At 43.6% G+C, this 70,844-nt stretch overlaps 6 protein-coding genes across 6 annotated transcripts in view; 3 read left to right on the forward strand and 3 right to left on the reverse strand.

Moving 5' to 3' along the window:
• ext1b (exostosin glycosyltransferase 1b) overlaps positions 1-1,435 on the forward strand; it is a 90,846-nt gene extending 89,411 nt beyond the window's left edge. Inside the window, 1 exon segment of the mRNA XM_034546092.1 lies at positions 1-1,435. This exon segment is cut by the window's left edge and continues 1,002 nt beyond it. The gene's annotated coding sequence lies outside the window, so the exon portion shown is untranslated.
• Positions 1,436-5,684: 4,249 nt separating this feature from the next.
• On the reverse strand, positions 5,685-37,538 carry med30 (mediator complex subunit 30). Its single transcript, XM_034545826.1, has 5 exons — positions 37,430-37,538; positions 36,315-36,627; positions 34,186-34,344; positions 29,051-29,158; positions 5,685-6,378 (listed from the first exon to the last, which is right to left on the reverse strand). The coding sequence occupies exons 2-5, from the start codon at positions 36,534-36,536 to the stop codon at positions 6,283-6,285; spliced, it is 585 nt and encodes a 194-aa protein (XP_034401717.1). The 5' UTR covers positions 36,537-36,627; positions 37,430-37,538; the 3' UTR covers positions 5,685-6,282.
• Positions 37,539-40,511: 2,973 nt separating this feature from the next.
• slc30a8 (solute carrier family 30 member 8) lies at positions 40,512-47,612 on the reverse strand. The gene is made up of 9 exons (XM_034545352.1): positions 47,499-47,612; positions 46,162-46,328; positions 45,088-45,234; positions 44,098-44,251; positions 43,866-43,903; positions 42,683-42,795; positions 41,664-41,769; positions 41,444-41,578; positions 40,512-40,663 (listed from the first exon to the last, which is right to left on the reverse strand). The coding sequence occupies exons 1-9, from the start codon at positions 47,570-47,572 to the stop codon at positions 40,518-40,520; spliced, it is 1,080 nt and encodes a 359-aa protein (XP_034401243.1). The 5' UTR covers positions 47,573-47,612; the 3' UTR covers positions 40,512-40,517.
• Positions 47,613-59,726: 12,114 nt separating this feature from the next.
• LOC117738570 (double-strand-break repair protein rad21 homolog A-like) lies at positions 59,727-65,998 on the forward strand. Its single transcript, XM_034544448.1, has 13 exons — positions 59,727-59,870; positions 60,445-60,574; positions 60,943-61,042; positions 61,700-61,806; positions 62,283-62,492; positions 62,961-63,095; positions 63,255-63,383; positions 63,706-63,929; positions 64,027-64,183; positions 64,545-64,690; positions 64,866-65,015; positions 65,451-65,528; positions 65,807-65,998. The coding sequence occupies exons 1-13, from the start codon at positions 59,727-59,729 to the stop codon at positions 65,996-65,998; spliced, it is 1,902 nt and encodes a 633-aa protein (XP_034400339.1).
• Positions 65,999-67,534: 1,536 nt separating this feature from the next.
• On the reverse strand, positions 67,535-69,461 carry utp23 (UTP23 small subunit processome component). Its single transcript, XM_034544449.1, has 3 exons — positions 69,042-69,461; positions 68,768-68,942; positions 67,535-68,107 (listed from the first exon to the last, which is right to left on the reverse strand). Exons 1-3 carry the CDS (start codon positions 69,227-69,229, stop codon positions 67,703-67,705), a joined length of 768 nt encoding a protein of 255 aa, XP_034400340.1. The 5' UTR covers positions 69,230-69,461; the 3' UTR covers positions 67,535-67,702.
• Positions 69,462-70,107: 646 nt separating this feature from the next.
• rnf5 (ring finger protein 5) overlaps positions 70,108-70,844 on the forward strand; it is a 7,132-nt gene continuing 6,395 nt past the window's right edge. Inside the window, exon 1 of the mRNA XM_034544451.1 lies at positions 70,108-70,496. Within this exon, the coding sequence (XP_034400342.1) occupies positions 70,270-70,496 (227 nt within the window). The 5' untranslated portion in view covers positions 70,108-70,269. The remainder of the gene's footprint in view (positions 70,497-70,844) is intronic.

Genomic DNA, 70,844 nt, shown 5'->3' on the forward strand with positions numbered 1-70,844 from the left:
TGAAAAAAACATCTTGTTCCATATCCTCCTCTCATACTCGCCAAGGCAGTTGTACTTTTCTCATCTTTTTTGTTTGTTCTTTTATTTACTTTCATCATCTTTTATTTCCCCTTTTAAACTGTATGTACTGTGTGTGTGTGTGTGTGTGTGTGTGTGTACAGAGCCTTAAAAAGTTGGCTCATCCAACCATAAACTCAAGCGCAGTACATTTCCCTCCGTTGGAATGAGCGTCATAAACATGGAGCAGAACGTTGCATTCTAACCAAACTCATTTCTGCCCATTTATTTCCTCCTGCATGGCCGCACAGCCCGATACTGGCACGGAGGAAATGGAAGAGAAGTTCTGTCCATAGCAGGTCTTTAGTGACCAGCGTCAGTTCAGTCGTGCTTGTCCAGAGATCTTTTTATTTTATTTTATTTTTTTACGCTGAGCGCATCAGTGCCATTCTGAGGATGTGCCTTTTTAAACGTTAAGTTATTGCACATCACGTTGCCTCCATCAGTTTGAGTTGCCTAGATGCCCCTCCCCCCACCTGCGTTGACATATTCTAGTCGTCGGTCCAGTGCGGTTCTCCAGCCACCGCGATTATTTATTTGTTCCCCCCGGTGACACATCAGAGGAGCTCGGGGGCCGTTAAGATGACAGAAGGTTTTCTCCCCCATTCGTCAGGCCGAGAGACAAACATTCGGGCCTCAATTCGGTGACTCCATTTCATTCGGAGTGCTGTTTTATTTCCAGGCGACGGGCCCGTTTGATGGGACACTCGCTTTACGGGCCATTGTATTGTGGAGGCAGTGACCCACAAACGCAACCTTCTAGCTCAACGCTGGCCTTGCCCGCCCCCCCTCTGATTGCCCGTCACTCAAAGTGGCAGCTTACATTGCCATCGTGTCCACGTCCAACCATCCTGACATTTTGCACCTTATATTACTCTTATTGGTATCGGACAGCCGGATCAGAAAAATAAATGCTCAAATGGCTGCCTGTCTCAAACTTGACCTGATCGGCGTTGGAGCACAGGTTCCCTCATAGTTCAGTTTGAAGACACTTAAAAGAAGCGCCATGCTTTTAGTGGCCTTCCTGTCGAGCAGGCATTCAGCATAATGTCTCAGCCACAGCTGTTCAGTGTGTGTGTGTGTGTGTGTATGTGTGTGTGTGTTGATCAATAGCTGTCTCCGTCATTTGCCATTGTCAATATCAGTGTCACACATTCATTTTACAGTTTGAACTTTTTTTTGTCATTGATTTGTTCTCATTTTGTTCCACAAATAGTTTCTATAAAATGTATTGCAAAGCATCATGGTCACCTAGGGGTGCGGTCATCATGCTTTGGCGTGTCATAATCCAAACGCTACCAATGCAAAGCTCCTCTGTTTCAGCACATATCAAACGCAGCAGTGCGTGTGCGTGGGACCATGTCCCCCGGCCCTGCAGCTACTTCATGGAAAAACAACACCACCCATTTCAAATCCCTGCGACCCTCTCAGCACTGTACATAAGCATATATTTATTTTTTGAGAAAGACAAAACAAAAACAAGACGCTGTACGATGCGAGATGACGCGGCGAGAACATAAGACTGATCCTGCATCGCTGAGGGGAGGTAATGGTATTTATTCAGTTTATTTTCTACACGCTGTGCACATTAATCCACAAAAGATGGCAATATACAGCTCGTAGTTATGTGTTCACTCCGCGTCGGAGAGAGAGAATACGTCGCTCACACAGAACCACCCCGCGAGAGACGTAGCATAAAGTTGGGTTTTAACTCTAAGAGATTGCATACTCCAGTGGGCCAGAATTGGATCGGGATGCACAATTTCGTCTCTGCGCGGGAGTCAAATTGCAAAGTCCCAATAAAGATGACGCCGACTGACACGCGAGAAAATAATAAGCAGATGGTTCCTCTGAACCAGATGGAAACATGTTCAGCTGTAACACCCCCCCCCCCCCCCACATGCATTACAATAATGGGTCTGAGGCTGTGACACAGTTGTGTTCAAATTGCCTCTTTCGAAAGCCGGTTTCAGGTCAGAAAGGAGAGGAGCTCGCTCCATCTCTCTGTCGGCGTGCCGCACGAATACGCCATTCGAGTCCAGAACCCCGAGAGTTTATTTACCCAAGAGTTTATTTGGGGCCGCCGGGGGAAAACCCTCCATCCTTCGCTTCTAAAGCGCCCGTCATGTCTGTCGTTTGATCGGCCGGGGAACATTATGCAAGTTATCATTGTGTGCTTGGAATCCGACGATAGGAGGTTTACCCAAAAGTTTTGGTGTTTATGGTGGCGATGGCGTGTGTGCTGTAAACTCGTCTGTTCTTGATTTGTGCCTTTTTATCAACGTGTGAGTTCTCCACATGCCGAGCGCCGCCGGTCCAGGACTTGCTCATTCCAGTGGACGGGCAGCAATGGCCCCCGAACAGCCCCCCCCCCCCGCCTTTCATACACTGGATGAGTCGCCGCTTCCATGTCCGGTATTATAAACGCCGCGCTTTCCTCTTTGTGTTTGGACACGGTTGCTGAGGCAACAACGTATGACCACTTCCTGTTTGGGATTATCAGCGAATTGGCCGCATCGCTTTAACCAATCGGCAGTCGTGTCTGTTGATCCGTGAGGACTCGGCCCCCTCCCTCCTACCTTGTAATTAACAGAAGACTTTTATAGAGGTCACAAATGAAATAGATAAATGCCAATTTTGTAAGAATGATTTATAAAAAAATAAAATAAACTCATATTTGATGATAACTGCAACGCCTTGTCACATTATTATTATTATTTTTTTAAATGGACTGTTTCAATGTTTCCATTTGGAAGTACAAGAAATGTCAAACTACAGTGTGTCAGAAAAATGACATTTTATAGCCATAAAGAAATGTCCTAAAAAGTATGTACTGTATGTATAGTATGTCTTAAAATAGCATATCAAAATGTATTCTTATGATATCGATGAATTATTTTCCCCAAACCTGCATTCTGCGACAACCACATGAGGCGACGCATCCTGCTGGAAGTGTTTGTGAACATGAAGCCAAACAATACAAAAGACAACTTTGCAGGCCTAAAAGGAAATGTCTACGTCAGGAGTGAAGAGGCCACGGAGTGGGAGGAAGAGAACCAGAGCCGTTGATGCCACTGGAATAAAGGAGACGTGGGGCGCTTACTCGTTATGGGTGGAGTTGCATTGTCAGGCATTACAACGGAGCATGTGCACCTGGAGAGAGACGTGCATGAACCTGCACGTGAAGAACCGGCCACCTGTGTCTGCCAATATCAGCACACTGAGCCGCGTTAAGGCTCCGCCCACTGGCCACTCCCATTGTGTGCAGAGACAAATGAACCTTCAGTCCTCATTGAAGTCGCTTTGCACCGTAAGATGTTCATATTGATGTTGCGGTGAGTGTTGTACAATAGCATCAATAGGTCAACGTCAACCAGGCAAATGTCAACATAATTATGAAGTGTAATTAATAAGGGATGTTTTTTAATGCTACAAATAATGAACTATACGATCCATTAGTAAAAAAAACTATTTTTTAATTAGAGCAGATCATTTTCCAGATGACTCCCATAACAGGTCTGAAACACTAAATTCAAAATAAGAGGAAATTGATGGCTACGGCTAGTTCTCCTATAAATCACTTGCCTGTGGTTCTGGCATTGTTTTCTAATTTTGGATTATTCTCTGAGGTTAGAACAGATTCTAGCACACAAATTCCGCTGCCGTCATGTTTGTGCAAAAATTATTGGTCATTTTCAATATTATTTGATCATATCGTTTATCGTTTAAACCAGTGGTGCCCAACGATCATTTTGTGTTTTAAAGAATTCCTTCATCTTAAATGTTATTTAATCTTTATTTTTGACTGATTTAGTGGAAGGAAGGAAGGAAGGAAGGAAGGCCACGTGATGCGATGGAGTGCCGGACTGAACACCGTTTTGAACACTTCAGCTTAACATGAATAAAACAGGGCGACCGAAGTAGTAAAGTCACTGTGGGGGAACTGAAACAACTGCTACCTGAGGCCAGGACCCGGCTGGAGGACCAGGAGACTGAGGCCAGGACCCGGCTGGAGGACCAGGAGACTGAGGCCAGGACCCGGCTGGAGGACCAGGAGACTGAGGCCAGGACCCGGCTGGAGGACCAGGAGACTGAGGCCAGGACCCGGCTGGAGGACCAGGAGACTGAGGCCAGGACCCGGCTGGAGGACCAGGAGACTGAGGTCAACTCAGCAGACGGTGACATTGTTGTGCACCTATCTACTGACATTCATGGTAAACACATTCAAACGGTCCAGATCGGGAGCAAGTCAGGGTTTTTGAGAAGTTAGTGGAAAGATCCACGTGACCTAGCATCCGGTTTTCAAAATAAGATGTCGACAAATCGTATCCTTGTATGGAAATTAGATTGAATAAATAATGTCAAGAAAATAGCAGAAAACACACACACACACACACACACACACTGGCTCTGCTCCTCCCCAAATGAGCTATAACTCGGCCTCTCAAATAGAATAAGTTAGTTCTGCTTATGGCTGTCGAGGGTATCAGTGCCTGTGGTAATAAATACGTCACGTCAAATGACGGCTTAGGATGCAGGAAATTTGAGGAATTTATTCATTTAATTATGAAAGTATGCACATGTGCAACATTTTAAGATCTCACAGACACCTTGGGTTTTGTCTCTTTCGGGTCCTTTTGGAAAAAGTTCTCTTATCTGCATTCGTCTACACTGAAAAAATAAAATCAGGTTTGGACACATCTTCATGCCGTCTGAGCGTCACTCCTCCACCGACCTCACAGACTATGAGATGCTACGCAGATGTAGAACCTGTTGAAAAGTCCCACCAGAACACAAAGTGTCACTATCTGCCCCCCCATACAGTCATAATGCTGCTATGCCCTCGGAGATATAACACTTAATAAACCACTCCTCAGTGGTCTAATAGTCACTACTGCATTGATTTGATTTTACTCTCGCTTCTCCAATGCTGCATCTGTCCTCTCCCTGAGGACGATACCCTCATAACAAATCTTAGAGATGACACCGGCTGTGCTCTGAATTATTAAACGCACACATATCAGACAACGATATTCTCATGCATATCCGAGACCTGACAGTGGTGCCATATTAGTGCATGTTCGTGTGTGCACACGTACCTTGATTTTTAGCTCGTTTGAATTTAATGACGTCCTTTAGGAATCCTTTTTCCATCTATTAAATGAGTGCTTTCTTTAAAGTGTGCGATCATGTTTAGTATTTTTTTTTTTACAAAGACAATAAGCTCCCACAAGCTGAATTAGCTTGAATGAATTTATTGGTTTCAAATTACAGATGGCTGAGCCATATTCTGGAGATATGATTATTCTGTTCCCACAGAAGCTAGACTGATAATTATGTTGCAGATTGACATATCAGGAGATATTAGCTTATTATATGCCGATAACCAACAATAAAAACGCCACGGTAGGTTTGACGTCATTTCAGTGTCACTTGTTACATTATTTGTCCACCAGAGAGAACTGACAAGCTTTTTAAAGGCCGGAGAATCCATATCAACTTTGTTTGTTTATGTTTAAGTTACGATTGGCCGGTAAATAGCTATATATAGACATATCTGAAATGCCCAATAAATACGGACGGAATACAAGACAGACACACCGGCGAACAAAAACCAAAACACAAACAGCGTTCAAAAATCACAGCAACATTTATAATTCAGCAGAATCCTTAACAAGGCATCATATATAGAGTTTACATATTACATCAAATTTTTAAAAAGCAGACAAATATAGCAAGAATAAGATTTTGAAACTCATTGAAGTGTTTAGGGGTCGTATAAAAGCGTTTTATTTTATTTAGGGCTTCAAACAATTCCAATACTAAGAAATTGGCAGAATTTCAGGATTAAATATAATATGTGTTCCTGGTGCCTGCTAATAGATTAAACATAATATATCAACTCCTCAGATTAATTCAATCTTAAAGTTGATTGAAATGCAGAATATCGAGGTTGACGGAACCCCCACTGATGTCACCTGCACCCTCCCGCTGTCTCCCTCCCCACAGTTTAAGTTCGTCTTCATCGTTCTCCTCTGGTTTTTCATCTATTGTTTCATGTCTTCTGGAAACGGGTTGATATTGCCAATGTCCCAATTTCTTCTTTAAAGTGCAGCCTCAGCCAGCCTGCGGTACCCTGTCACACGGCCAGTTAATGACCGAATCATCCTGCCCATTGTTTATAGTAAATGTGTGTGAGGGTGTGTGTGTGTGTGTGTGTGTGTCTCAGCTCCTGACGGCCAGCATGGAGTTGATTTCCCAGATGAGGTTGCGGAGTTGGTCCATGATCTGCTTCAACTGCTGGTTCTTCTGCTTCAGCTTCTGCAGGAAAAATACCAAAATGAGGGAAAACAAACATACATTTAGATGGAAAAAGAAAGAAAGAAAAAAACACACAAATGAATATAAAAGTCTACTTACAACAATAAAAGTACAGGTCACAAAAGACCAAAAGACCAAACCAGCCGACAAAACGCATAACAAACAACAGATTCCAGCTCTTACACTTCTAGACGAGCTCTACTTTGGCATCGTGCCATCAAAACAGCATAAACTTCACATCTCTGAAAGCATTTTAAGACCTTGTCAAATATAATTTATTTGACCAGAATCACAGGATCCACATGTAATCTCGTTCCTACTGACTGTTGCTGTTTTGCTGCTGGTACGGGAATATTAACCAGGAGTTTTTTTCCCAGCAGGAAATCATCTGTTTCCCCATCTTCAAAAGTAGTATTAGTCCAAGTTACCCTGAACCAAATCTGAACCCAAGTAAGAAAAATATTGGTTGTATTCAAGCCATACAGAGAGTTTGAATGCTATTTCAGGATTGTGTCATTGCTTTTATGGTGTTAAGATGTTTTAGTGGTGTTTGACATCACTTGTGAGACTTAAAGTTCTCTGTCTTTAAATATGAGTTTGGCAAGAACACGTGCACTTGGATCTCAATGCCAGTGGCAGCATTCTACCTTGTGCACAATGCTCATTTAGCGCGTTAGCATGCAAACACGTTCTAATTGGCATTGAAAACAAAGCACAGCCAAGGCTGATGTAACGTCATTTGACTTGCTGCTGGTGCCAGATGAAAAGGCAGGAACCGCCAAGGTCGTGGGGGATTATCAGTCTGAAGACCCCTTGGACCAAAGTGGTGGATCGACTGACCAAGAAAATGTAAAATGTAAATATATTTGTGACCAATTTCTAAAGATCCTCAGGAGGAATGAATGGGCCCGGGGGCCGAGAGGCCGAGACACGGCATGAGTCAAAGTACAGAGATGGACTAATGTACACCTGCGGTAGTTATCCTTCAGTGTGTACAATATGCGAGTTTCCTCCAAGATCTCTAAGTCAACAGCTCCCGTGGACTACAAGCTGCCAAGCTGTGTGCTGCCTTTGAACAAGTAACTCGCGCAAAGCATAAATTTGAAGGTTCGGGCAAATTTAGCAACAGCGGTACATCACAGCTGCTCACACAACTCAGCTGCGTTTCTTCTGATAGATAGAGGGGGGGGGGGCTCACTCAGGAGCTACTGTATCTGCAGTGCAGTGAAATCTATTAAGATTAAATCCATCTTGCTCCCTCTGTAACACTCCTTTAGCCATGACTAATTACCAGCAATTTTTGCGGCGCAGATAACACCTTGAGCAATCGATTTCACACAGCTCTCTTAATATCAACTGTTTAGCTGATTGTCCTTGAAGATACTCCACAGTGGAACATTTGGAGGCCTTCCAGTCGTTCCCTCGCTCTCTCTGGGGCTCTCACTGCCTCACAAGGTCTCTCACTCTTCTCTCCCCCCACACCACACCACACACACCACACCACTATCTCTCTCTCTTCGACTTTCACTGTGTGCGTGCGTGCGTGCGTGCGTGCGTGCGTGCGTGCGTGCGTGCGTGCGTGCTACATAGGATATTACCCTATATAGTAGCCTCATTACCCTGAAGAGCAAGTTCTTAAAATAACTCGGCCATTTACTCTGAAATTACCAAGGCTTGTGGCATCATCTCATTAATACAAACACGTTTTAAACAATTATACAATACTTTTCCGCTTCTTTTTTTAAATTATTTTTTAACAGCGGATCTTTATTTCAATTTTCTTTTTTTTTACATGAAGCATAGGAGCTGCAATCACAGATTCTTTTTTTTCAAGCCGTAACGGGCGGATTTGGGCTTCAATGACAACATTTGCAACTCGTGAATACAGGTTCATCCACGAAAATCTACTCTTCTTTGAAACAAGATATGTAATTCCTCATTTTTCACAGTGGGAGCGAGACTATGGAGGCAGCGGAGCCTTCACGGCACATTCATCATGAAAAGACTCGCTGGCATATCTTGATACATGAATAAAGAGACCTCTATTATAGCAGAAATTGTTCTGTAACCTCGGGGAGATATAATGCCATTCATAACCTCGTAATTAGTGTAACTCTAATCCTTCACACCTATAATGCAATGTTCCGCAAAACAGGAAACACTACAGAGAACACACCAGAGACGAGGAGCTCTAAACCATCGGTTATTTGTTGTGTGTCTTAAGAATGAAACTTCCACAGACACAAACACACCTGTTCCAGCAGATGCACTCCCTCCTCACTCCTCGCTCCAACAAAGTTTTGGATGCCTTTTAAATCCGTTTGTAGGCCTCTCCTGACGTGCACGTCGGCAGGGTGGCCAGTCAACAGCTCTTGAAAAGTAAACAAGGAAGCGCCGTCTGAACTGCTGTCTCCGTGGGCCCTGCGGCAGACTGGCAGGCTGCCTTCCTGCTTTATGGAACCTTTGAAACGCTGGCAGCCGTCGGAGGAGCGAGCGGAGAAAAGCACAGTGACCCGAGATGGAGTGGAAATGGAGTCAGGCGAGCACAGGGGAGCCGCAGTGGTGTGTGTGTGCATGAGAATGTGCAATTATGTCTGTCTGTGTGTGTGTGTGTGTGTGGCTGCACTGGACAATCTCTGTGCCTGTTTGTATTTGTGCATCACTGAGTTAAGAGATTCAATCCATTAGATAGGTATTGGTGCCAAAACTGACCTGATTAAGTGGAACTGGGTCTCGGCCAGGAGCGACAGGTCCACGGCTGTGTTACGCCCGGCACTTTGCTGCAGCGAGCTGACGTTACTCCTGATTGGAGCTGCAACTAATTATTCTAACTAATTGACATATCTGTCGACCGGTTTTTACGAACTGTCATTCTAATTTTTAGTCTCCATGTCTATAAAATATAGGAAAATGTCCCAATAAACCAGCGGTCCCCAACAATAGTGTGTGTGTGCCGCAGACTGGTACTGGTTTGCGGGTCCTTTCGTACCGGGTGGCACAGAAAGAATGAATGAAAAAAACATTTGATTGATTATCAAGGTCTGAAAGATGTTTTATTTAGAAAAATGACCGCTTGTGCGTCTTTGCCTCTTGACACGTCAAGACGCTCATTTCAGTTTCCACAAAAGCTTTGCCCAAAAGCGAGGACAAATGAGTAAAAAAAAGACGTCTTTGTAGAGCTTCTTTGGAAAAGGGAAAATGCCCAACGAGGAGACAGAAGAAGAGCCTACGACTTACAAGAAAAAGAAAGCTGGAGTCCTACTTAAAATACGGGTTAACCGCTAAAGGAGATTCCCATGCGCCCGCTCTTTAGATTAGTTTTTATGCCGCTCATATAATTGTATTTCGTCATATTTATCACCGACACCTTGAAGTCCGTGAAATTATTGTCTTCCACAAAACCGGTCAGTGGGGCGAAAAAAGGTTTGGGGCCGCTGCAATAAACAACAAATTAATGTCTTCTACAACTTTTCCAAACCTCAAAACATTCAACAAATAAAGTAAAAAATTCTATAAAGATCGACTTATTGAGTCAGTTAATTTTCTTGATGTTTTGTCTGGAAGTTGTTTTGAAACATTGCATGCAAGTTTCTATTACATGTTTGATGTAGTAGGTGTGTGCGTGTGTGTGTGTGTATGTGTGTGTGTGTGTGTGTGTGTGCGCGTGTGTGTGTGTGCGTGTGTGTGTGTTTAGAGAGAGAGGGAAACGAAGGTTATGTAAATGTCCGACTACAGGAAGCTCCCAGGTGCGCTTACAGCACATCTGGGCAGAGGACAAGCCAAAGTGAGACCCGTCTTTCAAACTGTTTAGTTGGAAGCCAACTAGGTCGTGTCGACAGAAGTCACAAGTAGTTTTGTTTATTGGACAGAGTTTTGGCAACCTGCCATCCCAACAGATTTGACATGTTGGCATGGGGTGGGGGTCAAAACCAAATCTGATTCCAGTCCCTGTTACTGAAGCTAAGCCTGATGTCAGAGAAGCTGTAATTTACTTCTGATTCAAGTCCAGTAAGAAAAGATTCTTAAAAAAATAAACATCATGTAACTAGAGTTGTGATTTGTAGGTTTTGACCTACATTTGTTTTGTATTTTAAAATCTAAACGGTTCTTAAATGCCATCATACCAAGTTTATAGTCAGTTTTCAGTCAGTAAACATTTAAAAAAAATCAAAACAGGAACTGGTTTCATTTTCTTAATTCTCCTGCTTTTGTTTGTCTTCTGTTATAGAAACTGAACTGAACATATTTAGAAAAATGGGATCGACATTTTATATTATGTAGTGCGGTATTCTAAAAGTAGTGTTGAAACACAGTGAACTAATGAAAAGGAGATTTGATGCGTTAATGTGTTAAGAGGGTTATTCAGAGAGAAAGAAAGACGTTTGAAGATGTCACCTTTTAGCTCAATCTTTAGCTTAATTGTTCACTTCTTTTTTATTGTTTTAATTTTACAGACTAAACAATGAATTTGACGAATTAACTAGAGGATTGATCGTCGATGAAAATAACTATTTGTATATATTTTTATATTTATAGACGCACAACAATGTATTTGAAGGAGGAGACAATGATTCACTATCAAATTGCCCGTTACATTTAATTACAGATGTACTCAGTTTGAATAATCTTTTTGCTATTTGATCACGGCAAGCGGAGCGGAGGACAGGAGCTCCATCATTAGCTGAAGCCTTAAAAAGCAGAATAATAGGAGAAGAAGACGGAGAGCAGCCTGCTAACAGGACAGATGACAGTTTGTTTAAGTGACATGGATGAGGAGCTGGTACTCAACCCTTCTCTGCCGGTCTCAGACTCCCTTCATCATGCTCCCTTTCTCCCCTACAAGTCCAAATCAGATCAAAGAAGCTGTCCTCAGTAGAAGGGTGTAAAAGGGAAGGGGGAAGGGAAAAGAAACTGAATATTTCATCGAAATCACTTTATTAAAATTCTGCTCCAGTGAAACTCAAACTGCTGTATCTCTGTGTCTGGAGTGAAGACAGATCCTGGCTCGGGCCACCTCCAGACATTCCCTGACCTGAAAATATTAGTCACAAAATGTATTCAGAAATTCACATCCCGTTGGAGGTTGCTTTCCATTAAAAGCGAATGGACGTTTGTAACTGTAACACAACGCTGATTGAAAGCGCTTCGGTGACACATTGGATGGAACAATCCAACAACGCCCTAATCTCAGAACACTTGGGATTTGTCAAATGTAGGCCATGAAACAACAAGCGTCTTCAGGTTTATCAAGCTTAATAATTGGCATCTCCGTAGTAATTAATTCTGCATTATCTCCACATTAAAGACGACTGAAAAAAGCTTTTTAGTTTCTGAGTCTTGTCTGTTAGATATTATAGAAAAATCAAGTAATCTTGTAATTATTACATGAATAAGCTGAGGTATTCATCTGCTTTTTAGCTATTTAACCCGTTTGATCGACGATTAACAACATGACCACCACGCTCTCCGAGCACATTAAGAACCCTTGCATTGCTTTTTGATGAGGAGCTCACAGAGACACACACACACACACACGCACACACGCAGGAAGAGAGAGGGGAAAGAGCAAAGACGTGCCTTCACTCAGGATTCCACCGCTAATCCGCCCTGTCGCTGGCGACTCAAAACGCAGCTTTGACTCAGACGGATCTGGATGGGAATTACAAGTGTAAGTGTCTGTGAGCGAGGAGAGGGGATTAGGAAGAGGAGAGGAGAGAATATGGAGGAGAAGTAAGGAGGAAACAAGGAGAGGTGAGGACAGGAAGAGAACAGGGAAGAATAAGAGCAGGTAAAAGGAGAGAGGAAAGGCGACGAAGAGACGTGAAGAGGAGAGGAAAAGAAAAATGTGATGAAGAAGAGAAGAGAGTAGGGACAAGTTCCAATAGTTTTCTTTTGGGTCCAGTTCCAAAATGCTGAAATATTTCTCCACTGCCCACTGTGTTAGAGTAAGAACTTTGGGCATTATTTGCCATCTTGGAGGGACGAGGCCTCGTTAAACTGTATTCTGTGGCCCCATCAGATTCTGTGACCTGAATCAGTGTAAAACGATTTCACCTTCAGTGGACGTTAAGTGCAAAAAGCTCAAAATGAGTCGGGACGAGAATGCACATCGGATGCGACAACTCGGCAAAGTATCGTAATCTGTACAGAAGTACCAGTGATTTCGGATTCGATAATCTGATTCGGAACTGGATTCAGACTCAATAAAACGCTATAGAACGTCGTCCCGAGGGAAGAGAAGCATGCGACTGCATCTCCGGGGTCACCGCTGCCAGAGAGGAGACAGGTTGAAACCTCCATCATGATCCACTCTACTTTAAAACGCACGATATTTGACGAGGTTTGCGGAGGCTGGAAGCACACAAACACCCTCGCTGTCCTCCGACAGTGACGTAGAGTGTCTTGGCAGAAACGCGGGTCTTATCCGATTAACTTGTATGGTTTATAATTAGTGTGACAAAAACTTGGAAAGGAGCCTCGACTATGTGGATAGGTGCCTTTCCAGAAGCGATGCTCTAAATTATGCAAAAATTGAAAAATGTCCTCAAGGAAATGCAACTCCGTATTAGGCAGAGGACTTTGGACCGCCCAAAGGGGCCAAACATTCTTGAGAACGAGTGAGTCAAAGAGAACTAATGCTCAATATATGTTACCGACTGTACCCCTGTCCATGTCATTCACAAACCGTACTGGTCTGCATCAGGATCAGATAGCCGAGCCAGTTTGTGTCGCTTCCCTGATACTGTGTAAACAAATATATTTTGGAGCACATAGACATGGATGGAGGTGATACATCATCACACGTGTCTGTTCACTCTGTGTAATATCTGGTGTCGTGAATTCATGGTTCACTTTGACTCAACAAATAGGATTTTGAACATGGTCGAGTCAATCAAGAGCGCTCCCGGGTTGCACTCCGGCGGGATGCGAGTGCACTTTGTTCCCACAAAGTGAAATGTCACTTTAAGGAAAACACAGTGCCCGTTCGGAGGTAAAAAGCACAAGTGAGTTGGGGGATAAGTAAGCTGCTTACTGCTCTGTGCTCTGCCTGGGGAACCCTGTGACGCTAAGTGGGCCCTGGTTTACCATCTGACAGTATACCCACAGGAAGCCGGGCCAAGCAGCTTTAATTTGCCTGACATCAGTTAAAAAAAAGAAGAAAAAAAAAAGCCTTAATTGACTTTATAAACTTTATGGCTTTTTCTCAACGGGAAGGTTTAAGTGCAAGTGGGTGGGTTCTGTGTTTGGCAAGGGCTTTCCCAGGGGGAATGAAGCCCTTTAAAAAGGGATTTTGAAGGCAGATAAAAGCCCTCTCTTCCAGCGGTGGCAGAAATACAATAGCCATGTTGTCATCCTCGCATACACCTACCAACGGGGTTTCTTTCAATACGTCCTCGGCATTCAGGCGGAAAGCCTGCCGTGTCAGCCGACTGTTGCAGAACAGCTGCAATCGATTTAGCCTTTTAGAGGTATCGGAGGCGAGGCGCCCCCTCGCTCTCTCCTAAGCACTTGCGTCTCTGCCAGGTAGCCCCCATCGATTGTGCTTTCCTTTGCGATTTGGTTCCCAGTGATAATAAATGAGGGGCAAGAAGGTTGTAGAGCAGTTGCTTTAAAACCAATGATGGGCAGCCATGCAGGCGATTTAAGCATCAGCAAAATTGCTCATCGGAACAAAATCCAAGTAATACAGCTACGTTGACTGGAATAGGGGCTAAGTGACATATAAAACCACGAAAGTGTCTTTTCACTGCATGCCACATATTGCAGTAATTACCTTTTTTGCCAACATGAGAACAAACCCTAAGCTTTTGTGCCTGAGTGCATATCTAAGTTAATAGCAAAAAGGGCTTATTTGTACACTGCAGCAGATTAGCTAAAGCAGCTTGGGGACTGATAAGGAGAATGAAATTCAAATCACAACCTTCTGGTTTTCAAAGAGTGTTGACTGCATTCGCATGACCGCTTAAAGAGCGGACCAACAGATGGACAGTTAAAGCCCTCAGTTACAGGTAGAGCGCAACAAACGCATCATTTATGAAGCCAAAACCAATAGCCAAGCAATATGTAACAAAACAATAAACATTCCCAGCAATGAAATAATTGTAAGCATTAAAAAAAAAAAAAAAAACTTGAATGAAGAAAAGTAAGGTTCTGGAAATAGATAATGGGAGAAATGGATTAACCTTATTGTAAACCACAACAGCTGGGTTACCAATAAAAAGAGTAAAAAAGCCTTAATATGCAGCCATAGCACAATGTCTAATTGCATATCACCCAACATATACCAAAACATCTACGTAACGGTCGTCTTATTGGATGACACTCTACCTGGTGAGCTTGAGGTCGCCCCTATAACGGTCTTAAACTGATATCAGCGGAGATGAATCAGCCTACAGATACATCGTTCAGGTTCTAGTTAGAGGCTCAACTCTACATCATCATTATTAAACAGTGTCAAACGACTGAGGCTATCTGCTCTCTCTGTTTAATTAGAGGTCTTTGCTCCTTTGACATCTGTGCCGCTAACTGGCTCGCTCGTGGCGGGGCCTGAAGGGGAAAGCCGAGCTCAGTGTGAACGTAGCTGCAGAGGGTGCAGGCTTGCTTGCATGTAGACAGGATCAGATGATCAGTCCATGTGTACTTTAGGTACGATTGTGCATGTCCCGTGTGCTTGTATGGGCGAGTGTTGAGAGCTTGAAGCCAGAATTGGCGGTGTGATACCCCGCCGTCTCAATCTCAGAGCAGACGGGACGTATTTCTTTCATCTCCCTCAGATGTCTGTCGGGAGCTTAAATCATCTGAAGCCGAGCTGAGCACCTCCTCTCACACGCCAAGTAAACATGATTAAAGTAGCGATATTTCCGGGAATATTCAAGGTGGAAACTTTTTTCCGTGGGAATTAACAGGGAAAGTATGGGGATTGTATGGACAAATAAAAAATAAAATGGAGATACAGCTCAGGCTGTATTTACCATTTCACATGCAGGTAGAAACTGACACTTTGCCCTGTGATAAGTGGTCATAACCCTTTAATTTATCAAATACATAGGCCACAACGGGAAATGTGGCATATGGTTAGTTAACTACAGAGCCCAATGTGGGCTGTGTGCAAACGTTTAAAGTGAACAAATAAATAATTAAATACATGTTTTATAATAAATAATGAACGAAGATAGATTAATTAAAACTCAACATTATGCTCAATGTAGCTACAAGCTAGCAGGAGGCGTTAACAGGTAGTACATTGCATACTTTGCTTCGGGCTGCTTTCGGCTTGTTCACTGAAATATCAAAGCATTTAAAATATAGTCACTCCAATAAAACAATCAAAACTTACATGAAAGCGTGTCGTCCTTTGGCTCAGACATGTGACAAGAGAATGCACTGTGCGTGAAGAGGTTATCATTTTACTGAATTCCATTGTAATGGGATACTGGTAAGGACCCGTACATGCGGTTTACATCAGATTAAGTTAAATCAAAAGGTTTAATAAAATGTTGCAAAAATTCCTCAAGCTTAACTTACAGGAAATCTTCCAGACCGTTTGCAGCCCTACACATGATACTTCAAGGTGTTACTTTTAATGGCTGGGGGAGACTCCAGTGATGTTGACAAAACTTGTGATTAAAGGTGCCAACAAGTTCCTCTGACGTCAAAAGCATCTTGTGAAGCGAATCGGTACCATTACTCACACATACCTAAATTCAGCTCCCCTATGGCACCTCTCCAAAGAAGTACTATTGGTTCTAATTACTACTGTCGCTTTAAGAATGAAGGCAGCAGGAGGAGGGGGGGGGGGGGGGGGGGGGGGGGGGGGGGGGGGGGGCAGGCTGATTTCTGGAAAGACTAAAGAGAGGTAATTCCAATTTAAAACCTGCAATCACTTCCAGGAGATGCTTCTTGAGAGCGAGGAAGAGCTGCGGTTCACCTCGACAAGAGAGAACTGAGAGTAAACTGCCAACACCTAAGCAAGAAGCTTTCCCTTTACTAAAAAAAAAAGAAGAATTTAAAATGATGACAGTGTTTGAAGAAAACAACAACAACAAAAAAACATAGCAGGCTTTCAGGTGATGTAACGTGCCCCTTGGCACTCACATCGCAGGCAAGGCGAATTGTTGTGTGTGTTTCATACATAAAAGGTAATTCAAAGGATCCTCGATCACCTCTTGACAACATGCCGACCACAGCTAAATCTGAGAACACATGCACCTCATCAGAGCGCTCACATCTCTCACACAGCACATGTTGGTTGTTGCTTCTCTCCGTTTCATTAGTCACCATTATTGGTGCAACGGATCATAAAACTCACGGTTCGGATCACAGATCTGAGATCCGCGGTCCTGATTTTATTTGCCACCGATACGAATTGCCGATCATTGATGATCCATATTGGCAGATGCGGATCACTTTGTTGTTTGATTGCTGGATTATTTATTTTTGCCACCGTCTCAAAAATAATTTCAACCTCTCTGAATGTTATCATTTTACTTTGTTAGAGTAATTTATAGTATTTTTTTTCATCATAAAAACAATTAAAATAAGGAAATAAAAGATGTATTGTGTTGATTGAAACAAGTCTTTTTGTTAGTAGTTTTAATGACGTAATATTTACTGCCTAGTGTAAAACGGGTCATAATTCCCGCTCTAATTTCTCTTTAATAAACAACTGTATTTATACGAGATTGCAGAGGGTCATACTTGGCAAGGTTTTAATGTCTTTTATGACTTCACAAAGCCTTGACATAAAAACAATCATCAAGAGAATGCACAGCAGCAGCAAAACATTTTCCTTTGATTAATATGGAGTCGTCAGGCCGACATTGTTCTGCAACAAAGGGGAGTGTGTCAGAAGGCAACAGGACAACTGAACGGAGAAAGCGGAGAAAGCGGAGACAAGACATCGTGTAGGTGATGAAATAAGAAGACAGAGAGAAGAGGTTGCATCTTTTTTTCCTTGACAATCACAAGACATATGGCTGCTGGTTAAAGTTCAAGGACGCGTAGCAACGAAACAGCGTTCGCTTGAACGGAAAACTACACAGGATACATTTTATAAAAAACAATTCCTTTAACAAAGGAGATTCAAAGTCCCAATGGATGCCTGGGGACCACGGTGCTCAAGGCTCCTTTAAGTCTAAATAAACAAAAACATCTCAACTTGAATCCTTGGTCTTATTTCTGTCCGACGTGTATCCTAGTCTACATCGTACAAGTGGTATCAATAACACCCGAAACATATAAATCTCGCTTCGATGGTCCTTTTACTTCTGTTCTGCACCGTGGCAGGCTGGATTGTGCACATACAGCAATTTGCCAGAGTAAAAAAAAAAGGGTCTCCAACTTACTTCTCACCTTCCTTTCAAGTAAACAGTAATCCTAAACAACATGGCAGGTTTGAAAAAACAACAACTAATTGCTTACATAGTTCTTAAACACGTAACACAAAAGCAGGAATAATTGGCGTTGCACTCGACACTAAATGCAGCAAAATACTAGTAAAACACGTATTCCCCCACAACCCCACAAAAAAAAGCCCAGCTCTGATACCTCCTCCACAAGGGCTTTGCGGCTACACTGCCCCTCTGACCCCCGCAAAACAATTAAAAAGCCCTTGGCATACAGGGAGCCTCTAATGGGCCACATAGACGACTGCTAATAAGACAGAGGTACGGGCACCTGCTGTGCACAGACTACTAATTCTGGAGCCTGAACACAGAGGTGAAAGATGGGAAGGGAGCGATAAGAGAGGGGGAAAGAGCGATGGAAGAATGAGAGGTGTATAAGGAGGATGGGAGAAAGAAGTGGAGAGGAAGTGGAGCACAGCAGGAGGGCAACGTCTGTGGGAGTGGGAAGAGAGACAAACTGAGAGAAGAGACACAAAGAGAGAGAAAGGAAGGTGGCAGGGAATCAGAGAGCAAAGCGAGAGAGACGGAGAGAGAGAGCATCTGCCAACCAAGCTGCATCCCTCTCTCCCAGTCTTATTACGTTAGGAGGTTGCGTCTGTTTATCACCAGGCCTCGGCAGACTCCCAGCCTGCTCTTCAGATAAAACTAACCGCCAGTGCCACTGGAATTCATTATACACGCCGAGCCGGCAGCTAGCTCGCACAGGTCTGGAGAGGAGAGCCAGACAGTGGATGGCTCCTATATTTGAAATTACAGAACATCCCCCTGCTTTTGAATTTCGCCCTTTTCTCATTTGAATAAAAGAGGACAGACACAGTAATTAACGGGGTATTAAAAAAAACAAGGCAGTGTGCGGGGAGGGGGGGAGGGAGAGCAGCAGAGTGGGAGAGAGATGGTAACTAAAAAGAGGGGAGAGAAAGAGAGGAGCTGTGGAGAATTAATAACAGGCCAGATCTCTCCAAGGCCTCCTTAATGGGCTGTGACAGGAATTTATTCACACTTAGGCTGGTATTAAATCAAACGCGAGGCGAGTGGCAGGCTGCAGCAGAGGGGTGGGGCAGGAGGGTTGGGGGGGGAGGGGGGGTCCAGCATTACAACCTCCCCTAGCGGGGGTGGAGGGTCATCGCCAAGGCCCTCGGGATAGATAGCCGGATGGAGGGATGGAGCGGGTAAAGGTATGCAAAAGGAGAACAAACGATGAGTGATGTGCCAATGACAAGACAGCCTGTCCCACGCCCCAGATGGAATGATTATCAAGTAGTCCGGAGAGCCTGCGATGAATCATCCTTCCCCCACTCTGCAAAACGCACCGTCACTCAGCCAGTAAGCTGATCAGGCAGCCAAGCAGGCGGAATCGAGGCCTGATTCCCAGCGACTAGGATGGCGCTCGCTTGCGCCAGCCGGTTGCAAAATGGAAGGTGCTCAAAACAGAAGAAGCTTCCGTTCAAATTCTGCTTGCAAATTTACTTGTCACGTTTTTTTTATTTTTTGGGTTTCTCCCTTCATTAATTGCTGTGTGACCAGTAATGTCAGATATTCATTAGGGCGGTAATTTGTGGTCGCTCGGGTGCCACAGTCTGTTTTATTGGAGCAGAAAAGAGCGTGGATGACTGGGGACCCAGAATTGATATGCACAATCACATTCTGCAGCACCAGAGGTCTGCAGCAAAGAGATTGAGCAATCGCAACCCATTAGGCACCAATGAATTATGGCTAATGCATCTTAAACATTTATGCAAACACAGTTGACTTTCACACGTGCCCAAGTAAACTTTATCTCTTCATACACACACATAAACCACAATTACATACAACGTGGGTGAGAAAGAGTATTGCATCGAGGCAACGGGGACAAAGTGGCGCACGCGCCTTCAAACCACTGCAATTCAAATACACATTGTCACACACAGCATGCTTCCTAGTAAAGACACTTGTGGAGAGTGATAGTGGTGATGTCTCCCCCTCCCCTCCCCCTGCAACGCTGGGCAGATTGCATCACCATCCGTCAGCCAGACTCCGACAAACAGCAATTACCCCAATCGACAGATAACGAGAGCAAGGCCATCACTCACAGCCAGGACACCCCATAAAGCAGCCAGACATTACCATGGAGGAGTCATTTATCTGCCTCTCCTCCAGCCACCCCCTCCCACTGCCACACCGAGCTGATCTCTACTTCTACTACATGTTCAACGCAATCAGCTTGAGGGGTGGGCTCCAGGCTTCAACCCGAAAAGAGGAAGGCTTATGGATTCGGGGGGGGAGGGAGGGAATGGGGACAGCTCACCGCTACGCTCAGGGTCAACACCTGTAGGATGGACATGAAGCATGTGACTTCAGCATCCACTGTGTGGAATGATGATGAGGCGAGAAGAACACGTGACAGGAGAATCAGCGCCACCTGCAAAGCGCCGAACTCGGTGTACTTTAGATAACAGCGGACGGAAACGCAAATTCATTCACAATTTCTTTAGCGGAGCTGCTGGAAATCCCATCAAAACGTGTGCTGTATTTGGACGGAAACTAGAGCACAAATGATAACAATATATTGATATGTTTTTGCCAATCAACAAAGATGTAGATGATTAATTAAAAGGCTTCAAATGGTACACTGAGGGGCGGATACACAAAAGCTTTTGCAGCCCCGAAACCTTTGCAAATAAGCACAATACAAAAAAGCACGTGTAATTCTCAAAGCACCGGCAAAAGGGTGAAATGTCACTGCCTGCGCTGCCATGTAAAAAGTGTCTCTGTGCTCTTGTGCTACTTGCATGTATTTAAATGAATTAATGTGCATACATTTGGTTGAAAATTGAACCCTTTATATGCAAATGAGCTAACAGCGACACGCAGTTACAGAGAAGTTATTTGTGTCTTTGGACAGTGTGTGGTAACTGAAGCACAAGGCCAGGCTGTCACGCCCGGACTTCCCAGTGATCCTCGCGGCCAGGCTAAGGAATCATTGTGCTCCGCTCAAAACCCATTTATTTTGGGATGCAGTGATGGAATACAAGTGCCAGTGAAAACAAAATGAATAAAGCTGGGGACAAATATATGAAAAATCCAAGATTATATAAATGAATAAACCATTTATTTCTTTCCTCTGCCTGCGGCAAACAAAGGGAAATGTGTACTCTGCTGCAAAACGTGATGCACGTGCTTGCGCTTTGATATCGTTAGCTCAATGTCTTTTGGACCTTGAGTTGGGGCAGACGGCGGTTGCAAGTGATCAGTGGCCGCAGTCCTTTGAGTTTTAGACTGCTGGTTGAAAAGTGATTGTTTTGAAGAAGTCACCTTTCTGTGAAATTGAGGACATGGTCCACTATTTTCTGACCATTCGATGAATCAGGAATACGATTTGCAGATTAATCTTTAATGGATATGATCCCTAGTTGAAGTCTAAATGGCAAGTGGAAGATCCCCAATTACTCTACAGAAATCAATAGTGTGTTCCCACCCCATGTCAAGAGTCTAACTCTTTCATTTCACAGGTTCTAATGAGTGTCTTGATGGCATGTTCAATGGTTATTGTTTTACCAAGGGGATATCGACGCTTAGAGAGACGCGTGTCTTCCAGCACGTTTGCTTTAATTGACGTAGAAGTGGTGCCTGCTGCTCGCTTGCGCCATTCTCAACATCACTAAAGGCTCCACTCGACAGATTTGGATTTTGTGGTATCAAACATCAGGCTTCAATATGTCCCTCAGCTGTGGCAGAAGCAGGAGTCGGGGCGCGGCTGTAGACAAGGATTAAGTCAGGATTGAACATGTAGAACTGGGCCAACGCTTACTTTCCATTATTCCCTCGTGAGCACAGAACACACAGTTCAATGGAGCTCACATCAGATCCCTCTCTTCTGTCTAATTGGGTGGTGTCTGTTTCAAGGTTATTTCACTCAGAACGGAGCATACAGAAAATCCCTCCTCCGTGGATTTAATATACCTCGCCACTCCAATCACTCTGCCCATCGCACCCTTTTCATTGAGATTCATTCTGTCATATTTCACATTTACAGCAGTGGGGGGATTTAAATGTTGATAGAAGTTGCCTTATCAAAAAAGAAAAGAAAAGGAAAAAAAAATCTACTTTCAGCTTGCAGGGAAATATGAGGCTAAACCAGTGTGACATATCAGCTGGAGAGTTTGAGGCACGCTTGGACTTATCTTTGCACTTATGCATCAATCTTCTCTCTTTCTTTCGCTCGGCATCCTGTTACAGAAGGCATCCTATTTTCCCCCGCTGCAGCTGAATTTCATCACTCTTCTGTTATTTTCTGTTTGAAGACCCTATCTGAATGGGAACGGCTTAACTCTGACACTCCACGGCTGTTTACACATCTATCCATCCATTCTTTCATCAATCTTTTTTGTGTGTGTTCATTCTTGACTACCGCAATACACACTTTCATTCCTTTTAAAAAAAAAAAAAACAACACACAAATGTTTCTCACTTTTCTTACTGCCCGTTTGTTTCTCTCAGTATCCCGTCGTCCTTTACCCTCCACTTCACACATCTACTCTCTGGGACAACACAGCTATTTGTCTGGTCACCCATCCATCTTCAAACACCTTTCCCACCGTAACAGTCCATTTCTCTCTCCTTTTACTCAACGGTGGCTTTCTTCCGTCCTTTTTTCTTCTTCTCCCCCCTTCATCACAAATCTTTAATCGATGACTCCATCAACCTTTTAATGGTAACATCTCGCTGCCATTTAGCTCTCCTCCTATGCTTTTCTCACTGCCCTATCTGCCTCCCTCTTTCCTGCTGCCTCACCCTCCCTCCCGATTGTCCCTCGCTAATGCAGAACCATCCTATCTGGCTGGAGTGACTGCAGCAGATGTAGCCAGGCCACAAACATCTGCTCACCCTGTACCGCTGCATCTCTATTCTGCTGATCAGACTAACCGATTTAACTCCCCAAAGCTTGCGGCCCTCATTGCCGCCTTAATGTGCAGCTGGGCATCTGGGCAAAATCACAGCTAAACATGCTGCTGCAAACACATGAGGCACGCACCGGATATCCCAGGGCCAGATTGGAAATGTAGTTCAAGTTGTAGCTGCTGGGCATGTTTGGGCGATATGAACAAACAAACACTGCTGATAGAAAATATCCCCGAATAAAAATACTTGAAAGGTCACTATGAAAAAAGTGAAATTGCATGGCAACGTATTCATGGCAAATAAATGATCACAAAGTAATCACATCAATCATATCACTGATGTGTTGGTCTACGTCAACGGTCTGCCAATGATCTGGCTGGTTAAAGCCCCGTCTGGCCACAAAGTGATTGAGACAGTCCCAACAGGGTAAAGGCCACTTAAAAGGTCTGAAACTAAATAGATAGATGATGTATACCGTTAACTAAGCCAAAAAACCTCTGCCAATAACAGACTAGGAACTACCACAAATCAATAGGTAAGTGTGTTACCTAAAGCGTCGCCATCCAGTAATATACATATACACTATATAATAACATGTACTCTCAAACATCAGCAATGTCAGCAACCCCCCCCCCCCCCCCCCCCCCCCCCCCTTTGTAATAAAACATGTAGGATTTATTATTTATAATTTGATTTAAACTGCCTTTTTTTTGTATGATAAATGTATTGACGTATATTCCATAACACTTCTAAACCTGTAGTAGGCAATGTGAAGCTTATAAAAGGTAGTTTTTGACCGCCAGTAGCTCTATGGAGCAATTATTTAGATTTGGGTCCATTTTTAGTCGGTTCCTGTGCACGCAGGTGACATTGTGGTCATTTCTGCTAACAGTTTTGCATTGCAAATGTGTCAGACAAAGGAAATGCACTCAACACGTTTGCTAGTCCTCAAGGATACACACAATACTGAATGTAAATACAATGAGTGGGACACTTTTAAGGGAACTGTGAACAAAAATGATCCCTTCATAGATGCATATTTGTAATATCTGGGCAGAATATTCAGAAAAGTCTTCAAAAAGTGAACTAACATTATCAACAGGATTTGAACAGTATCGAGGTTTTGTCAAAGACGTTTTGTCCTCAGTCCAACACGAGAGGACTGAGAAGTAGAGTAGCCTTGGGGGGCTTGCCGGTCACATTGAAAGTACAAACAGGTTCTGTGTGTGTTTGGATAGTTTGGTTATCGAATTCAATTCAAAGTGGCAGAAAAGAGAAAGCGACTGTAGGAACTAGCGCCGAGGGACCTGACCTCGGGTGAGTGGCACCGGATCAGCGCATCTGTTGCAAGCCGTCACACCGATTAGACCCAGCACTGCCACTGGCCTCTAACTAAATATTTAACTAAATATTTAACTAAATACTTGGTGGCGGCGATGGCAAAGTGAAAGTCAGAGTTTTCTCGTTTCTGCCACTTCTACAGCCCCCAACCCGTGAACTATAGGCCAGCGACACATGGAGGACATTATAAGATAGAAGTGGTATTTTGGTAGATTTGGTATTTCCTTGCCTTGTGGTTAGTTTGTAGTGGGCTTGTTTTTTCTGTAAATCTAGGTTGTATAAATCCAAAAGTGTGGAGCATGTGTCCAGATCTTACACGTTGTACCGTAATAAATCAAGAGTGATCATAAAGATGTAAATCAAAACATGCAAGAACAACTTTTAAGCGAGACAACAAGAGACGCGGCAAAAAATAAATCAATATCACCACATCTTTTACATTTTCTGCATTCAGTAAGTGTAGGATATATTTCACTTTAAAATAAGTGAAATGTGCTTATCGAGTGTATACAGTGTACAGTATAATAAGTTGGGTTTTCTTAAGACAACAAGGCCCTGCTGTGTGTTCAGGATTGCAGAATGTGAGGAAAAGCTTCCCTCAGCGTATTACGGTGGGCCTGTCTCCTCAATCTCTACATCAATCTCTGTATACACTTGGATCATTTGGCGGAACTCAATTTGCATGCTAATGCTTTGCATAGAGGGAAGGTCATATTATATAAACAAGGTTATTTATCGCATCAATGCACAGGTCTCTAATAGGACAAAAATTAAACTCACTTTCAAGTCCAGTCTGTATTCTGTACTGAACTGAAACTCTCAGAGAAAACGGAGAAAAGAGTTTTTGTTTTGTTTTGTTTCTTTTGCAGGAATGCCCAAACAAATCCTTGTTTTTCAGTCCAGTGTTTGCATTCAAAGAGTTGGAGTGAGAAGTCGGTTATTTATCTACCACAATATCTGCAGTCTTTAACCGTACTCGCGGGTATGGAGTCTTTTTTGTGAAAAGGAGAGCGAGTGCAGTTGAGTGCGAGGCTCGCCACAATCTCTCGCTGTGGCGTTAACATTTAAAAGCATCCAGGGGAGCTGTGCTCTCAAAAAATAACCAATTCTCATCTCTGCTGCTGACACTCCTGACCTTGGACCATTATCATTGCAGCACACTCAGACGGTTTGGCATGCACAATCTGACCAGAAGCCAGCGCAAAGCGCACACAAAGAGAGGAAACGGAGAGGGTGCTTCAGCCAGCACGAGCACACAATGAAAGCATGTGTGACAGCGAATGCAAACGCAATCTATTCTCTCTGCAGAAAGAACAAAAAATAGCTCCTCCTCACACTCTCCAACTCGGTATACGCACACACACACACACACACACACACACACACACACACGCGCACACACACACACACATAAATGCACACAAACAAAACAAATCCGTGACAGACAAAGCTAAACTAAAAAAGGCCTCCTAAATAATGCATGATGCCTTTTTTACATGGACCTTTGCAACTGTACTCAGGTGAGATGCGGGTACTATTGGATGGTATCGTGTCCGAGTTCTAGGCTGTTTACCTCACCTGCATCGACCCAAGGTCGATATTAGCACACGGAGCTTTAATGTCATCTTGACGGGTCCGTTTCACAGGAAGAGAGATGAAAAGTAATCTTGGACTCACAAATAATCTATGACGGCAAATGGCAAAATATCAAGGGGCAGGGTTTGTCCGGAGTGGCGTCCCAGTGGTCGGCTCAGCAAGGCTTTGCAGCACTGTGACAACCAAACACCACAACATTCAGATCTGCATTTTATTTGGTTGAACATGTAAATCAGCGTGTTCTTTAATCCTGCCTTACCCCGCCTCGTTTCGAATCACTCAAACATTTAAACACTTACCTCAGCGGTAACAGTGGGAGTAACAGAAATTAGATTTTCTCCCCCGCCCTTGTAGAAATGTATTTATGGTGTGCAATTTCTTTCTATGGCAGCCACTCAATGTATTTGTTTTCAGTAATTACCCGTCAATATAGCAGTTTTCATTGGTTAGTGGCGGGGGCGCAAAAAATAAACGCTGGATTAAAATTGCCTTGCTGCGCGTCACGAGGGAGTCACGAGAAACGATGCGTGAGAACACAAAGCGCCGCCTGTTTGTGATCGTTTCTCATTGCTTCTCCTCAGCGTGCTACTAACGCAAATATTTGTAACTTCTTGCAATACGAGGTAAGTAGACACATCTCTGTGCTCAAATTCTCCTACTTAGTCTGTCGCGTGCAACTATAAACCATGACGCAGGAAGAAAATCTTCCTCCAGCAAACGTTTAGACTTTGACTATCAACATGGCGTGTCAGTTTGAAGTAAAGCTCTCTTCGGCACTTCAGAGTGTCATGAAACGGCCTCTCTCCATCAGAGCTGGGCAAAAACATATCTGACAGTAAATACCTTTGAAAAAGCTCTGAGGTGTGTTTGATGTCCGCCAGTTGAAAAATCCCTCCAGAAGTGAACACATCACTCATAAGACATAACCACCCCCCCGTCTCCTTTCCTTCTGTATTCAAAACACCATCGGTCAAGTTATTGATATTTACCTACTGTAAAAGGTAACTTATTTACTCACTTTCACTAGTATTTGAAACACAGAGCCATTCATCCGGATTCATTTTATGACTTGTGATCACTGGTCCGAGGTGTAAATCTGATATGTTACGATCTTCAAAGCTATATAACGTAACTTGCCCATTAACACACATTCCCTGGTGGCATCACACCAATCTGGAAGTCGTTCTCGCACTTCATCTGACCCTAACGGGCGAATAAGACACAAAGGGTACTTGTATTCTCTCACGCGGGGCAGCAACTCGGGCCCAACCTGACAGACCACAGTTTCTGTGGTGAAGTCCCACAGCCTCAGATTGTGAAATGGCGACTCTCATTTCAACCACTTCACACTCTGCTGCAAAATTCAGTGTCAGAGATCGAGTTCCAACGAGAGCTACAGAACTACATCATCAGCAGAAAGCAGAAATGCAATCCTGAGGATGCCCATCCAGCCAGCCAGCCATTTATCCATACATACATACATACATACATACTGTACATGCATTCAATTCAATTCAGTTTGTTTTGTATAGCCCAATATCACAAACTTGCCTCAGAGGGCTTTACAATCTGTTCACATACTACATCCCTGTCCCAGGACCTCACATCGGAGCAGGAAAAACTCAATACAAATACATACATACATGAATCCATACATACATACATACATACATTACATACATGAATCCATACATACATGAATCCATACATTACATACATGAATCCATACATACCCCGTTACATTACATACATGAATCCATACATTACATACATGAATCCATACATACCCCGTTACATTACATACATGAATCCATACATACATGAATCCATACATACATGAATCCATACATACATACATGAATCCATACATACATACATGAATCCATACATACCCCGTTACATTACATACATGAATACATACATACAAGAATCCATATATTACATACATGAATCCATACATACATACATTACATACATGAATCCATACATTACATACATTACATATATACATCCATACATGAATCCATACATTACATACATACATGAATCCATACATACATACATGAATCCATACATACATGCATACATACATACATCCATACATACATACATGAACCATACATACATGCATGCATACATACATACATGAATCCATACATACATGCATGCATACATACATGAATCCATACATTACATACATACATACATGAATCCATACATTACATACATACATACATGAATCCATACATACATACATGAATCCATACATTACATACATACATACATGAATCCATACATACATGCATGCATACATACATACATAGATATTCCGAACCTCAGCTCCACCATGAGATGGTGTCCATGACATTAACAAACAGAATGACTGACAATACAAGACAAGTGAGTAGGTCTGACTTATTACCAAGGTTAGAGACTATTTTCTACTACAGGTAGCCTACCAGGTGGCTTGAAGCAAAACAATCCCAGCACTCTAAAGTGCATGACTACCTGGCACAGGAGACCTTGAGCGACACTCTGAGAGACATGTAAAGTGTGCCGTTATAGCGCCACCATCTGGCCAAATTGCACCACATTCGGAGAAGCTCTCCCTTGAGTCTCAAACAATACACCCACCGAGTGTAAAGTAGATCTGACGAATGGTTCTCGGGATATGTGAAGAACACCAAGACAGAGATTCCGTGCTTTATATTTTTCGATGGCAACCCTCTTGTAAAGCCAGTCCATAGGTTGAACAGCCCGATCTCCATGTGGTGCTGAACAGCCCAAAACCATTCAGGGCCTGCAGCCTTCACCTCATCTTTCTGACTTTAAATGACCTCCGTTGGAGAGGTGGGCAGGTGTGCGTGGATTGCAAATAATGCCCCCTCTCACACCAGCACATGAATATGCACAATCAAATACATTCATAGTCCTGGGATATTACAGTAGCATATCCCACCAGCATATTGCCCCCTTTATACACACAAACTCTATCAGCAGACAATAAAGTTCATCAAGTGCAGTCTCTAAATCTTGTTTTGTACAAACCGCACCTTCGCAACCTGGATGCTTGTTCTCCAGTTAATGAGAAGTGGGCTATCACTGTAAAGCTTTAGGTTAAGGATTGAGTGTAAAAGGACTAATCCGTAATGAATTCCTATCTAATTATTATATCTTTAAGATGATATGAGACTCTGTGTTTCCCCCCTCCAGCTCAAGTAGATGTGAATTGAAATGTCTGGAGGCTCATGGATCTGAGAGGTTGACTGAAACTTTACTAATCTGAAATAACATCACGCTAAGCTGTGATCAAATCTCAAGATATTACTTTGTGAACCCTTTTTCCCCCTTTTCTTTCATCAGCCCTTCCTTCTCATTCCATTGCTGCCGGCTGGGAATCAAACCCGTGCCCCTTAACAGTGTTGTGCTATTGAGACAGAGCACAGTACCTTGTTGACCTCCAGGATTTCCCTCCTCTCCTCGGTGGCCGGGCGGCACTGGCCAGCCGAGCGATCCTCATGTTTAGAGCCGTCATCCTCCACGAAGGGGATCAGTTGCTGGAAGGAAGAGCAAACAAAAACGTGGCTATATTATTTACTGTAAAGCAAGCTGAAACACTGACACATTCGACCGATTTGAATTGCATTAGTATCATAATAGATGGATAAAAACTTTCTTGGCAGTCGAGCCTCGCTCTGAAATAAAACTCCCTCCCTAATGCACTTTTCTCTTGTTCCTCTTATTCTGTCCATGAGCCAAATACATTAAAAGCACAACGCTGCCTATTCGTGTATATATCCTAAAAATGCCCCGTGAGTGCAGTCAGAATTGTGTGCATATGGGCAAGCTCAACCCATGAGTGCTATCCTACACTGAAGATATTCCCGTGCTGTCAGACGGTCGTGTTCCCGTGAAGTGGTGAAAATGGGGATTCTGTGTAAGCTCTCGAAACACGGGCTGAGCCTCACACATCTCTCTCCAACGTATGGCGAGGCCGTACAGAGATGGCAGATTAATTCATTTTTAAACGCTCTGTATGCTTGACCTTGTCTGCTTGACACTACAGTGGGGCTGATGTGGAGAGCCTTCCGACAGGGGTCCCACCTCCCGCTGCTTTACGGCACACTGCCCCCCGGTGGCCACCTCGGGGAGGAGGCGTGCAGGAGGCAGGAGGCGAGCTGCAAGTCGCACGTCAAGTAACGTCTTGAGAACACACTGTTCCCTGTACGACCTACGCCAAGGAAAAAGGTCTCACACCGACAATGTGTGATTGATGACACGCCCGCTCCGCTGATCGTTGCGGAGCTCCAGAATGGACACACATTGTAAATGTAGACAAATGTCTGCGCTATTGTGCAGAGTTTCAGGGAAATACATGGCATCACTTATGTTGACGTAAAGTCAATTTTATAGTTTAACACTCCACAAAGAAATCCACAAACCATTCTCCAGACACACGACACCACGCTGAATGGGTTTTCAAAAATAATCTGCAGTAGTGTACTACACTGGAAGGAGTTCCTGTTGCAGGGGGGGCGGAGGGGGGATCTCCAAAACTACCATCTCTACCATTTTCCTTTCAAAACAAAAACTGTCATCGCAGACAAGATCACAAACACAGATTAGGTAGAAGACTCTACAAACAACTAGAGGCCATATCGCGGGAAGACACACCCTGCCTCCAATAACAACTTGTCACGATGCAAATCTATATCACGCAAAGTTCTTGAGAACATTCTGCTTTTCTCCATCGTTTGACCTGAGCTTGTGCAGCTGGAGGAGTGGAGGCCCTGCGGACAATAAACAACGATTGGAATAAGCTGCTTCGTCTGGAAGCAATGAGTGAATGGTGTTTCAGTGCAGCTGGAGCTGGCCAACATCAAGGATAACATGAAAGTAGAAGTAAGAAAAGAAGAAAAAAGAGAGAGGGACTGCAAGACGATGAACAAAATGTCAGATTGGCAGTGGGAAAAAAAAGCTAAGTTTGAAGGAGAGTAGAAAGACAAGTGGGAAGAGACCAAGTACAAGGTGAAAAAAGAAAAATGTAGACAGATAAAGGGGGAGAGAGAACAGAAAAATGCAGAGGGCGGTGGGCGGGGAGGCGATTGGAAGATGTACAAATCTGGATATCTTTTTGCACTCCTATCAGTTTCCAGACTGAGCTTCACACCAAACTGCAAAAACTGACTGTTGGAGACAGCAAGGAAATGTGCAGGAAATTATCTCAGACAAACTATGTCTTTGGCTCGAGGAAACTTTAAGTAAGAGAAGAGGAATGTTTTTTCATTAGATCATTTCAAACTGAAGCCAATGACATATTGAATTAGGAAGGTAGCGGGCTGATTTTGGCAGCTTCTGATGGGAAAATGAAATGTGCTGAGTCGGGTGGGAAACATGGACGGAGGAGAGGAGAGTGTGTGTGTGTGTGTGTGTGTGTGTGTGAGTCATAACCCCTGCCTCTTCCAGAGAAAGATGGATGTGGCTTCCTGCCTGACAGAGAGGAATGGGCTAATGAAGTTCTCCAGGTTGCCGCGCTGAGACAAAAAAGAAAAGGGTAGCAAACACAAACCCGAGAAAAATGTCAACACACCAAGGAGGTGAATGTGTAATGGGAGTGGGAAATGAAATGGCATGGCTGGATAGTGCGGGAAATGACAAAGGGGAGCAAGACTTGCAGACAACAGAGAAAAGTGAACAGAAGAGACGGCAGCAGAAAAAAAAAAAAAAAAGAGTGAAACAAAGCCAATGTGAACAAATAAACTTGAAAAAATTAGAGAGAGCGGAAGAAAGAAAGAAAGAAAATGGGGAGAGGGGCAGGGGGGCGGGAGGCAATATTGAGCAGGTGTCAGAGAGGGAAAGCTGGCAAAAGGTGGAACAAGGTGGAAAAAGAGGGATATGAAGAAGTGAGAAGAAATACAGAAAAGGTGGGCGCTTGAGAAAACGAGGGAGGAAAAAGCTGCAGCGGGGAAACACAGAACAAAAGCTGGAAAGAAAAGGGGAAAGCGCTGACGTGCACATTTGGGTCCAGCTGTTCATTAAACGGGCCTGTTGCTAATTAGGCTGCAATGAGGTCACACTACCCGAGTCATTGATTCCACTTCCTGTTTCAGGCGGCCAATAGTGAGCGTCTGTCAGGCAGGCACCTGAATTCTGCGGGATGATAAATGGCATGCATGTCGGGGGCCAAAATCAACAACTCAGCCCCGGACAATCATGGAGAGTTGAGCTATTGGCCGGTCTGCAATGGACTGGGTCTCGAGCCTCAAGGGGAAATAAACAAACATTTGAATAAGTTGGAAAGAAAATAGCAAGATGGGGCGACGACTCAGTGGAGGGTTTACACCATTGCGGCACAAAGGAGAACGTCAATGTGAATCCTTCATGGGCTTTGATTCAGGGGCGGCACTGCAGATGAGAAGAGTCCTTCCGAACCGCCAGCGGCTGAATCGCTTCTTTTTTTTTTTTAATGCTCCCGAGCAACTGTATTATTTAATTCATCGAGAATGTACACGGTGGCAGCCATTGCAAATTTGTTCCAATTTGAGACTGGTCTCCTCCCACATCCTCCTTTATCCTCAGTAGCAGTCTGGTGAGAGAGATTAGCTCCGAGGCAATCTGTAGAAATTGTGAAGGGACTGCCGCAGTCATAAATCCAATCAAACACTGGTGGACAGCCTGCCTAGCTGTGGCCCTGCATGGAGCCACAGCTATATATGGAGCCATATTCAGTGGCTGTGTGTCACAATTGTGCCCGTGCATCATGTGTATTCTGTGCTGTTGCTCCCGTGTGCGGTGAAGAGGGTGAAGAGACTCTAGAGACTCCCCTAAAGCGACCAACGGATCTGCTGCGAGCGGCGAAAAGGGAGCAGGTGAGATAAGAGTTCCCCAAGGGTAGCAACGACATACTTCCTGTAAACCAGCAGCTTCCTACTGTAGCAGGCAGATTGTGTAAAAAGCAGGGCTACATGAGGCCGCGGCTGAAAGCGCAACAAATAATATACAATACTCATACAGCATGCATTGACGTTTGTAATTGGAAGAATCAATCAGGTCTGATTAATGATGTGGTTCCACCACCACACGTCGTTGCAGAAGCATGTGCACAGTATGTATTCAAAGCAGAAGTGGATTTGAGGTCAGGTGAGATAGGACAACATCTCAGTGACGAGTGAGAATGTAATTATCAATATAAAAGCTGAGAACACGCCCTTCGAAAGGGGTCAATGTTCTCCGCATGCCTGTGAGGCTAAACCTTGTTTACCGTCAGATTTACAGATTATTTATTGATCGATTCATTGTCCGTTTCTGTTATTTCATTTCTATTATTCGTATCTTTTATTACTGTGTGCTCGGACAGCGTGTAAATAAAAAGCCATTTACTACTACATCAAATATAGTGTAAGGTGTGTAATAACTAGAGTGGGTAAAGTGATAATGTAATAAAAAGGTGGATGCAAATAAAAAAAGTGGTAAATATAATTTTTTTGTAATCATCATTCCTTTGTAGAAATGATTTTATTCTATTTTCAGCGTTATCACATTTCAATCCATTAAAAGTCACATTTCTACTTCAGGCAAATGTAAAAAAAAACTTTACTCCAACCTCTCTCATAAGCACCAATTACTTAATTAGGACAATGGTTTCTTTTTTGCAATAAAATGGTGGAGCGGAACGTGCAAAATCTTCTTCAGCATTACATGACTTCTTATTTAGGTCCTAGTCAGAGTCGACATGACAGTCCCATCACACAGACTTTCACTGACTGGGATCAAACTGGGAGCTCATTGGGCCTCATGGGAACAGATCCGGTCTTAAGTTGCTTGTACGGGTGATTTAGGAGAACTCGCCACGTTCGCAAGCATTTGCTTATATTTTGTTATTTCTCTGAGTTTTGCGAACACAATTTACGAGCGGTCCGGACCTCTCGTGGTAGTCATCTGAAGTCCGTCTGCCGTTATCCGAGCCAAGCTTTTCACTAATAGATTGTATAGTTCATTAGCTTGAAGCAATTTCGGCGTGTAAAAACCCAACATGAATTACACTTCATAATTATGTTGACATTATCCTGCTTGACTCTGTGATAGCACAGCCCACCAATCTCAGCTTTCATTTAAATTGGCTGTCTAACACCACAACGTCAATATGGACATCTTTAACTACAACACGCCTTTGGCCCCCATCCTGCTGGAGTCATTGATCGCCTTGCTGTGCCATTTCTTCTTGATCTCAGTGACAGTGTGACCCGCAGGTAACACGACATTAACAGCACTCCCTATTTCCTCCCATCCCTTGGTCCCTAAATTCTGCTGCCGACACAGTTAAAAATGATAGACTTTCCTTTATGGATCTTCAAAAGCAGGACTTCAATATAGGAAGCAGGATGCGTTGCATGATATATCATTATTATTGGGGCGTTAGAATGCCAACAATTCCCATGAACGTGTGCTCTTTTAAGCATTCGACATGTTTATGCTGGTGATTTACTCAGTTACCTGAAGTGAGACGCGCACACATGTGTACACTTGCTCTCTAAATCACATTAATAAAAGATAGCGTAATCCCGTCAGCGTCACCATGTCTCACCTCTGGGGGTATGGGGTCCATCCCGGCGCAGTTCTCATTGCATTTGTCGTAGACGAGGCGCAGCTTGCGGAACAGCACAGAAAGCATCCGCAGGTGCTCCTGTAGTTTTCCCAGCCTGTCCCCGTGGGTGTTGGGGTTGTAAGTGACTCCATTCGGCAGCTGAGAAGCCACACAGAGGAAATGTTGTGTTAAGCAGAGTACAAGTGCACAATAAAAAGAAACGTCCATTGATCCCCGCGGACTGCAAAAGGCACCGCAAAGCCTCTGTTGCTCCCTGACTGGTAATAGTTCATTAGCAGCCTTCTACTAATGCATGGCACTTTTAGAGATAACAAAGCGATGTTTTCTTTTCCACCTGTGATGGGGAGAAGCTGAGCTGTAGAGAAACCTTCATTTATGCAACAGTAACTGGTCTTGATAAAAAGAATCACAGTTTTAAACCACAAAACAATAAAGATTCAGCTGCTTCAAAAGGTTAACTGCTTCCCTTTGAATATAAAAAAAAAAAGCCAGTGGCATCACTGGCTTTTAACTACAATGCATGTTAAACAGTAACAAGACGTGTTTCTTTTTGTTTTTTTCACTGAGAGCATCGACAAGCCCCCCGGGCAGAACTGTCTGATTATAAACATCCTACATAACATGAAACGAGCTTCAGGGCAGGCAAAGTAAAGAGAGACAGGCCGACAAAGAGACGGAGAAACAGGGGAAGACAGACAGACAGCGATGGATAAAGGCACGGAAGATAAATAAAATACTTTTCACGCGTTCAAGGACAGCCTGTGATCTGTGAAAAACAAGTCACATCAATGCTGTTTGTGCATTCTGTGGCTGAGGCGCGCTTGTTTGGCCCGGCTATGATTTTAACAAGAGCGTCTCGGAGGAGCAGGCAGACATCCAAGGTAAACTAATGCTTATCTTATACTTATCTTCAGGTTGCCGACAGAGTCGAGCGGCAATGTGAACCGCACAGCGAGCTGATATCCTCAATCAAATCCCAGAGGAATTCCCCGGGTTAACCTTTATTTGTGATTCAATGACTTTCCGCCCTCACCTAATTGCAATGTACCGTGTGAAAAAAAAAAGAGACATATTTGAGGCCTCTCGTTAGGAGTGCACGTTGATAAAAAAAACTGTGTGACGAAGTCTCCAAACAAAATGATTAGTTTTTTTTTTCTCTATATCTGAAACAGCTCCTTCTATATTATGACAAAGACAGAAAGTAGTGTCGCCTCAACAAAGAGAAATCCCTGGAAAGGAAAAAACATGTTTAGCTAGCGTTGGATTTCCTATTGTGAACACACTGATAACACTTGTTATTCAATGCTGGGAAATATGCATTATTAAGCCAAAACCTTTGATAACAACAATCTGGCTGCACTAAGTAGCGGCTCTGTAACAAAAGACGGCCTATTCATCAGCCTCTCCTCACGTATGCAACCACTGCTTGGATCCCGTATCCCTGACTAATTGTTTCTGTAAGATCGTTGGTGGTATTTGTGACATGTTTATGCCAATTCATTATTAACACAGAGTAAATTATACCTGCTTTTGCACCAAAATACATTCTTGCCTTAAAGCTCAAGACATTGGAAGCTGAGTCTGAGATGAGTTCTGCATGTAGGCTACTGAAGCTACTAAAATCAAGAGCTTTTGGCTGCTTGAAGGGACTGATGTCTCTGCCTCGAAACAGCTTTCTATTTAATAATTAGTCGGCTTTGACTGACTTGTTTTTAAATCCTGCGTCCAAACACAATAAAGAGTTGACTTCCTGAGTGACAGCAGTTTAGTTTTTTGCATCCGTCATGTTACGATCAAATCTATTATTATTATTTTTGTATATTGCTGTCATATTTTTAAATACTTTGTTTTTATCTTTGGGCTTTTTATGATTACATTGAGCCGTTTTGTAGAGATCTGTTCAATTATATGGTGTCTTCATATTGCAGTTGTTGCTCCTCTCGTGCTATTGTGTTTATGGCATCTAAAGTGTTGGAAGGGCTTTGGGGATTTGGGGAAAATATGCAAATAATAAAATACGAAAAAAAAGACAGGAGAGGCAAACAGGAAACTAAAAGGAACCTGCCACCCAAATTTGACAGGCGTGTAAGCCAGAGAGTGAGACAGACCTGCATGTTCCTGAGGAGCTGGAAGATCTCCATTGTCCTGAGGACAATGTCTTGGACCGTCTCCTGGCCGATGCGACACAGAGAGGCTGTGTTGACATCACGTGCTGCCTGGGCCTGCTGCTGTTGTTGTTGTTGTTGTTGTTGTTGTTGTTGCTGTTGCTGCTGCTGCAGTGGTGGTGGAGGCTGCCCGCCAAAAGGCGACACTAGTGGAGGGGTTGTCATGGACACAGCAGGTGAGGATGGTGGAGGAGGGCGTGGGTCCAGGTGAAGTTACCAGTCAGGTGCTAGTCCACACCGGCACACCCTTACATGCCTGCAAGGAGGTCAGCAGTGAGAGCAGGAGAGGACCATGTCGACAAAGAGGGAGACGGCAGGACTGAAAAGAGGTTTCTTCTGAGATCAGCAGCCACATTCATGTTTAAGGGCATTGGTAAGATGTCTAGCTTGTATCATCCATCAAGTTATTAGTTTATTGTTCTTTGCATAATTACAGCTGTCGTTGGCAGTGAACACCTTATATCTCAGACCCACTGCGACAACGCTCATACAAAAAAGTATAAATGAGAATCTAAGACATGGAATAGTGCAGAAGTTAGATATGGCGGTAACATATGACATAAAACACAAGATGAAACACTTAATTGCGGCAGACAGCGAAGTGGTGGGTGTGGTTGATAAAGTGCACCACCGTTCATACGGTAACGCATTGTAGCTCTCTCGCCGCTTCACAGCTGTCCCGAAGCGAGGCGCTGCCTAGCTAAACAAGTCCAACACTGACCAAGTCTATGAGCTAACGTCTTAGCCGTCTCTGGAAAGGTGTGTACCGGTTTCCAGGAGCAGTTAAACGTGCCTTTACATCGATACCAGTATCGCTCTGGACTTCAAAAACCCACTCCCAAAGAGCGTCCCGGTCTGATAACGGGTTAATTAGCCACCGTGTCGGCTGAGAGGCTGACACCAAAGCTAAGTGGACAGCCGCCGCCACACACGCGAGCTTCCTTCCTCTCGGTTCATTTTCTGTGTGTCGTCTCCTTAGTCCGGCACGAGGTGAAACCCAACACGGAGGTGAGTGCTCATATGTGTTCAATAGCACGGTCGACAACGTGTAATGTTACCTGTGTGGTGATAATGTATCTGTTTTGTTGACATGTCACGCTCGCTGCTTCGCTCCTTGGATGTTTCAGCTACAGCAACTATCGCGAGAGTCCGTCTCTACACCGGGACTGGTTGCGGTAAATGAGGAAGTAGAAACGCCACTTGAAAATGTCCGTTTCGATATTTTATGTGATTTTCACGAAAGAGTACATTGTAATCTTCATGTTCCATCGTTTAAGATACAATTCGACCCGTGTTCATCTTTTTAAAGTGGCCCCCTCTCTCCCAATGTTTAAAAACGAGTAACTATGTTACGGTAATGCAAGGCGCACTGCAAATGTGTTCAGGCTATTCAGGGGAAACAGCGCCTCATGTTGGTCTACTCTTACATAACAGCCAAGTCTCACACGTCTGACTTCATCAGCCCTCAGGCCAATGGACGCCACATGATTGCTCCTCATGGGTCATTAAAACTGTTTTAGTAGGCTAAGCATATTTCCAATTCAACCCATGAATGGGGTGTGTTGTCTACTCTGTGTTAAATCAAATCCCTGAATGGATCCATCCACCCATGTATTACTTATATTGTACAGCTGTGCTTGGATTATTTTGTGAGTGATCAGAATTTAAATCAATTGAAAATACAAGAGGTGTCAGAAATAGAGATAAGTCCGTAAACGGCTGCTTCCTCAGCATGTGCTCTGTTGTGCAGCAGAATTACTGCTCTGACTTAGAGAGACTGGAAATAAGCGCTTTAAAAAGAGAAGAAAAGCTTTGCCTTCATGCTTGAGTGGGGCTGAAAAAGTAGATGATGCCTATTACTTAATTTACATTATTCATTCAGATTTGGGGTTACGGGCTGGATTTCAATTTATTTTTGCATAACAAAATCCATCAACACAGGTTACCTTTAAAGTGACGGCACTGCCTCATCTCACTGATGCTGAGGCTTGGACCTTGGCCGCGAGAGGGCGAGACAGCAAGCGGCCGACAGAGAGAGAGAGAGAGAGGGGAGGATGAAGTGGTCGTGAGTGGAGGAAAAGAAGCAGAGAGAGGAGAACCAGCAAAAACAGTTAGAGAGCAAAAGGTAACCAAAAAAATAAATTTTAAAAAAGCCCCCTTGTGAGGAAACACAATTATTAGCCGAGGGGGTATCAAGACTAAAACGGATTATCTAGCCACGTAGTGCATCACTCATGCTTTAATTAAACACACACTGATCTGGTCCCTCAGGGGTTAAGTTCGTATGGAGAGAGAAGGGATTACAATGGTCTGCTATGAAGGCAGCAGCATGTGAAGTCCATTCAACTGCACACAGCAACTTCCACGTCTGAAAGTCTGTGGATACAAGCGTGAGATTAGTGCAGCTGGAGGTACGGGATAAAGCAGTGTGGGTGGGAGGGCGAGCACTGGCCGAGATGGGAGAGCGGGTTGTGTTTTCATAAGAGGGCCGTTGGTCTGATCCTCAGTTGTCCATAAGGACCTTTTGTCAGCTCAGATTCTTTTTGACGTTTATAACGTATGTTTTTTTTAATGTTATTTCTTATCTAGTAAATCATGTTTAAACTTTTTTTTTAAACTTTATTGCCATTAACACGCATTGGCATGCAATCAACATCGCAAAACAAAACATAATCACCGTGAGGTCGTAAAGATGAAATAGCACCGTACAGAGAACACGTGCATCTTTACATAAACCTACGACAATAAAAGGACAGGATTGTTAACTCAAGTAGTCAATAACTGCTGTGCATCTCTTAGAAATCGACAGTTTTTGTTGTCATGCGTTCAATCATGTAAACAAGTTTGACTGAAACTCTCTCTGAAACCCAAACTGGCCGCCCAGGAACATAACAAATAAAAGCACACAAACTGGCTTAATGTCAAGGAGGTGGAGGACCTTAGGGGTCCTCATGCCCCTCAAGACAATGGATCCATCGGTGGGCTTGTTGCCCGGCAACAGAGGAGCTGGTGTCGGCAGTGAGGGTTTGAATGGATACAGTGCTTCATCAAGTAGGATTTTATGACATTGTAAATGGGACTTTGAAAGCAAGACTCATACGTATTTGAAAAGGAATATTTTATTGAATATTTAATTGTGCCTTAAAACTGTACAAAGGCAGTGGCGAGACACTGTAATTAACATACATGTGATGCTCTCATCACACAGTACTTGAATGCTGGTGTAATAGTCAAATAGAAGTATCTATTTTGGGATATTTACATACCACATTGTGTGCAAATGGCTGTCTCCTATGTGTTGATTTCATTGGTTAATGCTCAAACAAACAGTACTTTCTCATTGGTCGGAATGATTTAAATAAGGTCACAAGGTGAACACTAGTTAAAATGTGCTTTTAGGATATTGAGTAGGACTAAGTGGGAGATTCTCAGAGAGCACAGGCTTGTGGGATATGAGTTACTAAAGTCCAGGGGTTTACACATTAAAATGATTTAATGCATCGCTGAGGTGAATAAGTGCCACGTGCACATTTAAAGAGGTTACTTCCCCCAAACAAAAGACACACAAGGACATAATCATGCCTACATATGTGTGTGTTGACTCAGAAGGGATACTATCAAATGAGAATTTCCTTTAAATAAATAAAGGCATTTCCACAAAACAAAAACCGAAAAATAAAAATCACCAGAATGTAGAAAATCAAGTGTTCGACGCGTACGTCAACGCTCAAGTTTTCAAAGAAATTCAACAACAATGTAAAATGTATAGATTCATAAAAAGGGTAAATTTAGTTCATACAGTTCGTTGTGATTTATAGTTCAACAGAAATACACTAAAAAGCAAATGCATCTTTGGAATTATTTAGTTAATACTACAGGAACGTTGTGGATAGGGAGCCTTTCGTCTAAAATTATTTAAATCGTGAGCCCACTCGGGCACATTCTAGTTTCAATCTAAATATTTCTTTGGGCCTATCGACACACGGGGCACCGAGGGCACTTGGTCCTATGTCTTTGGCATGAATGTCACAGTAAAAACACAAGACCTCAGGAACCAGAGGGCGGTGGGGATGCTGCAGCATGTCAGAGCTCAGCAGCTCGGCCGTGTGCTCCGATGGGCTCAGGGGAAAGGACCGGGACACGTCCCTACATCTTGGGGTCCTCACACAGGGTACACCCAGGCTTCAGGTCGGCCTGCCTCTCCATTTGAATCGTAACAGAGTGGAAGTTGAAGGAGGAGACACAAGCCTGTGTCATTTCTCTGAGGACAGTCTGAGCGTCCACCGTCTCGTCTGTGGGAAGGAGAGGAGGACGGAGGAAATGTCAGCGGAACAAATCGGTAGTCGCCTCCGTGTGTAAGTAAATGTGTGTGTGTGTGTGTGTGTGTGTGTGTGCTTTTAAAACAGTTTCAACGCAAGTAGTAAAGAGGAAAAATGTGTCAATGTGCTGGTTACCAGTCCTGGAAAGTACCTTTGCTCAAGTACTGCATTCATGTGCAACTTTCTATTTCCCAATATAAATAATATTTTTTAATTATAAAACTAGTTCTGTTGGCTTCGAATTTCCACCTCCGATTGGACAGCAATAAACTCGGGGGGGGATATTACTACATATAGACTATAGGGCAATATATATCATTATTCTGAGAGCGCATAGAGATGTGGGAAATATTTTGTGTGGGCAGAAAGTTTTGAAAACGAGCAGAAATCTGGCTGAAACACATATGGTCTAATAAAGTCCAAGGGGTTAGAAATTAATTAACATGAATTGCATGCATCGTTGACGTGAATGAGATGCAGATGTAAAGAATGACTCAAAAGAGGAGGGAGGAGTTAATCACGCCTACATGCGTGTTGACTCAGCAGTTATGACAATTAATTGAGAACTTGATCTCCAGGAGAATAAATATGTGAAAGCATATAAAATGGCCGAGAGCCTTAATGCCTCAGATTTCTTTTTTTCATTCGTCACCTGAACTTAGTGTTCCTCCTTTACATGAACGAAGACATTTCCATCAGGAATTTCTGCGTACAAATTTGCCAGAATGCAGGCAGTGGAGCGTTTCATCTCACCAATGGCTACGTGTGCACTCAGTACAGTCTGGTTCATGGTGAGGGCCCAGATGTGAAGGTTGTGCACTGCCTTCACACCCTTCACGGCGAGAAGACCATCGCGCACCTCACTGTACTTGATCCCCGCAGGAGTGCCTGAGTCAAAATAAATCAAACAAATTGAAAAAGAGAGGAAAGAAAGCCGCAAACTCTGCGTACTGCCATTGTTTCTGGGCCTCACCATTCATCAGGACAACAAGAATATCCCTCAAGATGGTGATGGTGGTGCACAAGACGAATATGGAGAACAGGAAGGTGCAGATGGGGTCCGCCATCTTATATTCTGGCTGAAAGAAACAAATAACAGACAATATATTTTAGCTTGGCCAAGGCATCAAAAAGGTTTGAGCTGGTGTAGTTTAAAGAATGTTTTTCCCCAGTCAGAGTTATGAGGCTTAAGGGACACCGGACATTTGCAAATTAATGTAGCGTTTTTATTGTAAGAAGCTAAACATTCTGCAGAAATGAAAAATAGTTGAGCATTCTGCAGACGGACACCAAGCAACGAGGACGCTCCAGAAAATACGTCTCCATCTTTCCTGTACACACATTTCTCATTGTGGGAGTGTTTTAGCACAGAGAAATACAGAGTGGTGGAATAATAATAATAATAAACATATTCAGGGGGTGACTTAATATTCTTCTGAAACATTATTTTCACATTATTTTTTAAACCCTCATCACTGATGGGAATATATACACGACACATCATAGAGGAAAGTACTGCCTTAGCTTAATCTTTAAATCAGAGGAGAATTTGTTATCTCTGAATCACAAATAATAATAGTTACTAAAGGAAGTTTTAAGAGGTTTGAGATAATTCTTTAGGTTTAGAAATAAAGAAACGTTAAATGTTGCATGTTATTGTTATTTTGCGTGTGCCCTTTATTTTGTTTTGTCCTGAGTTTCATTATGCGTTTGTATCTATTGGTGAAAAAGCTTGAATTGCTAACTTTGACAATTTATTTCATATTCATTCATTCATTTCTAGCAGTTAATGCATTGGCCAAGTGAAGCGGTACAATTTCTATTTAGGTTAGCGATCGCTTTATTGGGAAGGAAATGTCAAATCTGCAAAAATAAATAACCAGCGAAAGCTTTGCTGAACACGGTGCAGTAACAAACCAAGTACCACACAAATTAACTTTCACGCTGCAAGACTTCCCACACTCGGTGCACACTGAGAGACAGAATGCTAACCTTGAAGAAGATGATGATGGCGCTGAGGAACACGCTGACGCTCTGGAGAAGATCTCCCAACACGTGGACGAAGGCCGCTCGCACGCTGGCGTTGTGCTGCTGAGCCCTCCCCCCTGGAAACACAAGTAGTCCAGTAACCGTGCAGATACGTAGACAGAATACTGGGCTTGGGACATTATACAATTAATTAGTACCAATACATTTTCCTCCAAACTCGTTTTTGGCACTCTACACTTTTTTTAATGTTGAACTTTTGTCATTCGTGCCTTTTCGTACTCTCAGGTATATTAGATGTTTTGTGCAACATGTTCCCCGTTCAAAGTGACAGTAGCTCTAACCAACTGCCACAGAACATTTATGGAAGACAGAAACCATTTTCAGTTATCTAATCTGCTTCCAGTTTCATGTTTTTGACCACACACACACACACACACACACACACACACACACACACACACACACACACACACACACACACACACACACACACACACACACACACACACACACACACACACACACACACACACACACACACACACACACACACACACACACACACACACACACACACACACACACACACACACACACACACACACACACACACACACACACACACACACACACACACACACACACACACACACACACACACACACACACACACACAGTTAAACAAGGGGTCCCAAATCCAGATATAGAATATTTCCGCAATAGGAGGCCCGGTGTTTTTTTGGGAAGCAGGGGTGTGAGAGGAAGCTCAGGGTGAAAGGCATTTAAACCGGCAATTCGGTCAGTTTTCCAACAAACCGTGAAAAAGTCCAAAGCTTTTATTTTACTGGTTTTGATTATTCAACTCTTAAAGCCAGGGTTTTGGCGTAGTGTCAGCCTTTCAACGAACCTTGAGAAATTCCACATCTTTCACACACGATTGGTATTATTCAAATTTTAAAACCAGCAATTCAGCTTTTTGTCCTTCACGCCGACACATTTGTGAAGAAATTGCTTTTCGAGGATATCTAGGATCCATTGTCTTTGACACTTTCTTCTCAAACACGGAACGTACCGTCAGCAGCCCTGTTTTGCTCGGCGTCGGCCGGGTCTTCTCTCTGGTTTGAAGCGGGGTGGTGCTCGTTCCCTTTCTTGTGGCTGTGGCCGTGTGAGCCGAGTCCCCCGTGACTGTGGCCGTGGCCGGACTGGTGAAGGATGAGGGCCATGCTTTTGATGGGAGGAACAGAGTATTTTCAAAGTGTGACTCTAATCAGCTCTAAATATAAACACCCCACAGCACGGACCCCAAGAGTCCATCAAAGTATGTATGGTATTGCTTTAATAAAAAAATATATATTCAAAGACGCACTGCGCGCCGATAAAAGCGGCACAAATGAAAACCGAGTGCGTATCTTACTCACACAATATTAGCCAACAAAGCACAACCGGAGGTAATGAGCATGATAGTGCCCTCGATGGTGTAGTTATTATTGATGAGGCGCTCCACAGCCAGGTAAACCAACACTCCGGTTACCAGCCAGATGGTGAAGACCGACAGCAGAGAACCCAGAATCTCTGCATGGGAGAACAAATTAGAGGGGGGGGGTAAATCAGGAGAAATATCACAAGAGTCATAGAGGAAATACTGACTAAAAGCTGCTCCACAACTTCAAATAACACAGAAGAACTTGAAAATGTGCTCGATATTAAAGTAAAATGAAGTGACGAGACTTCGTGAAACTGTAGAGGTCGACTCCTCCTTGTTTCAGCTCTAATTATCAGAGCAGCATTTGCAGATGAATGCACCACAGCTCCAAAGCCAACTTGTATTTACACTGGTAAGAAGCAATATGAGAACCGTAACATTATTTGTCTATAAATGGAGACACGAGTACTGCCGAGCGGTTTACCGTTTGAAATGTCCAAGTGTCTCATCGTCAGTAACGTCGACATTTACAATTCATCTTAAAGTTACGCTTAAAAAAGGTCTTCCTGAATCAAGGGAATGACGCCACCTTTCAGGCGAGTGTAGCGCCTCCACCAAAGAATGCGTGTACGCTATATTTAGAATACTTTCACCGCTTCATCTCGCCATCGGAAAGCCATTTAGGACTGATGGTCAAACTAATCTACGCTCTCTTCTGTTGACAGAAACAGCACAGGTGAGTTTCACTTTTCATTCAGTTCCATCTCGAAAATATCCCGTACACCGATATTGATCTTTTCTTTTTTTCCATTTTCGTGAAATTGTCCTAAATAGCATAGGAATTCTCGACAGTGACCTTTGACCACCGAATTCTAGATCGGCTCATCGTATAGTCCAAGTGGATGTTTGCGCCATATTTGAAGAACTTGGCTCCAGGTGTTCTGGAGGCCTCGCGTTCTCCAGGAAAGGAGGCGGGCGGTCGTACCTGCACGATGCCATCCGTAGCTGAGCTTGTGAGTGGCAGGTCGGGAGGAGAGCCAGAGGGATAACAGGCTGATGAGGAAGCTGATGAAGTCTGCAAGCAGGTGGGCAGCGTCCGTCATCACCGCAAGACTGCCTGCTAAATACCCACCTTCAGAAGGACAGACAAACAATCTGTATAAATATTACACCATCGCACTCCGGAAATGTTTGATTGATACTAGTGGGGGAGGTAACAACCACAATAAATGACAAGAAAAAAAACCAAGGAGAGAAAGGAGGAACGTTTGACCTGAATAAGCCACCAGAATGTAATAATTCAAATAACTTTGGTTTAAGTAAATAAACCAACCACATTGCACAAATCAGTGGTGCTATATGGAAACTTGAGGGGGGAAAAAAAGTATAATGGAAGAGTAGAGAAGCAGGAGAAATGAAAGTTCAAGAGTGGGAGAAAAGGCGAAACCCTGAAATGGAGGGTATATGTGAATGAGTGACATTTAATCTTTAATGTTATTAGTTGAGCAAAACTCGGTTTAAAATGAATAAATCCAGATTTTAAATACATTTTAATTATAAAAGTGACCCCCTCCTCCAGTTTAACGTTAACACTGGATCACATTTTAGGTTGGAAATTAAAGTTTTGGTGCTCAAGACATTTTATGGAGGGGGAGAGTAAAAAGTAAACTGACATTTAAAAGAGATGTTTAAGTGTACACCGACGTACTTTTTAAAGTTGGCTGCATCATGAATTATAGTTAAACCATGATTTAAAAATCAGGTTTACAAATTAATCCTTGTTGGTGTGACACAGCCATAACAGTTCAATACTTTGTTGCCATGTCAACACAGTGGATGTGAATGTGGCAAAACAAAAACTAAATGAAATCTGTGAAATAAGAGCAATGAAAACAGATTTTTTTTTTTACATTTACGACGCTCCCGACCCGCCTTTCAAAGTGCTCGGCGGCTGATGTTTGGTTAAATGTTTGGATGTGTCTAACTCTGAATCCAGTTTTTAAACCAAAGGGATTCATTCGCATGAAAGAAAAGAGCAACAGGAAGCCCAACGACTCACCAAGGATTTCACCGATCATGAACACCAGGCAGATGACGGAGACCACATACAACCTCCTCTTGGCCACTTTCTTCTCCCGCTCGCGATCCTCCCGCGCGTGGCTGTTGTCATGGCAATGCTTGATGGCGCCGGTGGCTTCTACCTGCAACGCCGTCTGGTTGGGCGAACTGGACGTACATTAAAAATAAAATCGGAATGAATTAATGAATGCAGTGGGGAGTGGCTCTGTGTGCATCCCATCAGTCATTGGCAATGAACCCGACAATTATTGTTTCACTTAACCGATCAATTAGTTATTGTCAAAAGTTCGAAGAGCAAAATCAATAAATCTCTTGAGAATGTTTTGCATTCTTGTTTTATAAATTAATTTATTGTCAAATTTGTTTGGATATAAATACGAATTCTGCACGACCAGTCCAGTACACGTTCGACCCAGTCGTGTTGTGAAAACAAGGTGGTTCTGCAGCACATGAAGAATATTTGGTGAGCTCATTGGTCCGGATGGGTGCTCATATAGACCGAGTAACTTGGGGATCAATGATACGCTCATTATTCTGTGTGAGTTTGGACGCTTGCTCGGCCTGGCTCACCCTAGACTGAGCAGGTGAGGCTGAGAAGGTGAATAAATGGATTTAAAAAGGGAAGGGGGAGGAGTCGACAGCTTGTATTTTGGGTTGCGGCACTCCTCACGTGTGGCCTGTTTATTTATACTGGAAGTGTCCAGATACCTACAGCATGTCTGCAGATGAGATTGTGTGTTTCTATTATTTTTGTTATGAATTGTTGGAAACAAAAATAAAAATAAACTTTAAGAATGCATTCAAAAATCATAGGATTTGTTTTCCACAAAAAGAAAAAAAGGTAGATGTTAGAATGAGTCTACTTAAGTTGTAGAACCAACATTTTTAGGGTGTTTTCCCTCTCAACAGGAGGCACATATTTACACAACTGGGCTGATGACTTAAAAGAGGGATGTTAAAACCAATAGTTGATAGCCTAAAACGGTGATAACCTTCGGAGCACCTCCCAGGGGGACATTTGCCAGAAGTCCACTTTTGCGCCACTGACTGTGGTTTGCGCACCGCTTCTCAGCCCAGCAGCCCCGTGTGGAACAAGGTAACGTGGGCAAAGACAGTGCCAAACCACAAATCGGCATTCAGGCCGACTGACATCTTTTTTTCTTCCTTTTCTTTCCTCCCCCACAAATATTTGATACACTTACTACGAGTTCCTTGTCACTAAAGCTCACTGAACGAGCTCAGATTAACGCGTGTGAGCAGACATATTGTCTTGTTGTTCTATTCCAATTTAGTGCATATGAAAGAGTCAAAGTTTACCTCGCCACCGCGGTGTACGCGCTGGCCAAGCCCGACACCAGCCTCACTCTCTCTGGGTCCTTCTTCTTGAACATGATTGATTGGCTTCTTGGAGACTAACGAATTAAAAAAAAAAAAAAAAAAAAGTGTTAAAGTGACAGACTGGAATAAAAACACGCTCCAAAATATAAATTTAAAAAAAAATGTAAAAATAAAAGACTCAAATGTGACTTCGACGTACGTCTAAAAGCTGCACCCAAACGTAACGTCTATATTCTGGTTGAGAATCGTCTTTAAGCCTCGCTGCCTCCGCTCGATGGACAGTTTCCCAGCCGCTCTGATTTGCTGTGCAGCTGGTTGGGGTTCAGGCGCGTGCGATGCCGACAAGCCTTGTGATCGCGGCTTGTTGACGCGCACCGTGTGCAAATGTATCGCCGGCTGCAGCGCTTTTCAGACCGGGTGGGGTGTGTGTGTGTGTGTGTGTGTGTGTGTGTGTGTGTGTGTGTGGGGGGGGGGGGGGGGGGGGTCGAGATGTTAAAGTTGAATAAAAGTCTCCCACTCTCAAGGTCAAAAGGTTGGTGAGGGGACGACGGACACGTTCACGGTGCGTTAAAGGTAGCGCTAAAAGTGGAGGATAAATTCAACTTTCAAGTCAAAGTTCCGGTGTGCACTCATCATCTCCATCGGGGGGGGGGGTTGTTATTCAGCCGGCTACAACTTGGACACGCCCACCCTCCTTGGGCGGCCGGCACTCTACGATTGCGCAATCAAACGAAGGGCCGCGTGCGTGTCTCCTACACGATTCATGTCTGATTGCAGGCGTCCTCGTCTCCGTTCAACGGCAGTATTTTGGATGCTTTTCTTTTCTTTTTTTTCTTGTTTTCTATCTTTAGGATGAACGTTTTGAACACGTAGTAGAAAAGGCATGTTTTAAAAATATATATATATATGTTGGACTCCTTGTTGATTGTCAACGATTAAAGTCCACCTCCCCTCAAAATGTGTGGGTTTTCTTTTCTTTTATCCAACAAACACGCATATAAAGGCAGTCGTTTGGGACATCACGAGAAATGATCGTGGTCTAGTTCAACTTGAAGTACACAAATATCAGAGATATCTTGTTGTTTTTAAAATAAATTGTATGTAGATTGTTTTTGTTTCTTGTAACTTTTTTTTACACCCAAATACAAATGTTCAAGTATTTTTTTCTATGTTTTGAATACGTTTTGTATTTCATTCCATCTTCATGAACCATGCATTTAAAACAAAGTTGTAAAACAGTCTAATAACTAAGTTATTGTAATGTTTCCCAAGCTCATAGGCTGTATGATAACCCGCAGAAAAGAATAAACAGGCCTTAGCTTATATTCTTTACAGATTGCTCAGCCCTGAAAGACAACCAGTTGTTAATGTTTGCTTCCTAAATCTACCACATGGGGGCGACAATGAGCCATGCTCATCAAGTGTTTGCGGTCCCATGTAAAGCACACCAGGATCTTAATAATTGTGATTATTGTGTTGTTGATATTATTTATGATTTATATATTTGTTTTGTTGTTTTGTTTTTTTTGGAGAGATTTTGGACAAATCTTTCTCCATAACTATTTTGTCTCCTCACCATCCAGTGGTGGAAGCCCACCTGCAGCTGCGATATTAAAGGGATGAACACATCCATCAATAATAATAATAATCCAATTATATAAATATTGAAAAGGACCACTACTAAGTATATTTTGATGCCAATACCTTTGTACTTTAACTTAAGTGATATTTTGAGTGCAGGGGTATTTCTGTGGTATTGCTATTTTTACTTTATGTATACCTCATATGGATGAGGGGGATTCCCTCTCCGGTCCCAAAAGAAACAGTCTAGCGTTTTAATTTAATATCAATAGCGATATAAATACAAACAGAGAATGATAGAAGGTGGGGGAAATACAGGTACATAATTGTAAGTTATACTCATTCACAAAGCAACTGTTGACATCACAGCTCTTACAACGTACACCACGGATCATCAGTCTCTTTAGAAGCCGCATTAAGAACATGAAAGAAATTTGCACAGTGAGACTAAAAGGCAGTTTGTTCTTGTATTCCTTTTGAGAGTGGTGACGTTTGATTTCTTGAAAAAGAAAGTTCTAAAAGTGGACTCAGTTTCAACTCTAAAAATAGCTTTCAATGTGTCAGTGTGGCTATATACGCCGATAGCGTCTGTGGAGTCCACAAAGTGGGCCTGTGTTTGGTTTGCCAAGGTGTGTGTGTGTGTGTGTGTGTGTGTGTGTGTGTGCGTGCGCGTGCGTGCGTGAATAGATGGTGTTGCTAGGGGCTACAGAGTGAGGGTAAAATAGCACGAGAAGGGGTTAGTTACACATGGCTGTTCACACTGTTCTTAAGCTCCTGACCCTGCAACGGGGCCACTCACCAGATCATGAGGGCCTATACTTACACAAAAGTCCTCTGTGTGTGTGTGTGTGCGTGTGTGTGTTCTGTCCTCCCTGCATCCTCTTTAAACACACAAAAAACTACAGACCAGAACCATTGAGTATTTTTAAAGATACAAAACTGCTGTCGCCCATGGCAACCGGCCGCCTCCTCTCCATCCTAATGAACACTGTGTGTGCGTGTGTGTGTGTGTGCGTCTGATACCCCCCCCCCCCCCCTCCCCCCCACACACACACACAAACACTCAGGCACACACACTAAAAGTGGTAAACAACTCCAGGTCAGGCATCTGTACAATGCACTGACGTCAGACCTGCTCCGTCAACATTCACACTCCACACTGCTGAGAGACAAAGGGGGGGGGGGGGGGGGGATGAAAGAGAGTGCTAGTTCCTCATAAGTCGTCAGAACTGCGAGGGATCTCATAACGGGAGAGAAGGAGAGATCAGACGAGGCTGCATCCTTACTACAGCTGAGGACGTGCAGGACACAGCAGAGGGTCGAGAAGGAGACCGCTGACCTGGCACGATGGAGGTGGTCTTAAACAGACTGCGGGACTTCTCCTGCAAGACCGCCACCTTTGACAACTGCAAACCGCCAGGACAGAGTGCATGCAGGGATCCTCGGAGCAGCAGAGCTGGGTGCTCAGCTGGAGAGGAAGGCAGCAAACTGGACATAGAGAGCGCGCTGGCCTGGCTGCGAAGGGAACTGGTAAGAGATGGAGGCTCGCTCTTCTTTCCACATGAACTCCGTGTCACAGTGTTTTTACTGTTGTAACTGCACTCACGTACAGGACAGTTTTGAAGGGTATCTGAGGAGTATTTACGCTACTTTATACTTGGATGTTGTACTTTTTTATGTAGTTGAACAGCTATTGTACTTTGATTTTACGCATAAGACATTTTATTAGATAAAGAAATAGGATGCATGTATGATTCATTGTGATAGATCAAACTCCCTGCATACCCACGCAGGTCGTGGTGGAGTTGTGTGCGCACTAATAAGAATGATAAAGTCGTAACTTGTCAAAACTAGCAAGATAGCCCCTAAGTCCAGGGCGGAAAAAATCAATAGTGACCTGGTCAAGATGGCATCATGAACATTATCACAACAATAAACAGAGAGAAATACAAACAGTGAAGGGAATGATCTCAACTATCCAGTTAATATGCAATACAAAATAAAAAAGTCAATTTCAAACTGTTATGCTGTGTTTTAGCATTTAAAATAATCTCAAAGTTGTCACATGTGGCCACAGGCAACCAGAGTTACACAGTCTCTCTTTAAGTACTTTTTGCTGGTAATATGGATATTAGTAGGATATTTACTTGGAACAGAGTATTTTATTACCAGAGGTCAAGTCATCCATCACCTCCTGGACCATTCCTGATGCTTTTGTGTGGGAAGTTATTGCCCTTTTGTTCCTCAGATGCATGTAGGTCATGTTGTTACAATGTCAAACCCGTTTAAAGAGGCTGTGTGTGTGTGTGTGTGTGTGTGTGTGTGTGTGTGTGTGTGTGTGTGTGTGTGTGTGTGTGTGTGTGTGTGTGTGTGTGTGTGTGTGTGTGTGTCCGCGCACCTCTTTGAGCGACTCTGTAAGGCCCATTGTCGCAGCCTAATATATCACTTGGCATTTAGTGCATTCACCCAGACAGCTCGTCATGGTAACCAAGTGTCCTCCGCACACAGAGGAGGAGACACCGCGTGTCTGAGTAGGACTCCAACAAAACAGCCATTAAAACAGAGGCCTCCTGCTCGGTGTAATCGGTCCCCGCTGTGTGACGGCAATGAATGACAACATCTGAATTTGACTCATCTTCAAGGACTGTTTAGGATTCATTGTGTGACAAAGATCTTATTGAAATGGTGTTTCTTGTCAGTTATTATGAAAGTAAGGCAATCAAACGCCTGAGGTGAAGCTCAAGGTCCATTTAGTAGCTACTCTCAAGCTTTTGAATCATATCGCATGATCTTCAGACGGAGTCATAATGGAAACACGACTGTACAAATGTCATTTTTTTTCTTGAGCATTTTTATGTCCACGCTGGCTTAAAACTCGAATTTCAAAGTTAATTATTGACCATGGAAACAGCCGTAGACCAAACATAGCACCTCAAAGTTAATGAAGTAGCTGTTCTGGACTTCTGGACTCACACCAAGAAGGATTTGGTCCATTGTGTGAAAGATCCAACGTCTCTGTCTGCTGTTCACAATGCGATTCAAGTGTGATAAGCAGTCTTAGAGATAACCTCTATCCATTCCCTCTAATCAAATCCCAAGGTTCTGTGTCCATGTTTTCCTTTCGAGAAAGACAATTTTGTGAGAGCAAGAAAGATGTCATGTGTTTTGTTATCCACATAGAAACCTCCTGGTTTAGACATTTTGGTCCGGGTAGTTTGCAGTGCAACAGAAAAAAAGGGCACAGGCAGATGCAGACACACCACACACACACAGTCCCAAGCACATTATTTGAAAAGGGCTGGTGAAGAAAAAACAAGAAAAGAAAGTTCACATTTCTTCTTCTCTCGTTCCTCGACAAAGGCGGTAGAACCAGCATCTTTCAGTCGGAGCCCAGTCTCCAACCTGGCGCTGTAATTAACGGAGAAAAGAAATGCAGATCGGCCCAGAAGGTTTTTTTGTTTGGGACATTCCTCACTCCTTAGGACAAACTTGGACCTTGAAGTCGGTGGAATTCTGAATATCTTATTCTACAATGCCGGCAATTAGACAGCCTCTCATAAAAAAAAAGGGAAGAAAGAGACTGGCAGAAGGAGCTATTTGCATTTGAAAGAAGGCAACGCTTGAATGAAATGGCCGTGGTGTCACACTGAGCATTAACCCGCTCAGCTTGATTAGGAAAAGCCAGAAATTGTGAAGTTCCTTTAGAGGTTCTTAAGTGATATATATATTTGGGCATGCTTGTTTTCCTCACTTTCCAGCAATCAATATATCTAAACGCTATAAAAGAAGAAAAAAACTAAACATGTTGTTGTTCTCTCATTATGTGTAGATGGAGATGCGTTCCCAGGACCAAGCTCTGATCCGCCAGCTGATGGAGCTGCACTCCGGCATCCAGGAGCTCAAGCAGGAGTTGTCTGAGGAGGAGGAAGAGGAAGAAACAGAAGAGGAGGGGGAGGAGGCGGAAGAGGAGGGCAGCTACTGGGACTCTGAGAGCGAACGAGGAAGCGGCAGCGTGTACTCCGGCTCAGGGGAGGTGGGCTTTTCCATTTCCTGCCTGAAGACGACTCCGGCCTTTTACACGAGGGTTTTGTCGAAGAGGGCGTTCAGCCGGAGGAGCTCTGTGCCATGACAATTCTGACTGTTAGAAGGAATTCAACTCTCTCCTCAACTTCCTCATATCCTCTAAGACAGTCAACAAAGACAAGGTGGAGCAAGATAAATATTTGCAGTTTCCCACCACGAACTAAACTAACTAAAGTATGACAGTGTAAAGTAAATATAATATATAAACGTGGAACAATTTTAAAAAAAATGCAATTATACACCTAAAAAGTAGTGAATAACCGTGTAACCTGCTGAGAGCGATGCATCCAGCACTTAATTTTATGAGCAGGTAGTCGAGAGTGGGATTAATCAAGAAAGTTAAATAGAGTTTTTCCAAAATGTCCAGCACAATGTCCAAAATTTTCCACATAATCTGTGTGACAGAAGATATTATAAATCCTGTATATTGTTGTCTTTGGTGAGTACTGTCTGTGTCAACATGCGAGGGAAACCTGTCCTCTCTATGTGGACAAACAGTAGCTGGTGACACAGATCAGAGCTTATTTTTCGATACAAATGTTGAGTTTTTGAATCTGTGGGTTTACATGTATTGATTTTACGTGTGTGTGTGCTGGAAGCTCACTGACCTTTTCCCGAATCTAACTGCATGCAGAATCAGACAGCCTGGAGTCGGACAATGTGCCATGTATTCGTGAATATCTCTTTGAGAAAGTATTAATAGGATATAGCTACGTTAGTACAGCGAACCAAATTGTAAATCCATGTTTAAAAAGACAACTGTGTTGAGATTATGTATGGAAAGTATTTATGAACTGAATAAACTAGAATTGTTTGAGAGTTTAACGACCTTACCTGATCTTATAGCTGTGTTCCCAACAGGTACTGTACCGTGTGCCGTGCAGTATGCCAGTACAATAAATATATGAAATCACTCATGGTGCAAACTTTATTTTTCAAATCACATAATGTGTCAAATTGGGACAAAAGTGTTTGTTTTTTATTTTGACATTCATAATGCCTTGTTTCCTGACCTAAAGTCACAAAACATGTACAAACAGGTTTCTTTAGTACATATTTGCCAAAGTGCAAAACATCTAAACATCACAGAACAAAAAAACACATCTTCTTCTTTTCCCTCAGATTACTTTACGTGCACTTGCCTATTTCACATTTTATCACAATTATCACAAACAAATGCTTTTGATCTTTGCGGTTCAGTTGCATTGCAGCCATTTCCTTGCCTGCCATTGGTTCCTGGGGCATTTTTCCACCTCCAGTCACTCTGAAGTCTTCTCTGGGGAAGGGTCTCTCTGCTGGGGCCAGTTACTGCTGATCATCCCCTTCTACTTCCACACCGCCGAAACTCTCCCTCCTCAGTCTTTGGATCTCCGTGTTGAGCCCCAGTAGCGTCTGAGCCAGCTGGAGGTCCTGTGAGCGCATCTCCAGCTGCATGACAACAACGAAAAGAACTGAATCAGCATGTTTGAAGCTATACATTTCGATGCAGGGACACACGGGTGCTGGCCCTTTTCACTTGTCTCTACATTCAGGATCTGACACCATCTGGACATGACACCTGCCACAAATCAGCACAATATGTCAAATCTGTCGGTCAACTCACCAGTTCGGACCTCAGCCAGGTTATCGCCCCGTCTATCTGCGCCCTCCGCAGCTCTTCGTTGGCTTGGTAACTCCTGCCGATGCTGACTGGTCTGACAGTGGAGCCAGAGTCCTGAGGGTTTTCTCTGGACTCTCCGGTCGCCCTGAAGGCATGGATCAGTTTGTTTTTGATGTTCTCCAGAACCATGGTGGACAAAGCATCCTCGCTGTGACTGTCTCGGTCCATGCTGGGAGTGTGTGAATGTGAATGTGCAGGTGCGTGTGCCCTTCTCACGTGTTGCCTCCACACTTTCTCATAAAACTCTGGGAAAATCTTGCACTCCACTCAATCTCCTCCTCCCCAGGACTGGTCTTTCTCCTTTTCCTATGCGAACAGGGCTCCGCAGCACAGGTCCATGTGCTTCTGTTCAGCAGCTGCAATCATCCCTTTTGCCTGCCTGGTGTTGAACTGGCTTGTTTTGTCATTGTTACTATGGAGAAGCTGCCCTGCGCCTGCATGCCCCATTCCTCCTCCTCCTTTCGGTAACCCTAATAAGAATGGTTGAAGAGCTCGGACAAAGACTATTGTTGCCTCCAAAAAGAACTGAAAAGAGCCCCCCCCCCCCCCTCCTAACCACCACCACACCCTCCCCCTCTTTCACCCCCCTTTTCTCAAATGTTCTCAGTCTTTCCCGCCCCATACAATTCTAGTGTGAGAAATGTGTTGTGAGTGAGCTCTCATTTGGACAAAGTGCCCATGTGTAAACCTGTGTGTGTGTGTGTGTGTACGTGTGTGTGCGCCTGTACACACAAAATCATTCAAACCCCCGGTGGACTTTTTCAGTTCTTCTCTCTAAATGAGACCTGCTTGTCAGCTTAGGAGACAGACAGGTTGGACGAGGTATGGAGACACAGCCTCAGTGTTAGCCGATTCAGAGGCACAAAGGCCATCCGACGGTGAAATATAACCAGGCCCTTTGTGCCCGAAGTTAAGTCCGTTCCCTGTGGGGTTTATGGGATGGGTTTTGGCAACTGTGAGCAGTTTTCCCCCCTCAAACCTCTGTGCAGAGATGAGACAGGGTTCTAGTGTATATTCCTCCCTGACTTATGGGCCTGGCTGTGAAGAATGAGTGGGCACATTTGGAGGGGACATCACACACAGTCAATGGCCCCCATCCCCTCAAGGCAATTCTTCACTGTGAGGTATTGTTTTGCTCTTTTAAAGTGCTATGTCATAGGAAACAAAGTGGTGTGTGTGTGTGTGTGTGTGTGTGTGTGTGTGTGTGTGTGAGAGAGAAAGAGAGAGTTGAGACCGTGTGATGTCCACCCTATCAAAAAGCTCTCAGCTCCACACACTGAGCATGAAATAAATGGCTCCGATTTGAAATTGTGTCATAGAGTAATCCGTAAAGATGGCGAGAGAGAGACAGAGGAGCGCACTTGTCAGAGCCCGTGCGACCTGAGCTATGGCTCCATTTGCGCGGAGGTCTGTGGAGCGTGAGAAGAGGTTGGAGGGATTGGGCCGTCTGTCTTGAAGGTCAAGGAAGCAGGGGGCGACAGGTGACAACTATGACGGGGACAAACAAGCCGCCAGACACCGCATTACACTTTATTATGGTGAGAGCTCTCCGGCGCTGGCGTGTGCGTAGAGATAGCTCTGGCTATGGGAGACAAAGGCAATGTGTTTTTATTTATTTAAGTGAATGCAACACACAGAAGTCGCAGGGAGTTGTTCGGGGGGCCTGGACACTGGTGCGCTCATGTCTGGTAGAGAAAACATTATTAAGTGCCCTCCAGGGGGCCCCTTCAGTGGAGAAAACGCGATGCACCGCCATACACCGTGGGCTGCCTTCTCCGTTTTACACCTGCCATTTCCTAATTCAGTGTCAATGGGGTCATGTGTGTGTTGTCTTAATGTCGCGTTACCTTTCAGCCAACTTTGCTGCCTCCTGGTGGCGCTCTCCCCAATGTGCAGAGTTTCACAGGAACAGTCTTGGCAATGATTTTACTTTTTTTTTTAATGTAACATTTGTTTGTTTGTGTGTATTTCACACGTATGACATTTGGCACATGAATCGTGCCAACATTCATCCAATGGAGAGTATTTAATCTAGTAGCGTACGTCTGTTCACCGGGGGAGACAAAGATCAAGTTTGACATGCCCTCGAACCCGCGGGCCTTCTGTCGGAGGACACGCAGCGTGTGTCTCCTCTACTCTTTCCCAGGTTTCCTCCAGAAGCCTCGGGGACTGCCGCGCTCAGCTGACCCGGATCTGTCTCACATGAGCAAGCTACTGCTGTCCATGCTGAGCTGATGTCTGGTCGGGATGTGGCCGGATAAAGCAACTGTTTGTTCAAAGGCCAAACACAATATATGTGCAGGAGACTTTGAAGAAAAAACAGTTCGGCAAGATTTCAATTTGGAGGTACAATAAAGTGCGAGTAAAAGACAAAGCTGAAAACTACAATAAGAAAAGGTTCAAATCAAAGTGTTGGTTCCTTTGCGGATACATCAGCTTTTAAGATATGACACAATGTTGTGACAGAAATGGCTTACAATTCCCTCCAGCTCCAACATTAAAATGTATGTAATGTGACACCCTGAAAAGGATCATTCTGCATAACGAGTACTTCAACTTTAATTAGGCCGACTTGTCTGTACTAAAGTAGTAATAATTGGAAGGAGTTAGAGCTCAACACACTGATAAAGAAGATCCTGCTTTATCTACTTGAAGGCAATTGTTTTGCTTCAAGCGACTAGTCTTTTGTATAAGCTTTTTAATTGTTGTATTAGAAAATCATTTGTCCCACTTCACGATCACACTGGAATCGAGTAAATATAACAAAGTTGTAGTTAGTTGTGTGAGTGGACCTCAGACGATTGGCTGTGATTATGTAAACACATCTCGTGAGGGAAAGAAATGCATAATTCCTTGTGCGTAAATAAAGTGCAGATTGACTTCGAACTATAGATATTTTCACGTAAATATACAAACCTATTTTATTGAAAATGTCAAAGATTTATACTGTATATGCTACACATTTACTTCTACTCAGATGGTTTTTTTTCAATATTGCTATATTTCTGTATCAGGGAAGGAGCTGAAAGTCAAGAGTGTAAAAAGCACATTTACTTCAGTAAGTGCCTCAACATTGTACTTTTAAGTATAACAATTTTCTTCTACTCTAAAACAATTCAGTGTTAAACGTGGCACTTTATACTTTACCACATGTATTTAACTTCTCTGAGAACAACATTAATAAGAGAGCTCAGAAAGCATAATATATACATTAGACTTTAGCTGTGCCCATCTCTGAAGTGATGAGTAGCCTACTTTTACTTTTGGTACTCCAAGTATACTTTGATGTGAATACTTTTGTACTTTTACTAAAGTAAAAAGGTCTGAATACAACACGCCCTCCGCTGCTGAGGCTACAGAGGTAAAACAGACCACAGGTCTCTCTCTCTCTCGCTCTCTCCCTCCCTCTCTCTCTCTCTCTCTCTCTCTCTCATCAGCACCACTCTGCATCCTACTGAGGTTTTTAAGGGTCCAATCCATCCGTCCGAGGAGGGGACGCCATCTTGTTTGTTTTAGGAGGAGGAGGAGGAGGAGGAGGAGGAGGAGGAGGAGGAGGAAGAGGAGGAGGAGGAAGAGGAGAGGGAAGAAATCCACCACCACCCGCAGCAGCTGCAGCACCACGGCCGGCATCACGAGAGAAGCACGAAACGGCGAACGGGTGAGTCATAACGGTTCATGCGAGAGGTGATTTATATGCAGTGGGTCGGTGTCAACAACAACAACAACAACAAATAGAACACGGAAACACACACACACACACACGCGCAGGCACGCGCACGCACACACACACACACACACACACACAAACAGACACACTGGCTCCGCGGTGCTCGGCTTTTTGATTGACAGCGGCTAACGGCTAGCAGCCCGTCCGCATCATCACCTGTTGTGACCCACGCGGGGGGTGAGGGGGGGCGTCAACGCTCAATGCGGTTCAATGTAACTAACGTGTCGTCTCCTTTGCGTGACATTCACTGTTAATGAACATAAATACAACACGCTGCTGCTCTCTCTGTGTTTGGTGTTACCGTAGTTCCGGTGCTGCAGGTGAGCTGCCTTCTCGAGCTCACTGCTACCCGACAGCCGGATGCACCGTAAAACCACGCGCCCAGTCCAATGCAACTTGATAAGCATCAAAGGACGAAAACAAACAAACAAAAAAGGCACGCGATGATGCAGTGTGATAATGTTACAATGAGTATATAAAAAGCACAATGTTTATATATTCCTATTTATTCTTAGCAATTAAGTAACCCCCAAGACAATTGGATATAAAAAGAAAACAGAAAAGAACAAATATATATTTCATTCACAATTGTAACCCTCAAAAATAGCTTTAGAAACAATCCAACCAAATTGTGTGCTCATGGTAACATCCTTATTCATGATAATTTATAAAGGATTTATAGGTGGACCTCCACACAATAAGATGTGGAAGTATTACTCATCTCACTTGATTACTTAGTCTTTCAACGATTGTTTCTACTGGTAAGAAGGAACAACGTTAACTCCACTACATGCTGCCGGTAACCTTCGTCCATAATAATACATCAACTATAGCTAATAATACATCCGTGGGGCTACGCGGTCCTGATTGGGGGGCCTTTCCGTTCCAAGCGATGGTTTAGAAAAGTATCAATCAATCAACGTGCACCCTGCTATGAACTGCTGTCACTTCTCCTATTAAGCACGAAAACTCATTTCTGCAGCTTCAAGAGTCTGCTTGCAAACGCTTCAAGACCGCACAATGAATGTTTCCTTTCAACTGTCATCCTTTGTTTACCTATTCAGTGTTGGGATTTTCCAATCATGCAGTATTTGTGTTCCCCCTGCCCAGGCCTCCCCCTATCCCCTTTCCCTTGTGGTGAGAAGACGCCGGGACGATGTTTTATGCCCACTTTGTCCTCAGCAAACGTGGGCCGCTGGCCAAAATCTGGCTGGCGGCCCACTGGGACAAGAAGCTGACCAAGGCACACGTGTTTGAGTGCAACCTGGAGAGCAGCGTGGAGAGCATCATCTCACCCAAGGTAATTTCTGAGTCTTCACTATTGTCATGCCATGTGTTGATCTGTAACCAGTCCTCCTACACCTGAGAGGTTCATGTGTTTCTGGGACCTGATTGATGTTTCAAGCTAAACACTGAGAAATATGATTCAAAAAAATAAAATGATTTTGATTTTGATATTACATTTACAAAATTCATGTAGATTATTGTTGAACATTTACTGTAATAAGAATCATCTAACAACGTTGGATGTTATGTCCATCATGCTCTTTTAGGCTTTACGTGTAAATACATTTTTGTGCAGAGACATTTCATAGAATTCTGAATATAGATATTTAGAATTTTGTGCCTGTAAATTGGCAATGTTTTACACATTTTTTAGGGCCTTTGTAACTTGTGATCATTATGTTAAAAAAAACGTTTTACATAACCAGCTGCAGCCCTGGTATCATTATCAGAGAGTTGCAACATTTAACACATTGTAACACAGACACTAGTATGGGCAGCTTGGACTATTGAAACATAAAAAGCAGCAGATGTATTTTACAGTATCATCACAGATCATTAATGCATCTAATTTGTTATTATTTTTCCAGGTGAAAATGGCTTTGCGGACATCAGGGCATCTGCTGCTGGGGGTGGTGAGGATCTACCACAGGAAGGCCAAGTACCTGCTGGCAGATTGTAACGAGGCCTTCATCAAGATCAAGATGGCGTTTCGACCAGGTTGGAGACAGACTGCAGCTTAAAAATCAAATAAAACCATCAGCAGTATGAGAATGTTTACCTCTAGTGGTCCATATTACAGTGTCAGTCAGAGATTGAAGTCCCTTGAAAAAAAGAATAATATTTAATTCCTTTACCATCCCACTATATATGCAAAAGAAATGCCCCAACTGTATTCTGATGCATAGCTGAAATGAATAATGGTGTCCATCTCTTCTCAGTTTTCTTTACTTTTACACCGATCTTGAGACCTTTTTTTCAAAACTGCTGGCTTTCATATCCATATAATTGTACTAAGCCTGGTTCATCCCCTGCCACTCGAGTGATGTCACACGCTGTAACTCTCCTCCTTCGTCGTGCCATTCCAGGCGTGGTAGATCTTCCCGAGGAGAACCGAGAAGCAGCCTACAACGCCATCACGCTGCCTGAGGAGTTCCACGACTTTGACCAGCCACTACCAGACCTCGAGTGAGTCCTCTCGTCGGTCCACCGCTTCCAGAGAGAGCAGATCACAGGAGCTAAATTGAACCGTTGCAAACGCGGTGAAAAAAAAAAAAGTTCTAAGTTTTCTTTTATTTGATCAATTTGTATGTCTTTATCAGGTGGCCGACGAAACAGAGGTACAGGGTTCCCTTTCGTCCTGGAAAAACCTGGAACAAAATTGACCCATTTCCCATTATAATCTTTCAGAGCTCCCAAAAAACAGAAAACAGATTTTTATAAGAGATGATTTAATTAGTTTCAGCCATCGATTGGACACCTTTTAAATCACACTGCCTCTCAACCGACTGGATAAAGGGGCTGGTATATGAACTGCATGGCGGATGAAGGAAAACAGGTGGGCAGGGAAGGCCAGGTGATGGGAATGGTTGAAAGGGGTTACTGCAGTGGCTGGATGTGAGAGTCAGGTGACCGGGGGAGGTGGAAAAGTGTCTGGAGAGAGGTACAGAGAGGCAGGATGGGATAGCAGAGAGATAATGGTAATAGTATATTCTGACTGTAAAGTAACTGCTATTTTAGAAGCACATTTTATCTTTTTGCACTGACTGCAAACATATTACATTTAAAGACAAGCGCTGTAAACACATGACGAATGTTGAACTGACTGTGGTGTGTTTTCTGCAGTGATATTGACATTGCTCAGCAGTTCAACTTGAACCAAAGCAGAGTGGAGGAAATCACTATGAGGGAGGAGGTGGGCAACCTCAACCTGCTGCAGGACAATGACTTCGGTGGGCATCTTTTTCTTTAGTCACCTTTTTGAACACTTAAAAGGGACAGTGTGTAGCATTTAGGGGGATCTGTTGGCAGATGTGGAATATAATATGAATATGTGTGTTTTCTCCAGTGCGTAATCACCTAAGACTTAGTATTATCGTTGTCGGTTCCTTGGAATGAGACGCATATATCTATATAGGGAGCAGGTCCTCTTCACAGAGTCTGCTACGTTTCACCGCCACGTTTCTACCGTAGCCCAGAATGGACAAACCATGCGCTGGGGCACTGGCTCGAGATAAGGCCGCCATTCTCTTTACCCGCTAAGTTTCAGTTAGTTGCAATCTGCGACCCCACCGCTAGATGTCGCCCAATCTTACACGCCGCCCCTTCAATGTGCTCTACTTTGTTAGTTGACAGCGTGACTTCCTGCACTCACCCACTTTCCTTTCTACGCATACCGTGAAAAAATACACACATTTCTGTCGTGCAGCTGACTTTGGTATGGACGACCGGGAGCTGATGCGGGAGGAGAGTGCGTTCGCGGTGGACATGATGGGCGTGTCGGCTTCCAACCTGCTGCTGGAGGCTGATGGTGGCGCCAACGCGATGGCTGACAAGTCCAACCATCTGGAGTACGATGACCAGTACAAGGACGACTTCGGAGACAATCCCATGGAGAGCACTGAGGAAGGCATGCTTGGTAAGATGCTGTCAATATTATAGTGACACACTAATGTTAGTGTTCTGAACCAGTAGGTTTTGAAACTTAAGTCATGCTTAGCTGAGAGCATGCCAACACTTTTCATCTGATTTCAGTTTGACGACATCTGTAAGTGACAGATGTTTATCCACTTAAATTCTCACGGCTGACTTAAAACAGACAGTTTCTGTGTGAAGGTTGCTGTCACCACTTTTGTGTTTTATCAGATCCCTTTGGTTTGTTGCAGAGCGATTGTTATGTATTGGATGCTAGAAACGATTAGTAATGATTGTTTCATGGATCTTAAAATTAGCTTCTTTTTTTTAATGCCATGAATGATAGCCCCTTTTTGTCGACATGTATATTTTAAATGTTACCATTCATACGCACCGTCGATCGAAGCGGATTATCCGAACAATAGTAATATCAACATTAGTAATAATTGAATGATCTCACCTCTCTGTGAAGTGGACAAGCTGCTGAGCCACGAGGATGGAGACGGCATCTTTGACGACCCTCCTGCCGACCCTCCTGCCATCGCAGAGAGTGTGATGATGCCTCAGGACCACGGAGACGACGACGACGACTTTGATGCTCTCTCAGGTCAGTTCTCACACGTAACCTCTGCAGGGGACCCTTAAAAAGAAAAAAGCCATGTTGTTTTATGTTGCAATAACTCTGTTTTTTTTTTACAGTTGAGATTACAATACACTTACCGACATGTCATGATATGTCCTACATGGTGTGATCGTGTGTTGTCAGCGGGAGCCCCAGATAGTCCAGACTCAGGCCCAACAAAGACCCTACCAGCCATGGCAGACCAGGCCGAACAGACCACCCTGGTTCACAACGAGGAAGAAACCTTCGCTCTGGAGCCGATCGACATCACAGGTACTGCAGCCGGGTTTAAGAGACAACGTCAACATTTGTTGATCCCTGTAACTTTGTGCTTGAGTCAGAATTCTCGATTTATAGTTACGGGTCATTTTCAATTTCCCTTTCCATGAACAGGATCACATCGTGAACATCACGCGATCTGGTACTCCAATTACCAGATCGCGTTTGTGGCATAAGGATACAACAATCAGAGACTAGCAGCAGATAGAAAGAGCTAACATCATGACAATGATTCAATTGTTGTATTATACATACACACTACATATATATATATATATATATATATATTCATCTTAGTCTCCCTATGACTGTGCAGTGAAGGAGACCAAGGCGAAGCGTAAGAGGAAGCTGATTGTGGACAGCGTGAAGGAGTTGGACAGTAAAACCATCCGTGCACAGCTGTCTGATTACTCTGACATTGTCACCACCCTGGACCTGGCACCTCCCACCAAGAAGCTGATGATGTGGAAGGAGACGGGGGGAGTCGAGAAGCTTTTCTCTCTCCCCGCTCAGCCTCTCTGGAACAGCAGGCTGCTGAAGGTAAAGAACCCCTAATCTAATTGTACAACGTAGCATGAGAGTGAGAATGGAAACACCGTATCTTTCAGGTTATGCCATCTTTGCTTTCTCACGCCAGATGTTCACAAGGTGTCTGACACCACTGGTGCCAGACGAGCTTAGGAAGAGGAGGAAAGGTGGAGAGGCTGACAGTCTGGATGAGTTCCTCAAGGATCTGGAGAACCCGGAGGTGCCCAGAGAGGAAACAGCAGGACACCAGCAGGGAGACATCATGGGTATGAAAATGACTGTTTGTGTACATTTATGCTTGAGTGTGGTAGGTCATAACTCAAACTGTTGAATTTTGGTTGTTTATGGCTTGGAAAATTATTTTTGAGCTCGTATTTTTACTCCAATGGTAATCTTTGTGGCAGACTAGAGCAGTTTGCACACATTATTTTTAAAGGAGAGCTTTTGACTGATCTTGAGTAATTGATTTTCCCTTTAGAGAGGAAAATTGCTTTAAAAAAAAAAAAAGAGGATGTGTAATTGTGGATCCCTACAAATATTCTCAGTGACAATGAACAAAAAATATAATAATATTTTGTCCATGCAGAGTTTTTCTAACATACAGTGTGTCCCAATTTTCCCTTCCAGACCAGACCCTCATGGAAGAGGCCAGTGTTCTGCAGACTTCCGCTGTGGAAGGCAGCAGGACGACGCTGGACGAGTCAGTCATGCCCCCTCCGTCGCCCCAACGTGGCCTCAAACGCAAAGCCCAGGACACAGAACCCGCCCTGCCTGTGAGTACAGAGGTCCCCCTAGTAGTAGTGTCTGTATATATTGAAGCGCGAGACTTTTCCAAATCTGATATCACCTCATACTACTGTAGATGTCAGGACTATCCTCCCTTACCCTTTCCTCTAGATGGGAACTCTGGACCAGCAGCAGCAGCAGCAGCAGCAGCAGCAGCAGCAGCAGCAGCAGGGATCCATGAATGTGTCCCAGCAGCTGGAGGCATCCAGCGTGGATCTGCCCCCAGAGGAAACCATCAGCCAGATGATAGAGTTGGACCTGCTCGGAGACAAGGACAAGAAGAAGAACGACGGCGACGACTCTGATGACGAGGCGAGACACAAAAAGATTCACAAAAACTTCATATTGTGTGATTTGAAGGAAACAGAACGCTCACTATAAAATAGGTATCCTTAGTTACATTACATTACATGTCATTTAGCTGACGCTTTTATCCAAAGCGACTTACAATAAGTGCATTCAACCATGAATACAAACTCAGAACAACAAGAATCGTGAAAGTACAATTTCTTCAATAAAGTTAAACTACATCAGTAAGAGCCATTTAAGTGTGATTAAAGTGCTACTACGGCGCTACCTTCTTTATTCAAGGTATAGTCGAAAAATATGTGTTTTTAGTTTCCGGTGGAAGGTGTAGAGACTTTCTGCTGTCCTGATGTCAATGGGGAGCTCATTCCACCACTGAGGAGTAAACAGTCGTGACTTTGTTGAGTTAGTGTTTGTAATTGTGTTTTTTCCCTGCGCCAGGAGGAGGTGCAGGGAGACCAGGACCAGGAGGAGAGGCGATGGAACAAAAGGACCCAGCAGATGCTCCACGGCCTCCAGGTGTGTATTTGTACACAGCTAATTGAAAAAAATATGATGATATCTTGTTGCTACAACTTAGAGTGTATGTTTTCAACCACTTGTCAGAATGGTCTCTTTTTTAGTATTGACTAAATTGTTCTACATGTGGCTTGAAGAATCGGCAAAAACTGGTATTCAATAGCTTACTATCAGAGAGCAGCAGGGGCGGAACAATAATACAGTGGACTTAAAGATGTACCACAGCGCTGCTTGAATAACTTTCCCTCCCCGATTCCCTCCGTCTCCTCTTTCCACAGAGGGTGATGGCCAAAACAGGTGCCCAGTCGGTCGGCCTGCTGGATCTGTGCAGGAACAACAACAAGAAACAGGCGGCCGCTAAGTTCTACAGTTTCCTGGTTCTGAAGAAGCAGCAGGCGGTGGAGCTCGTCCAGGAGGAGCCTTACAGCGACATCGTAGCTACGCCCGGACCTCGCTTCCACATCATCTAGAAAAATACAACTTTAAAGTTCCAACAGGGGAACAAACAAAAAAACTCTTCAGTGTATATTCTGCACATTGTGTGCCTGTTTTTTTAATTTACTTATTCAAGTTTTTTTTTACTTTGTTTTGTGTATGATGTGGAGTTTAAACTTAGTCTGCAAATATTTTAATATCAATCAGTGGTGGGAGGAAAGAGGTCTGAATAACGTGGTTGAACTATAAGGAGGTTTCTTCCTTTACAAATACCACAGTAAGGAGTGAAACTCCAAACAATGGGCACTTTTCCTATTTTTATTTATTATTTATTGTACCTTTTATTATCAAAACTCACTTCATAGCCAAGTTGGTCGTTAGTAAAAAAAAAAAAAAGAAAAAGTGCACTGCATTCCTTTTTAGTTAGGAGTTGCTTTCTACTCAGTGTTTTTTCAAGTAGATGTCACTGGCATATTTAAAGGAACAGTACGCTCACTGTGGGAGTGATAACTCAGTCAACCATATTACTTGGAGTTACATCGGTCCCACCACTGCAGGAAAAAAAGTTATCATGTACACTGACATTAGCCGAATGGAGCATGCACTATAGCCCAAGGACATTTAAACAGTTACTACGATAGTGATTTGCAGACTCCACCAGCAATTAACCATTGTACAACTGTAGCGGAGCACTTTAGGCTCCAAGTGGTCGTTTTTGAAAATGCATTGCTTGCATTGCCGACTGTTTGCACAAAACTATAGTTGTTTCCCAAATCCATACTTAAAAGAAGAAGCTTCGGTGTCTACCTATAGATGTTGTAAACATCAGTGGTCTGCCATAGTTGCATGCCCTGTTCTGAAGTTTGGAGATGAATTGCTACACAAACTACCATTTTTATTAACGTGTTGCTCTTTTATTCTTAAAGAGACTTGAAGTTCGTGACAGATTTTATTTATTTTGTGTCCCTTCTATATATAGATAATCATTTAGTTACAACAGGGTGACATACAATAATGTAGAACTCCTGCAAGTGTAAATCAAATAGATACTTATTCAACATTAATTTATTGATGGAATATATATATATATATATATATATATATATATATAAAAATAAAGAGAATTAAATAATTATTTATAAGGCAAATGGATTTTTAAATCTAAAGAATGACCTGATAACACAATCAAGTGAAGTCTGAATCGATATATTTGTTATGACCATTGTCGTTTGGACTCTAAAATTATTATACGAAAAAATACTAAAGGTCAGCCGACATTTAAAAAAAACAAAAAAAACACGCTGAATATGTTGTTTTTGATATCTACTTCCATATAAAAATGATATGTCGATTCCTTAACTGATATATAATTGGCTTCCAGTTGTAATGTCCCGAGTGCTTCTTATATTCTTAACTATGTGCCTGTACACCTGCCTTTTTATTTTGTATAAAAGCCAAGACAAATCTTCCGATATTGCCACGTTCCTGAGCAGTTTCAGCCCTATGCCTGTAAGACTCGAGTCCTGGAAACTGTTGCAACATTTTTTCAAAATAAAACGAATACTATGGAGCAGTATTTTAAAATTGTATTGTGTGTGTTAAACAATTGGTTTATTCGATGCAGTAATATCAGGAAAAACAGGCCAGAGTGGAATCATTTCAGATTTGGACCATGGGCATCTTAAAATAATATGAAAGCAAGAAATGAATTGGCTGAAGTCTCTTGTCTTCCTGCTGTACTATGCATTTGTAATCGCAGGAGCAGACGTGTCTCCTCCCTCCGTCCTTTGTTTCTTGTGTCTAACTCTTTTCCTCTTCACACCATCCCCCTCCTCCGCCTTCCTCTTCGGCGGCGTCGGCCCGCCTTTTTTTTTCTTCTTCAGGCAGCTCAGAGGGTTGGGATTGCTCCGCTTCCTCTTCCTCTTCTTCCCCCGCCACTCTCCATCCTTCTGGGCAATGCCCTGCTCCTCCTTGAGGCTGCGGAGGCTCTCCTGCTGGGCCGGGCAGACCAGCTCTCCCAGCTGGACGGCCCGGACGTGATCGAGGGAAGTCTGGCAGGGCTTGTCCAGCACCATGGTGTTGAGGATGATGTACAGCAGGGGGACGCCTGGGATCTTCTTCAGGCCTTCCGTTAATGAGTGGTCCTACACACGCAGCAATACAGTAGATTTGAGTGAGGGGATGCCAAAGATATACTTAAGTTTACCTCCCCCAGTTACACGGCACTCCATTCTTAGACTTGCAAATGATCATACGGTGATTCTTTAACTGATATTTAATTGGCCACTACTTTAGAAGGTCCAAAGCTCTTCCACATAACAAGCAGCACCCTCTGTCAATCAAGGTACGGCTTTATTAAGGAAACATATGCTGCAGGATTCAACAATGTACACATACTAATTTGCCCCTTTATTGAGATACACAGAGTTAGCTAACAACTAGGTATAATTTAACACCCCTGAAACAAACCCTACCTTCCTGAAGGCTAAAATGTTTAGTTTTGGTCGAAAATGTAGTCGAGAGGTGTCGATTCAACTCTATGATCATTATGGAGCGTGTGGTTTGTCCTTCATATTTTTGATGACCACACAGTTAAATCAGCGACAACTCTTTAAATCAATTTAAACAAAAACTGAACACTATGACTGTCATAATGTAGGATTTATTGCTGCGCTTTTTGTATGAGACTGCATTAGTTTGAGCTATATGTACCAAATAAACTGACTACTGAACATATGCCTAGTTAAATATCCCAGTTAGTTGGAGTCAATTTGTATTTCCCCTCCGAGACTTATTATATGTACCTGTGTAGCAACAAAGTAGTGGTGAGGGTTCGTCTTCCCCAACATGGACAGCAGACACTCTGACGCGGGGACAGGGTCCTTTAAATGTGGACACCTCCTTGTCTGAAACCTCTGCAGGATGATTTTGGCTCCATACAGGTCTTTGCCCAGAGTCTCCAGTTCCTTCAGAGCACAGCTGAGATGAGAGAGTAAATAACGACATGTTAGGATGTTCCATGTCAGCCCCCTGCACACACACAAGTAGCGCCGTGTCCTGTAGCTCTAGGTCACTCACCTTGTCGTGCACAGCTGCACCTCTCCCATCAGGTATTTGGGCATCTGCTCTTTGATCTGAATCTTGTTCTTCAGAGCCGCCTGACAAAAAGTCCCATCGAAGAGGATCTGAAAGGGTTCCCTGAAGCTGAAGTTGTATTTGTAGAAACTCAAAGTTTTCTTGGCTTGTTTCTGTCGCTTGAGCCCCATGCTGACTGCTCGGTGGAGTCGGAAGAATGTCTCCTCGTCAACGTTCAAATGCCCGTCGCGGTTCAAGAGGATTGTTCCCTCCTCCGGTTACATCGACTCGTCTAACGGAGTTCTTTCATACACATTGTGAAACTATCACTTTAGGCTACTTACGCATGGCCGTTTGTAGTGTACACAACGCGCGTGCAGTACCTGCTTCTCATGACTTCGGGCGGAAACAAGACACATGACAATGGTTCCGATGTTGGTGCCCCGCGCCTGCATGTTACTCAGATATTTAAGATAAGGTTTAAAAAAATACACGAAATAATCTCCGTTGTGGGGCTTCATCAATGGCGATACGAGATCTGAAATCTAGTTTATGAACGTTTAGAGTCAATGCTTTATTAAACTCGTTATTAAACTATTAAAAAGAAGTACGCATAATTTAGTAGAATTGATTACCTGTAATGCACCCGTTGTTATTTCAGCAAAGGTCGCTATTAAATGTAAGACATTCACGCTGCAAATATATGAGCTGGTATTGTATTATTAGATCTCTAGAAATAAAGACGCACTATTCAGCAGAGGTAGTGTTACAAAAAAGGAGCACAAAAATAATTTGACAAGATATCTCTTTGGATGCCTTTTGAAAGTTATTTCAGAGTTTGATACCTTAGAAAAGGTTTCATGCCCAGTGTCTTGCAAGGGGGATGGATGTTGGTATTAAATAGGGTCACATTACATGGACGTTATTGGAAAAGAAAACCCATTATTTTATTAGAAAAAAACACCCTCACCTAATAATCATAATAATAGCTACCATTATTATTAATGTTATTAAGGGCGGATGTTTTTAATTCTCCCCGCCCCTCGTCTGTATTTCTCCCGGAAGCGGAAGTCCACCTTCAAGGAGAGCGACAGCAGCAGCCCATAATATATCCATGCAGCAGCCTCGGTCCGGTGACACTTTGTCGTCGCCAGACAGCTAACTATAGCACGGGTCGGGCCCGGTTGGGTTGGACTGGTACGCTACCTTCCGCTCTCGTGAAGTAAATATTATGGCGGCCGCGGATCCCCGGTCCTCGAGTGACGGCGGGCCGGCCAGCAGAGGAGGATTCCCGGCCGGGGAGAGCAGCAACGACCGCGACGGGCTGGGCGGCGGCGGCGGCGGCGGCAGCAGCAGCAGCAGCGGGGAGGGGGAGCGGGACCGGGCCACCTTCGAGTGCAACATTTGTTTGGACACTGCCAGGGACGCTGTCATCAGTATGTGCGGCCACTTGTTCTGGTACGAGACGGGGGGGGAGGGGTAGTCTCGATGTATGAAGGTGGTTGTTTTTGTTTCCGTTCAGCCCACCAAGCTGGTGTAGTTGTGCAGTCTGTGCGGCCTCCGGTTATGTCAGTTTGAACGGCGGAAACGCGCTTTTAAGTCATTTGATGACAACGGCCAAGGTGGCTTGTCTTCTTGCGGGTTTTGTCCACCGTCAGTGCGGTTCTGATGAGTGACAGTCGACCGGGTCCTAATGTCTCGGATGGAGGCTGGTCACTCATGACAGTTGCACAGTGCACATGAGACCTGCCCTGATCTTGTGAGGAGTTAAGTGGCTCAGCTTGATCATATGGTTTGATGGAGGTC

The sequence above is a fragment of the Cyclopterus lumpus genome, chromosome 11, assembly GCF_009769545.1.
Source record: "Cyclopterus lumpus isolate fCycLum1 chromosome 11, fCycLum1.pri, whole genome shotgun sequence".
In the NCBI taxonomy this organism is placed as follows: domain Eukaryota; kingdom Metazoa; phylum Chordata; class Actinopteri; order Perciformes; family Cyclopteridae; genus Cyclopterus; species Cyclopterus lumpus.

What these genes read in the sequence shown, in the direction of transcription:
- med30 (XM_034545826.1), bottom strand. Translation starts at nt 36,536, where the DNA reads ATGACAACCCCTCCACTAGTGTCGCCTTTTGGCGGGCAGCCTCCACCA. An exon ending in AGCTCCTCAGGAACATGCAG is followed by an intron (nt 34,345 to 36,314) that starts GTCTGTCTCACT and finishes GTGGCTTCTCAG; the next exon opens with CTGCCGAATGGAGTCACTTA. An exon ending in TGGACCCCATACCCCCAGAG is followed by an intron (nt 29,159 to 34,185) that starts GTGAGACATGGT and finishes TCTTCCTTCCAG; the next exon opens with CAACTGATCCCCTTCGTGGA.
- slc30a8 (XM_034545352.1), bottom strand. Translation starts at nt 47,572, where the DNA reads ATGTTCAAGAAGAAGGACCCAGAGAGAGTGAGGCTGGTGTCGGGCTTG. An exon ending in GCTTTGTTGGCTAATATTGT is followed by an intron (nt 43,904 to 44,097) that starts GTGAGTAAGATA and finishes TCCCATCAAAAG; the next exon opens with CATGGCCCTCATCCTTCACC. An exon ending in CCAGTCCGGCCACGGCCACA is followed by an intron (nt 42,796 to 43,865) that starts GTCACGGGGGAC and finishes TTGTGTTTCCAG; the next exon opens with GGGGGAGGGCTCAGCAGCAC.
- LOC117738570 (XM_034544448.1), top strand. Translation starts at nt 59,727, where the DNA reads ATGTTTTATGCCCACTTTGTCCTCAGCAAACGTGGGCCGCTGGCCAAA. An exon ending in GGAACAGCAGGCTGCTGAAG is followed by an intron (nt 63,930 to 64,026) that starts GTAAAGAACCCC and finishes TTCTCACGCCAG; the next exon opens with ATGTTCACAAGGTGTCTGAC. An exon ending in GCGACGACTCTGATGACGAG is followed by an intron (nt 65,016 to 65,450) that starts GCGAGACACAAA and finishes TCCCTGCGCCAG; the next exon opens with GAGGAGGTGCAGGGAGACCA.
- utp23 (XM_034544449.1), bottom strand. Translation starts at nt 69,229, where the DNA reads ATGGGGCTCAAGCGACAGAAACAAGCCAAGAAAACTTTGAGTTTCTAC. An exon ending in GTGCAGCTGTGCACGACAAG is followed by an intron (nt 68,943 to 69,041) that starts GTGAGTGACCTA and finishes CTCTCATCTCAG; the next exon opens with CTGTGCTCTGAAGGAACTGG. An exon ending in ACTACTTTGTTGCTACACAG is followed by an intron (nt 68,108 to 68,767) that starts GTACATATAATA and finishes CTGCGTGTGTAG; the next exon opens with GACCACTCATTAACGGAAGG.